The following is a 72,089-nucleotide window of genomic DNA, read 5'->3' as shown; positions in this document are numbered from 1 at the left end:
AGGGTTGTGAAGATGATGGTTGCTCATTCCTATAGGCATTTTGGTGCATATTAAATGGAGGTGGCCTATAAGGTATTTTATTAGAGGGATTGGGCATTGAGTTTCGCCATGAAAAATTGGGGTGGTTTCGCCATCCTGGGTTATATGTATTGGAATATGGATCATTACCCAATTTAGAGACTCCTTGGGCCAAATGTGTATGCTCCTTAACAAACTCAGGGTATTGTGTAGCCAAATAGCAGTCAGTGACATGATGGGATAGGCTAGAACATAAAGCACATGCTTCAATCTGATTAGGTGGAGAAGAACTTGTAGGAAGTGGAGATGGGGTTTGTTGTCCTAATGACAAGAGATAATCCAATTTCTTAGATAACAGGTCAACCTTAGCACTCATCTCAACGGTAGGATTGATCTCATAGAGACCGCTCCTCTTTGGTTGCCCAATGGATGGAATCTCAATCCTAGCTACTGAAGCATGGTGTTGGGAGTTTTCACTAAGGGTCTCAAAAAGTTCCCATGCCTCATTCTCATTCTTGTGCATGAAAGTCCCACCACAAGAAGAATCAACCATTTGCCTATGTCGGTCTCTAAGGCCATCATAAAAGCATTGAACCAATTGCCATTTAGGAATAGCATGGTGGGGGCATTTTCTAAGTAATTCTTTTAGTCTTTCCCAGGCCTCATGAAATTGTTCTCCTTCTTGTTGGGAGAAACTCGTTATGGCTCTCCTAATGCTATTGGTACGGCCAATGGGGAAGAACTTTTTAAGGAACTCCTGTTGCATTTCTACCCGTGGAAATTTTAACATTGTCCAAAAAATGAAGCCAATGCTTAGCTTTATATTTAAGGGAGAATGGAAAAAAGAAGTAACCTTAAAGCATCAACTGAGAGGTTTTGAATTTTAACCGTGGAGGACACCTCTAAAAACTCATCTAAGTGCTTATAAGGCTCTTCATTGGCAAGTCCATAAAAAGATGGTAGCATTTGAATCACACTAGATTTGATTTCATATTGAGCCGCCTCTATGTTAGGCAACTTAATACAAAAAACCGGAGTATATATCGTAGGAATGAAATGCTCACTCAAGGGCCTCATTGGAGGCTCATAGTTTGCCATGGTTCTTTTGCCTTTTAAGGTTGGTCAAAATCTCTTCTAACTCTAAGTCAAGTGGAGTCAACTCAGGGTTTAGGGACCGACGACCATGCATACACACAAAAGAATAAAAAAAAGAATAAGCTAAATAAGTAAAATTAAAAGAAAATAACTATAGCAAAAGGGAGAGTTTATGACGTACCTGAAACGCAATCCACGTGATCTTTCGAACAAAAGTTACACATGTGGGATCTGAGGGATGGGGATTTTTAAAAGTTAACCTAAACAACCCAATCTAATGCAAATATTACAATTGAAAAGTCCTAAATACAATTATATATAAGAAAGACAAGATAACAACCTAAACTAATTATTGAATCACTACTCTTGCAGTTACCTACAAAACAAAAGAAAAAGAGATTAGTTAAATAAGCAAAGAAAAATTAAAAATTAAAAACACTAAAATTACTCTAAAAATTATGCCTAATTGAAAAAATCAATCCTAGCAACCAAGCTTTGGTTCCCCGGCAACGGCGCCAAAATTTGATCGTGTCGCTAACCAATCAAAAATAAAATCCTATACTAATCTAGCAAGCAGAAAGTACGGAGTCGAACTATGGGGAACTAAAAGGCTAAGTTACTAAGATTGAATTCAACAAAACTAATTTAAACTAAATCTATTAATTAATGCAAAAACGTTAACTATGAATATGTGAAGATCTTTGGGATTTCGAATCCCCAATGCTTTTCTTTAACCGATATAACTCTACACTTCAAAGAAAATTAGGGATGGTCTTCCTAGGTATGCCCTATCTTCGCAAGACTATCGTCTTTCGCGGAAGCTTGACACGCTTAGTTCGCTGAGCTATAGAACATCTTTGGCCAAAATCAAACACAATCAACTAGAAGAGATAGAACAATCAAATTAATGAAATAAGCATGGTTCATCTACATCCCAAAGAAAAGGAACTAGCTACTCATTATCACAAAGGTCATAAGAAAAATAAAGATGAAACATAGGGGGAGAGAGAGAGAGAGAGATGTGGTCTTCTTCTTCAGCAATGAGAGAGATGAGAGCCGCATTCGCCGTCTTCTTCTCTGTGGTTGGCTTCTCTTTTATGTCTCCCGCACACAATGAATCCCCTCTCTTTACCCGTCGATTTGACCTTTATTCTTTTGGAATTGGAAAAAACTCAAAACTGGAAAGTTGTAGACATTTTCAATATCGTTCCATAGCATCTTGAATCATCGAAATCCAAGCTCATACGAGAGAGATATGCGCCCAAAATACTGAAGGTAGGTCTATTTATCCGATTTTCAGATTTATTACCAATTTTGTTCCTTAGACCTCCACCTGTTTCCAATTTGGCTAAGATCTCACTTTTCATGATTTCTTGAGCAGCAAGATTGAATGCCATGATTTAAAATCCACCAATATCTAATATATTTGCCAACTTTAACTCCATATTATCTCTAATATCCAAAATCTCCTTATTCCTGAAAAATACACAAAAATACTCAATTAGCTCTCTTTAATTAAATAAGTATGGGGAATTAAATCAAATAAATAATGGTAAATGCATGCTTATCAAACACAGCTAGACAACCCTGGGTATGACAATCAATAATCCAGGAAAGCGTCAAGGGGCACCATTGGAAATATCCCGTACTATTCCCACTGATGTCCAAGGACATAAATGTCAAAAGGACACTTCCCAATCCCAAATCATACCTAATCAATCACATTCAAAGATCAATCACATCATACATAACCGACATCTCATCATATAAATGAATATGTAAAAGCATGATGAATTCATTAAACAACGTACATGAGTAAGCATGCATATATGCTTAAAATAATGAAAGAGAAAACATAAGTAAGGTGCTATTGTACTTACAGCAGTACATCATAAATAGAAAGTACAATAACAGTAGAAAATCTAAGAGTTTCCGAAATCATAAATGAACATACACGCAATCTATGTCACTATGGAGATAACTGTCCTTACCTTAAATAGCGTTGATGATTATCCAAAGATCAAAGAGAGAGGTTCCAAACCTAGCAAATAAACCCCTAACAATCATAGATACAACATTAGGTAAGAGGCCTAAAAGATTGGAGATCAAACAAATCAAATTGAGCAAAAAACAGAGCTACTAACTCAATTGGTCGACTGGTTGGTCGACTGGGTCAGTAGACCAACCAGTCAACCAACTGAGTTAGTACGAAGCAAAAACATGGATTTTGATCCGGATCAATTTACAAGATTCGAAACTCTACAAAACTTTGAGGAAACCTTTAGAACAGTATTCTAACACTAAAGGATTATAGATTAGGCATTAACAATGATTAAAAACACTACCTTCCAATTTGAAATCATGATTCCCCAATTTGGTGAAAACCCTAGTTTTCAATGAAAAATATACTATGAATCCATGGGAAAACTAGAAATGATCAGATCTCATCCTAGTAGGAAATAATCAGAAGTCATATACAATTCCATCATGAAAATTAGATCTAATCATGTTAAGAAAGTGAATCAAAAAGGGAGATCATGGTTTTATGAGGGTTTTACAAGGATCATGGCGAAGATCAATGTAAATGTCATTAAACCTTGAGAATGGAAGGATATTATGGAAGAGATGGTTGCAAGGATGCAGCATCTTCTTCATAGTCTCAATAAAGAATAAGATCATAGAAGAATAAATCACAACATAGAAGAGATCACTAACCTTAGATTGACAGATCGGAGATGAGAAACTTTAGATCTTGCAAAGATCCTTCGAAATCACCAAGAGAGCTTTGAAAGAGTCATCCTACGTTCTCTGAGAGTTTTGGAGGCAGAGGATACTAAGAAACACAAAGTTTACTTAAATAGAAAGTGAAAAAACCTAAACAGAGGATTTTCTCGGATTTTTGGACTTGTTGGTCGATTTCTTGGTCGATTGGCCCAATCGACCAACCAATCAACCAAGCTGGTCAATAAGGCCCAGATAGGGAATTGGAGGCCCAACTCAAGTCCAAACCTCATGGGCCTCTCCCAACACAACATATGACTTACCTAGTATAGAAAAATGCCTTCGAATCATGTCCAACTATACTTTAAGTCCATCAACTTGACTCATCTTCAACAAATTGCAGCTTTCTTTCTAGATCAGCACAGACTTCCAAGTATGGAACTCCATCATCAATTTCCATGGGTTCTGGGTCAAACACCATGTCTTCTTCTGAGATGGCCCATAGTTGGCTTCTTTCTTTACTCCGGGTCTTCGGACCTACAAACAACTGGGTTTCCGGGTCAAGGTCAAGGTTAGGATAGGGCTGGATATCACAGGATGTGTACAGTTCACTGGGTCGACTGGACCAATCGACCCAGCCAGTCTTCCCAGCATGACAGCAAGGGATTTCTTCATCCGTTTCGATCCATTTGATGTCTATTCTTTTAGGACTGCTTCCTAATGATTCTTTAATGCTTGTTTAGGTTTGTTTGCTAACTTTGGATTCATTCTCTTGTCCGTTCGGAATATCTTCGAATCTATTTAAGGTAAGGATAATTGTTACCATATTAACATAGATTGCATGAATCCTAGTTTCTAAAATGGGAAACACCTAGAATTGCTACTGATATTGTAGTTTCTAATTATGATATGAATGCACTTGATCATGTATGGACACTTACTCATGTATTTTGCTTATTCAATTGATCTTGTCTTTATGTATTCTTTCATACGATGAGATATCAGTTGTGTACGTTATGACTGAATTGGGATTGTGATTGATTAAGTATGATTTGGGATTGGGGAATGTCCTTTTGACATTTCTGTCCTTGGACATCAGTGGGAATAGTATGGGATATTTCCGATAGTGCCCTTTGACGTTTTCCTGGATTATTGGTTGTCATGCCTAGGGCTGTCTAGCTGTGTTTGGCTAGGATGTCCCTGTTGTATCAGACCCAATTCAGAAGGGTATTGAGACCGAATGACCCATGATAGCAATGGGGATTTGTGGGTGCTCAAGACCTGTAACCAACCTGTGAGAAGACATGAATCACATTGTGGGGGCCATTCATTGGTAAGGTCGCATTTAGTAGACTTGGGCTCATGGGCGCTCAAGACTGGTAGCCAATCCGTGAGGGGACATTATAGCTTCCCGTATACTATTTGTGGATGACCAATAGGGTTGATGAGTCAGTAGTCCAGGACTATGCTAACTCTAGTGTGAAGGATACCAGAAAGGATCACCTGGGGCGAGGAATGGACGTATCTAGATCTGAGTTGATATAACCAAGTAGATGACTTGCATTTGGCTAGGCTTTACCCTGACATGCGCCACTACTTAGACCAAATGGTGATGTGAGAGAGAGGTGACCTAAACCCTAGCCATCAAATATCCAAGAGGGATGCAAGACCAAACTACCACTGGCAGAAGCCAAGATGCCTAGATGGCTGAGGGAGAGTGAATAACCTTCCCAAAGAAGTGTGGTGCTATGACTTAAAGCATGTCTGCCAATAGACACCAGCATACATAGAGTTAGACTCATACATGCATTGTCTGTCTCATATCATATTGCATCATGCTATGTTTATGCTATAATGCTATTTATGTTGTTATGGAATAACTTGCCTTGTTGAGTTCTCTTGAACTTACTCCTTTCGTGCAAATATCTTATGTTAGATTATCCTACAAGTATAGATGACTATGACGGATAATATGTGGAAGCGCAAGCTGAAGAAGCGTACTTCACGCAAGGTGTTGGCAGTTATGAAGATCTCGGTAAGTTTGCTTACTTCTTTCTTTCTTTTCTTTTGGAACCGGTTGTATTCTTCCTTTGACTTTTGAGCTATATTCCGCTGTATCCGTGGAATGAGATTCCACCACACTCTACATTTTGATTATATATATATATATATAAGTGCGTGGGTGACATAGCGCGTATGCGAGAGCCACACACGGGCGGGAGCGAACAAATCGTTTAGTCTCCTCACCGTAGACATCGTGATTTTATTTTATTTTATTATTTTTTTTTTACCACAGTGTGTGTGTGTGTGTGTGAAAATTCCTTCGGTGATTAACAGAACGGGGTTCTTCCTGAAGGATGTAAAGGTCAAGTGACCAGAAGGACTGTGTGGTGACACTTTTAAATTATCAAGTCATAAAAACTTCAAATCCTCAGATTTGATTTAAACTTATGTTACTCAAAATCCTTCGGTGGCACCATCACATGCCTTTTCGATTCTAATTTAAGAACTTTACATAATCAAATGCCTAGCCACTACCTACGCTGCCCTTACGCACAAAGCAAGTGGGACTTACTTGCAGAACTTTAGGACCGGCACATCAGATATCTATATTGTTCAAAAATCAGCCAGTACTCATGCCTTATAGGAGGAATTATGCCCAGATTTATCCTTATAACAGAAATTAAAACTTCATCTTTAGCTTTAAAAGATCAAAACTTGATAAAAACATAGATCAGCTGCGGAACTAATTACAAGAAAAGAATTTACAGATGCAACTATTACTATTGATGCATGAAGTGCAAAAATTCGTAGAGGGGCCTAAGAGAGATGATAGAAGCACGATTGTAGGCTTTCATCATCAAATCCTTCCTCTACTAAATTAAAGAATAAAATAAAAAAAAACAGAATAGGCCAAGAAGCTACATCGCAATTACCCAGGGTTCCCTTTCGGGTTCCCGAAAACTGTAAAGAGACTAAGTAGGACAGGAAAGACTCACCATTGTAGACAAATATTCATTGTATTGTATTTAGAAGTATTACAGTTACAGAGGTAGCACTTCTTCGCTAACCATTACAGAAGACTGAAACTAAAACTAACACTATTTTGTTTTCTTCTCTCTTTTTCTCTCTCTGGATTCAAAGACTCAAGGACTCTTCTCTCTCTTCTCAAGACGTAAGGCTTCTTTACATGACTTCTTCTTATCTCTCTGTGTCTTCAAATGAGCTAGAGGTGTCCTTATAAAGGGATACTAAAGAGAAAAAGACAAAAAGCAAAAAGTAAAAAGCAAACAGTAAACATTATCTTTGTATTTACTATTTATTGAGACATCACTATTTGCTGATATTTCTTCATTGTGTACGTGGATACTTTCAATGTCAACTATTCCTCTTTTGTCTTGTCATTGTTTTACTGTTCCTAGACAGTTTTGTCCTTCTTTTTGAGAAATTTCCAATATGTCCCGCGACTTTCATCTTGTCAATAATTGTGCTGACGCAGGGGAGAATTATGCTGGAATATTCTGTTGTAGTGGTATTCTTCTAGAGTCTCCTCGAGGCATTCCATGTGAATAGTAAATTCACTATTTTTCCTAATTGATTTGCCTCAGTGTGTTAACCCGATTTTATCCAGCAGTGTTTTTACTGGGTTGGTTTTTACTATCCAACACAGTTTACCAAATATTTTTCGTGGTTGGTACTACCATGGAGTATTTTTTCCCAACTCACGGGGTTACAGACAGAGATGTGGTTTTACATGGTCGTTTGATGAACCATGTGGTCCTTTATAGATTGGGTCAAAATCTTAGTGGTTTTGCTAAGGTCCACTAAAACCATGCCTTAGTTTTACGTCATATGGCTGTGAGACGGATGGTGAGGGAATCACCCCTTTGTTCAATCTACATTTCTAGTAGATTTTGTAATGCTAACGGAGACTTTCCTTTGTTGTGTCTTCGTCGTACCATTTTATATTCAGTGTCTTCTTGTGGGGTCAATGTTCTTTCTTGTTCGTCCTGTGGGTTTATGGACCCACGATAGCTTCCGCTGTATTGTGTGAATTTATGTTGGAGGAGAGCTTCTATTTCGCCAAGTATTTCTGCTCTGAAGGCTTCCATTGGTGATTGTGAGCTGGGGCTTGGTGATATTTGTTCAATTTGTTGAGCAACGCTTGCTGATGGAGTAACTTGTGCTTTGTAAAGTTGTAAATCAGCTAAGAGGTTTTTGTTCGAAGCTTCTAAACGTTGAATTAGTCTTTCTTTTGTAGCATTTTCTATTTGTAACTTGCTTATTCTCATAGAACAATTGGCTACTTGATCCAAGAGTTCCTTGTTTTTGTTTTTGATTGGCTCGCATTGTATACAAGTTGTGTTTCTCTGAGCCATGTTGGAGAAAGAAGGTTGTTGAGGAGGAGCATTACGTAGTTTTGGATCTACGTAATATGTTGGGCCAATCATTGACTTGGTAAAGATCTGTGCTTGTTCGAAGGTCTCATATCCTTTGAAGAGAGGATTGGGATGACCCTTTATAGCTTCTGCAACATCTTCCCAATTAAGAAAGATGCCAGTATTGTGGCCTTGGTAGATGACATAGAACTTCGCCTTGCCTTTCTTTGTTCTTAGTTGTCCGTATAGGAACGCAGCAGCATGTATGGCATTTTCTAATCCTAAGATAACTTTATGTTGAGAGATGAACTTGTTTGCATTGTACCATATGTTGTCCAAACATATTTGCTCTTCATCACTGATCATATATCCATTGCTATTTTCAAACTTCATGTGAGAATTTTTTAACAGAATATGTTTTCCAAAGTTTATGGTTTCTTGGGGAGAGGGAATTCTGTGTGGTGAGAAAGAAGGGAATGTGCGAGCTGCACTGGTATTTGAATTAACGATTGTTCCCATTATGCTGGCAGGTAAACGCTGTGTTTGTGATGAGAAGGTATTATTCAATATTTGTGAGGGGGGTTATCAGAGGAGTTGCTGTAGAGCTTTGTTCCAGGGTTGTATTACTCCTTTGTATGAGATCTCGGAGCATGTCATCCTCCTGTATAATCATAAAATAGAGAAAGTTAACCAGGGTCCTGTAAAACTTGGTGTATCCTGGATAGTAAATCAGCTGTTTTATTATCTACTCCCTTTATATGTTCTATTGTAATTTTATATCCTCTGTTGTAAAAGTGATTTCGTAAAATCACCCATCTCCTATGATGTATTTTTTGCTCATTCAAGTTTTGGTATGCTTTGACTATGGCTTCACAGTCTGTTTGAATTGTAAAAGATCTATTTGTTAAAAATATTTCAAAACAATCAAGTCCTTTTAATAAGGCCTCAATTTCATATTCAATAGAAGTTCATGTCTTCACACTAAACTTCCTAGAATTATACCTACTGATTTCTTCAATAGACTTAGAATGTTGTTCTGATGGTTTAATTTTCAGAATGGCACCCCAGCCATCTTCAAAACCATCAGTTTCAATTATTCTATAGTTTTTATCTGTGGGTAAACGTAAGGATGGTATATTAGTAAAAAGATTTTTAATCTTTTGTACTAAAAGTATATCTTGATTATTCCATCTATGTTCTTCATTTGGTGATGTTTTATGATATAAAGGTCCTAAATATTTTCCTAAATTTTGAATGAAAGGTCTAGCTTGATTTGCTAGTCCTAAAAATGACCTAGTTTGTGTTATGGAAGTTAACTTGTCCGGAAATTCTTTTATTTTTGTGGCAATATGTGGTTGTAATTTTATTGTTCCACTGCCTAATTCTATTCCTAAAAATTTTATGTATTGTTTTCCTATTTCCATTTTCTTTTTGGAAATGATTATGCCATTATTCATAAATTCAGCAAAAATTATTTCAAATGGCTTATGTGTTCTTGGGGAGTTTTGCTATAGACTAAGATGTCATCAATATATACTATAGCAAATTTCCTGTGTTTAAGAAATATTTCGTCCATTCGTCTTTGAAAGACAGATGGAGCATTTTTCAATCCAAATGGCATAACTAACCATTCGAAATGACCTAAGGTTGTTGAGAAAGTTGTCCATTCAATTGATTCATTATGCATCTTTATTTGGTGAAAACCTGATTTACAATCAAATTTGCTAAAAATTGTACAGTCTTGTATGTAACTTAGCAAATAATCTCGTTCAGGTATTTTATACGAATCTTCGTGAGTATTGTCATTTAATCTTTTATAATTTATAACCATTCTAGTTTTTCCTCTAATTTGTTCAGCATGATTATTCACTATAAAAGCGGCACTAGAATGTCTAGAGTTTGATTTTTGAATTAATTTAAGTTTCATTAATTCTTTCATATGTAATTCAAATTCTTCATTATCTTTTGGAGTATATTTAGCTTGTCCTGTATCTATTCTCATTTCATTATTAATTATATCTAACTTACATATTTGTTTTGATATATTCCAATGTTTTAAAGGATTCTCATTTCCTATGATTTCTATTTTTTTTAAATTTCTAATTATCTATTGTATTTCATTATTTGATTCTATACTATAGTATAAGGATTTTCCAGTAATAAGTTTCAAAGTGTTCAGGCTCTATTATGCAAAAATCATCTATTGTTCCTTTTTCTAAGGTTTCTTCAATGTGTTCATTAGATTGTAGTTGTAGTGGAGGCAATTCACATTGATTTCGAGAACACGCACAGTTTGGAGTTTGAGTGTTTTGTGGTATGAGTTTTTTACGTTTGGTTGTTGTTGTTTTTACTATTCCACCACGAAGAGTTGCGGACTTTGATGCAAATAATTCTTTATCAGAAATTGTGGGAGTAAGGGTGGAACTATCAAAGAAAAGAAGAGCTTCTTTGGTGAGAAGTATATCAGAATTCTTAAGGAGGAGAAATTGTAGTCCAATAAACATATCAATATGAGAGGGCATGTCATATTTGATAAAGATCATGTGGATAGGATATTGTATGTTATAGTGTTTACAATGATCTCTAAAAGAGATGGTAGAAGGTTTTAGTTGATGAGTATAATAATGTGGAATATTATCAATCCCATAGCTAAGAGTAGATTTAGGATTGGATATTGATTCAATATCATCATCAACGACAAATTTGGAAGAAAGGAGGTTCTTAGTACAACCAATGTCAACGGTTGCCATAAGAAAGATTTCTTTATTATTATAGGGCACGGTGAGTTTAACCTTGACATGAATTGTACGAATTGTAGGATTTGAAGAGCATTGAAAAGTAGATTGTTTAATGCAAGAAGCAGATTCAGTGATTAATTCATCATGGAACTGTTCTATTGGTGGCTGTTCAGAAGGTTGAGAAAATCAGAGCATATTGGTTATGTATTGAATTTGTTGTTTTAATTCAGCCATTTGTGTATCAAACTTTGTATTCATATTTGTAAGTTGTGTTTTAATATCGGAGACATCATTTTTAATACTAACAATATCATATTCAATATGTGTTACATTGGTATTTAATTGTTGAATTTGATGGTGATGCGTCCAAAATCTGCTCAGCCCTTAGATCTCCTCGTGATGTCCTGCAAAATGAAAGCGTCAGATGTGGCCCGACCGCTGGGGTCGGGAGTCCACCTCCGAAGGCTAAGTCAGTTGATGAACTTAATCACAAACAGCTCTGCTAGAAGCGCAGAGCTAAGGAATGAAGAACTGGGAAAGGTGATCTAGATAGCAGATCGCTGATAGTTTAGGTCTATCAGTATGTATCTGAACCTGAGTCTCAGATAGTATTCTTTTTTTGATCTCCCCTCACCTTGTATGGTAGTGAGGTTTATATAGAGTGTACCTTCGAATCTCCTTCGTTGGATGCACTTGAGCCTTCTTCAGGTAGTCGTTGGATTTTATCAGTTAGATCCGTTGAGCAATAGACTTCTACTAGTTTGGGCTAGTAGAGGACTCTTGGGATAACCTTTAGGTTATGCGATGATTATCCCTTCAATAATGATTATCCGCAGCCGTCAATTCGAGTCTGCCATCATTAGGGTGATTACCCTAATCCATAAGTAGGATTAGGGCACGCTTGTAGCCGATTAAGCTTTCTTCTCCAGCAAGCCATCTTCCGGATCCGGTTCGCTCGGGAACGAGTCGGATCTCTCCGTCTCGACCGGGGTCGAGGGTCGGACCAGGTATGAACCCGGTCTGATCATAATCTCTCCATATCACGAGCCCCCAGACCAAGCATTCGGTAGATCCCGAGGGCTTGGTTTTTAACTGGGTTCGTCGTCAGGTGATAATCTCTGCGTGCTTCATTAAATGTCATATCACATTTAATGCGGTGGTCACTTTTCCTCGAGCGTTGTGAGTGTAAGGCCACATATCTCCTTGCAGTTGATCTGTCGTGGCTCACGTCATCCAAGCGACAGTTTCCGAACGCCTATTTTGGATTCGTGAGTTCAAACTTTCAAAACGTCTTTCAATCTTGATCGCTGTTTTGAATCAATCTCGATCGTTCAGATTCCCGAACACTCGAGCGGGAGTTTTAAAAGCGGTTCGTTGTCTTCGTAGGTTTCATTCTTCCCGTCTGGAATTTGAACCTTTGTTGTTCCGCTTTCGCGCCTTCCCGCTCTCAAGCTTCCGCCTCACTGAATCAGTAAGTTTACTGGTCTTTTTCTTTTTGTAGTTTACTGAAACAAGTAATGGTGGACGATAGGGCTTCTCTGGTACCCAGTGTTGGTAATAGCGGTGAGGCTTTTGCTTCTCCTGCTCCCGAACAGTCGGATAGTGATAACAAAACCCTACCTGTCCTCTCGCGCGAGTTTGCTGAAGTTTCTCAAAAAGGTTTTGAAAGAAAAACCGAAACTTCTCCTGTCCTTCTCGAGGGATCTTCCAAGATTGTCGAGTCTTCTAGGCAGCCTCAAACTTCCAGGTCCGATGGTGGACCTGGCTCTGTTCCCTCCATTTACGATGAGGAAACCCTTCTTTCAGCTGTCCAAAATTTTGATCTTCCTTCCTCATATCAGGTTAGGGCTCCCCACCCTGATGAGAGGGTTGATTCATCCCTTTCGGGTGAATTTTCTCTGTATATAGATGCACTGGAAAGCGGGGTTCGCTTTCCCTTTTTTAATCCTTTGTTCTCCACAGTTTTGAATCATTGGAACATTTGTCCCGGAATGCTCCTCCCCAATAGCTGGCGTCTTATCGTCAGCTTCTTGGGTTTGTGTTTTGAACTTGGAATTACGCCATCTCTTTCTCTCTTTGTACATTTTCATGTTCTTTCTATCTCCCAACCTCCCGGATGGGTTTTTCTGTCCAAACGCAATAAGGCTAAACTTGATTCGAGGGGCAGCATCCTTGTCAAAGGAACTTGCCCTTCTAACCACAAAAGATGGCGCGAACGATACTTTTTCTGTCGAGCGCCTCCATCAGATCTTAACTTCCCAACCACCTGGAGGAGGTGTACTTCTTCTTCCGAGAATAACCGAGGCCTTCCCTTATCCAGAGAAGACGAGGCGGCCATCAGGAAGATCAAATCCATTCAGTGGTATTAGGAGATACATGGATTTGAAATGGAGTATAACTCCATCCTTCAGTACTGGGGCTTGGCTCATTGTGAGCTTCTAACCACCATCCTTTAATTTGACTGAAGTGATATGTTTTTAATTCTGACTCTTGTCCTTCTTCTTTGCAGTGCCTCCAAGAATGAACCCTGAAAGCCTGCGGGTGAAGGCCGCCAGGGCCGTTGTGACAGCCGAGCAACGATCGCCCAGAGCCTTGACCGTAGATCAAGAGGCTTCTATTCCCTCTCCCGACCCCTCTTATAGGGGTATCAGGAATATCAGGCCCGTGGCTGATGCTTCGGGTAAAGGGAAGAAACCGATGGTGGAGAGGTCTAATGTCTCTTCCTCCGCCCGAACCAAGAGGAGGCATGACACAATTGATGCTCCCTCCAATAAAAAATCCAAAGCTTCAACAAATGGTGAGGAGGTCTTCACCCCCGAGTGGACCCTGAAGCTGACCGAATACTTAGACCAAATGGAGGTGTGAGAGAGCGGTGACTGAAACCCCAACCATGGATTGTCCGATATGGATGCAGGACCCATTACCAACCGGTGCTGAGTGATTGAGACTTAATCAAAGAAGTATGGTGCTATGACTTAAAGCATGTCTACCCTAGAGATTAGCATATGTAGAGTTAGAATCATATTTACATCATCTGTTTCATATCATATTGCACCATGTTATGTTTTGTATCATATTGCTTATGTATTATGGAATTAACTGCCTTGTTGAGTTCTTTTGAACTCATTCCTTTGTGTGCAATTGTTTTGTTAGATTTCTCTGCAAGTATTGAAGAAGTTGATGGCTCCTTCCTCGAGACGGACCAGGATCCCTCATACTACTCTAAAGGATTTGGCCACTATGAAGGTTACGGTGAAGATCCCGAGGGTGATTACCCTCCGTACCAGGATTAGCCCGACCTTAGTGTGGGAAAGGCCATGTTTGGTCTCTTATGTGTACACCTATGAGGATATCTTGTATAAAACCGATGAGACCTTAGTTTAGGCCTTTATACTGTTATTTCTTTGGAACATGGATCTTTAACTATAACCTTCACTAATTTACTTTCCGCTGTGTACCGAGGGAGTGATTTCCGCTCACTTCCTTTCCTTTTGATTATATTTGGTATCTTTTATTCCGCGCTCTGATTATCTTGTTTTTATCTTATTCATGATTCCTTTTATTACATGCTTTACCTTGATTATTATTGTTTATGATTGTGTTATCGCGTAGGTGGGAGGCATGGTTGCTCGATACTTGATCCTTGGGACTGTGGATCACATACCCGAGTATGCCAAGTAGGGTACCGGCTGGGTGGATGTGACATATGCAATGCTGTCCACAGCTGTTTGACTGAGCTGGTTGACTTATCCAGTGGACCAGGCAGTCGACCTAGCGAATAGTGTCTACAACAGAAAATACAAAATCGGTCATAACTTCTTCGCTTGAAGGCCGATTGCTCCGAAATTCTATGGGAAACTCCACATAAACATACTAAGACTATCTAGCATGGATTAGACACCATCCATGATTAAGAAAAATCATGACTTTCTAATTTGGAAAACCTAACTTTCAAATTTGGAAAACATAACTTTCTAATTTAGAAACAACATGGTTTTCAATGAAAAGACTATGGATGTAAAGGAGAATGAAGGATCATTTCAAGAGGATCATTAGCAATAGATCAAAGATGAGTACTATCATATAATCAGATCTAATATGCTAGAGAAATCAGATTAAATGAATGATCATGGCTTCATCAAGAAATCATATGAACCATGGCTAAAAACTAAGCATGAAGATCATAGCATCAATGGAATGAATGGAAATTCATTCAAAGACATTGAATATAATAGATCATGCTTAGAAATTGATAAGAAACAAATCTACAATCGGTTAAAATAGCACTTTACAAGGATAATGAATCATGTTACCAAAACCAAATTAGAAACAAGAAGAATCACCATATAGCTTCAAAGAATGCATAGATAGATTGGGGATTCACTCTAAGACACAAGGAGACCACAGATTAGGTAGTTATAGTAGTGTAACACCTTCTCCACAATCAAAACAATAAACTAGAACAGTAGAGAGAAGAGATTAGAGAATATAGAGGTAGTATACTAACCTTGAAGATGAACAAGAGAGGAGGAACTTTAGATCTTACAAGAATTCTTCAAAAACATCAATGAGAGGCTTTGAGAGAGGCTTCCCACGTTCTCTAAGGGTTCTAGCAACAAAGAAGGCTGAGAAACACGAAGTCTACTTATATAGAACACCAAAAAGACCTAAAAAGAAGATTTTCTTGGATCTTAAATTCAGCTGGCTGACTGGGCTGGTTGACTGGCCAGTCGACAGCATAGGACAGCATGGCTTAGATAGGGATTTGAAGGCCCAAAACACCCCAAATTCAAGTGGGCTTCTCCCAACTCAACAAACAACCTTCCTAGCACATAGGGGCACCTTCAAACCATATCCAAATGGGTTTTAGGTCCATCAACCAAACTCTTAAACATCAAGCTGCATTTCATTTCCAAATTCAGACAAGTTTCAAGAAAGGGAACTCCATCATCGATATCTATGGGTTTTCGGTCAAACACCATGTCTTTAATTGAGATGGCACACCAAGTCTTCTTCCTTCACTTCAAGTCTTCGGATCTACATTAAGGGAGATGTTTGACTTGACTTCCAAGGACCTTCTAAACATATCAATACTATACTTAAGGTCCAATTTCAAGGTCAAACATCAAACGAGCCCTTTTTCATCCAAAACAATTAGGGCGTCTAAGCTAGGGTTTGGGTTGGATTTCACAATCTGACTATGAATCTCATCCCACAAAATCTGCCTACAACTCTATGTCAGGCTAGCATATGTCGCTACAAGAAGCCACACCCTACCATTATCATCCTTGATTTCAAGAAAAAGACAATGTCTATGTTCCTTGATAAGTTTGAATTGGACCTTATTATTTAGGCTCACCACCCAAATACCTCCTGACATGGCCATAGCCTCGCTTTGAAAACATGTGTAACCTCCCATTCTTCCTATCACCTTCGTGGCATGTCTCCCACTAATTTGAGGTTCAAGGATAACGACACAATCCGGTCTATACTCCTTCCTATAGTGGTTCAGGGTGGTAGAGAAAACCTTACTACCTGCCCCTCTACAATTCCAGCAAAAAATCTTCATAACAGGAACAACAAGGAAGGGAACTCATGCATGCCTATCAACCAGCATATCATCCTCTTCCTCCTAATTAAATATAATCATATATGCTCTTGAGTTAGCCCAATCCCATATCCCAAGTAGAGGCGTTTCAAGAGTAGACGAACGGACAGGTTTATCAGTAGTTCTCAAGGCAGAAATTAAATTTGTTATTTCATCATAGTGACTGTAGTAAATTCCATTACACGCATACAAATCTCCAGAGTTGGTGTTAATCTAATTAACCCACTCGCACCACTTTTCCATCTGATGGTTCGACATACCTCTTCCAGAGCCAATGGTTCTGCCATAGGAATACTATCTCCTCTATGGGAACTTGCTTTGTTTCTGGCAAGAGGAAGAAAATGAAGCAGCTCATTATCATAATCAAAGCTGCGAACAACAAGAAGATTCCATATTGGAGGTGGCAGAGAGACACCAAGAAACACTGTGCAACCAAAGCTGTAAAGAAGAGGTTATTGCAGACAACTACGCTCTGGCCAGCCGATCTTGTTTCCAGAGGGAAGAGTTCACTTGGTACTAACCATCCTAGAGGCCCCCATGACCACCCATAAGCAAGGACAAAAGCACATATCATGACAACTAGGATTGCAGCATATGATATAGGTAGCTCAACTCCATGTCCAAATTTGATGCCAAGAATAATGGCTACCACCAACTGCAGAAAATAAGAAGTCATGCTAGTGTTAGTTTGCAGGAGAAGAAAAGATATAAAGTGAAGAAACTGAGAGAAGGAGATTACCATGGAAATGATCATTTGGCAACCAGCTTCCAAGAAGAGAAACCTTCTACCTTTCCTATCAACAACATACATGGAAATGAAAGTTGCAACCACAAGCATGCTGCTTGTTATAATAGATGAGTAGAGAGAAGTGTTTGAGCCGAAACCCAAGCTCTGAAAGATGACTGGAGCATAGAAAAGTATAGAATTCATGCCAGTGAGTTGCTGGAATGCTGGGATGCCCAAAGCTCCTATCACGAACTGTGGACGATTCTTTCGTGCTAAAAGATTCCTGAAGGGATGCTTAATGGCACGCGCAGCTTCACTGGCTAGTTGTAGGTCTTGGAATTCTGCGTCTACGTTGGTAGTGCCTCTAATTTTTTCCAAGTTGTGTCTTGCTTCATCTAGTCTTCCTTGCTCAACAAGGCTGTTGGGAGTCTCAGGAAGGAAAAGACCACCAATAAACATGAGAGCAGCAGGGACCATGGCCAAACCAAGAGACAATCTCCAACCCCATGGATGGATTTTGTCAGTGAAGTAGTTGATGATATTGGCAACCAGAATGCCAAGACAGGTAGTTAGTTGGAAGAGTTGGTTAACCATACCCCTGATTTTGGGAGGAGCAGTCTCTGAAAGATAGAGAGGGACAGCTTGATTTCCAAACCCAATGCCCAAACCAAGGAGAATACGGCCTATAATGAGCATGATTATGTTGACAGCACAAGCGTTCAAAAGCCCACCAAGGAAGAAGCTAATGGAACCAAAAAGAATACTGGCTCTTCTACCCTTCGTTCTGGTCAAATATGAGGCCCCAAATGTGGAGACAAGACCAGCGAAATAGAGAGATGAGGTGAAGAGAGTGAGGAGCTGGTTATCGTACTTGCAGTAATCTGTCTCATTGAGATGTTGTTGTTTCCTTGCATATATGTCTGGGAAGAAACGTATCAAGAAGTCATCCATTGACGTCACACCACCTGGACCACATTAAAGAAGAAGATCAATATGTCGAATTCAGTGAGCAGCTTAAAGTGGGTACTTACTAGTAATAAATCTGTTGGGATTTTATAATTATTAATTTAATTATATGCCCCAGGGCAATATTGGAAAATCAATATTAGGGCGGTTACAAAATATAGGTTATATATTTGTAACCATTACATCACTTGAGAGTACGAAATAGTGAGTGATTCATTCGTGCGTGAGTTTTCCATAAAAGAGGCGGCTCCCATCTTTCTCTCTCCCTCTTTCCTAGAAACACAGGAAAGGAGTTCCTTGCTTTAGATCTCTTGACCATCATTTCCACACGGCATTTGGGTTGTGGAACTTGTGACATCCAGCCCAAATCTAGCCCGAACACTCTATCTCTTTTGGGTGAAGAAAGGTTTGTTTAATGTTGACTTTGAAGTTGGACCGTGATTTCAGTTTCACTGTCTTTGAAAATCTTAGGAAGCCATGTCAGATCTTTCCCTTAGGATTGATCCAATGTCCCAAAATGAGGAAGATGTCTTTGTGGGCCATCTCAGTAGAAGATATGGTGTTTGACCCAAAACCCATGGATATTGATGATGGTGTTTCTTTATGGAAATTTTTTTTGATTTGGAGTTGAACTATTTATTTGTGATGAAGAACTTGGTTGATGGACCTAAAGCCTAGTTGGACATAGTTTGAAGACATCCCTCCATACTAAGTAGTATGATGTGTTGAAAGAAGCCCATCTAAAAATATTGAAGTTAGGCCCATTAAATCCCTATTTTTGAACAAGCTGTCCAGGCAGGGGCATTTTGGTAATTTTCAGTTTTGAAGGTTTTTAAAAGCTTTATTTCTTTGAAATTCGTGTTAAGCTATCCCACTATGTTTCTAAACCTCTTGATGGCGTGGGAAGGACCTTAGAACTTCCTCTTTGGCAACTAATCAACCAATAGGGTCAGTTTAGTGAAATCCTAGTAATTCTTGAACTCTTTGTACTATTTAAAAGGGGGAACTCCATGTTTTTCACTCTCAATCTGTTCTAAGCCTTGGGAGAACGTGGGAAAAGCCCTAGAACCTCTCCTTCGAAGCCAAGGAAGATCCTCAAGCATCTGTTCAGGTTTCTTCATCGTTTTCTCTTCTAAAAGGTTGGTATTCAATTCGTTTATTCTTTAATTCATTCTTTTTTCTCTACTTTTGATCTTCTGATCATGAGAAGGGTATTACACTGCTGTAATGACCTCTTCTCTAATTCTATCAGCCCTAGAGTGAATTCCCCCAATTCACTCTATGTTCTTGAAGCCATATGGCGATGATTCTTGAATTTGACTCCACCAAAGATCTTGATGACACTTTCCCTGAATTTTCTACCTATCTTTATGATTGTGGGGAAGGTCTCATATTATTACCATGACCTTCCCTTTTGTCCTCATGATTGAGGAGTTGATCCCTAATTTTTCCTTAGACCATTGAAAACCAGAAGGGAGAGATTTTGAGGGGAAATTCTTGGGTAACTCTCATGAGAGGGAACCAATTGGGAACCCTTTTATTTCTGTTAATTCATTGGACCCTCCCTAAAACCTTTCTTGATTGTAAATTCTTTGCCCTAAGGGTGAATCTTTATTCTCCTTAGTCTTTCCGTGGGATACACGGATTCTTGTTAATAAATCCCTAATTGTATGATTAGAATTTCTTTCCTTTCACTTTAATTGTGAACCTTATTTTCTCTCATTGGTAAACCCTTTTCTTTATTTTGAAATACTAATGAGATATTCCTTTATCTATCTTGGGTTGTTTTTGTGTGAGTTAATTATGGGTAACTCTCATGAGAGGTAACCATATCTGAAACCCTAACGTTCTTTTATCTGTTGGAAACTCCCCAACACCTTTTTAGATTGTGCATTCTTTATTTCTCTTTCCCTACGGTGAATCTTGATTCCCCCTAGCCTTTCCATGAGAGCCATAGGTTATGTATGATGAAATCCTAACCCCTTTGTTATAGACCTATTGAGATTGATTTTCAGACTAAGATCTCCCCCATATCTTCATTAGGGTTAGGTTGTACTTGGTCTTCAACCCCATGAGCAAAGCACCCTTGTATAGCAATATACATGGGGGCGGTTGCTATTGGCGGTCGATTGAACCAAGCGACAGCCTGGAGCGACCGCCCGGTCTGTTTTCGAGGTTTTGCCCTATTTTGGCCCCTGACTTCTATAAAAGGTAACCCTCGCCTCTTTTACGAATATTTTATTCGTGGTTGCTATGTTTGGAGGTTAGACGGCTGTGGAAATGTGCGAGATTCAGGTCTGAAGTGCTGTTAATGTTATGGAACATTTTCTCTTCTATTCTTGGTGATTCTGATTAAGGTAATGAATCTCCATCTACAATTCTCTTCTTTTTAACCTCTAATTGATATGAACCCATCCCTTTTTGTTAGTGGTTACCCAATTGATTTGTTGTACTCCCTTTCCAATGTTCTTGATGAGATCCTGTCCAAAAACGAATCCCTGCATTTGTTAATGGATAAATCCTGTCAAGGGGAGAGTTTCTGGGTAATCCATTTATGATGATTGTTATTTTTCCCTTCACCTATTGTCTTTAGGAGTGTTAGATTCGAGACTTAGGCCATGATCACTCGAAATCCGGATTGAAAAAGGATGATCAGAAGCCTGAGTTTCGGATTGAAACTCTCTGTTTTTGGGGCGGTCACTAGTGGCGGTCGCTCAACCTAAGCGACCGGCCGGTTTTCAGTGTCTATGTAAGTTTGATTTTGGATTTGTTTTGACTCTTGACTCTTATATATTCTTGTAACCCTATGCCCAGGTGTTCTCTGTTTCAAGTAAAAGTCTTATAATAGTTTCTGAAATTCAAGTTAGAGGAATTTTACATAATTACAGGTAAGGACATGCATTCTTATTTATATGCAATTACATATACATGATGATTCAGCTGTTCTATTTACTATTCTTTGATCATGTAACTTGTTGTAATTGTATAAAGCATGCGAATCTTATTGTATACTTGTTGTTTGTGGTGTTCCTTGATGTACTTCATCTTTTATGATATTGCAGCGGTATGATAAAGAGTAATGTAGTGTAGTTGTGATGGAAGAGGTATTCCATTGGGATATCTTGGCTGGAGATATCAGAGGGCTGTGGTATGGGACACATGCTCACTAATGCCTCTAGCACTATCATGATTACTGTATGACATACTTAGGAGAGTCTAGAATTGCATGGCTAGGTACCCCACATGCTATTACCCTTTCGGCAGGGGAATTGAAGCCGGGTGACCCGTGACAATGGTGACGTGACTATGTTTCATCCTACAACGGTAACCAGTCCATGCGGAGACTCAGTGGTCCACTATTGGTCATGTAATGGTAGGGTTGCATATGTTAGCGTTGGGCTCATGGACATCCGAGGAACGAACCGTGTGTCGTGAGGAGTCATGAGAGCATCCGCCCCAATAATATGTGGATGACCATAGGGTTAAGGAGTGGAGTCCAATTGCAGTAGCCAGTCCATGAGGGTTCTCACTCTTAGGTTGCGAAGGATACTGAACTGAGTTGGTTGGTGCCATAGGGGAAGTATCTGGACCCCATATAGTATGTTACCTTTATGACTTGCATTGGATTAGAAACCCCGACATGCGCCAGTACTCATTGCCAATGGTCGTGGTGAGAGAGTGTTGACTTAACCCCCAGCCATGGTTTGAGAGCCAGGTGTGGACTTTCCCTTTTAGCCCAGGATCCCTACAGAGGTAACCAGTATTTGCCGGATCAGAGTGATGAGACTTACCCAGAGGAGGGCTGGTGTATATCTTAAAGCATGTCAGCTAATAAAGACTTGCATAGTTAGATCTTAGTAGCATTCATATTTCTGCATACCATCCATATCATTTCATCTGTGCATTCGTGGATTGTATTGACATATATATGAGAATTGCTTGTTCCTTACTGAGTTCGTTGGAACTCATTCCTTTCATCGTATATATTATATGAGTTGTATAGATGGTTGCACAACGTCAGAAGTTGGAAATGATTCACATGAAAGAACCTTCTCGTATGAAGCTGATGTGACACAGACAGTGATACATGAACTTGCAGAGCATGAAGCCTCCTGAAGATGCTTGATGAGCGCTTATAGCAACCATTGATGGCTGACAGAGGCAAATTGCCAGGATTGTTATGATCGTAGGGAGAAAGATTGGAGGACATCTTTACTTGTTAATTTAGAAAACCCATTTTTATATTTAGAAAAGGAAACCGAAAGAAGATTATTTAGTTATTTATTTTGCTTCCGCTGAACTCGATATTACATTTGATTCTTGATTCTTTCCTTTGATTATTTATTGGATATTTATCGGAGTATTTGGACTCCTGTACCCTTTTTTAATAATTATTGAACTATTCTTGCTCTTGATTATCTGTATTTGTATTCATTATTGTTGATAGACTAAACCGTGGATCCTGTGACGGTTCGCACCCACGAGTTGTCGGGCGGGTAATCGGGCCCGACGAGCGGGGTGTGACAGAACTTGTTCCCTTTCCTAGTGATTGTGAAATCATCTCGGTGGAGCTTTGGTGGAGGAACGAGGACGTGGATCCAGTTTACTTCCGCTGCAGATACTCTATAATTTAGGAAAGCGAATCCAAGTAAGGATCTTTCCCCTATCAATTATGGAATTGAAAATTATATGGAGTATTACCTACATTGGCATCAGAGTCGTGGAATTCCCACTATTCTCGGTTCCTCCCCATTGTTTATTTTCATTGTATGGATTCAATGGAAGGATCAAGGGGTTTATAGTAACCCGCGGAATATCCATGGTTTAATAGGAAACCCATGGGAGAATTGATAGGGTTTTTAGAAACCCTTATGTTTTGGTTTGGATCCGAGTGGGAGGATTTTTTTAATTTTCCTTATGAAAAAATTGCATGATTGATAATCCATGAGAATTATTTTTGTTTAATGATTGCTGGTTTTTATTTTTTTTTTCTTTCATGCATATTTTTTTGGATGAATTTTTTGGGAGAAAGAAAACGTGTTCTTTCGTTTTTTGGAAAAATTTCCGTTCATGAAAAAAAAAATGACGTTGTTTGGTCACTGTGGACTAGACAGATGTCCGTCTATTGGTCTGTCTAATCACAGTGACGCAGACAGAATTTCCGTCTTGGAGACGGACTGTCCATTTGGTGAGACGGCAATCCGTTTGGGCAAACGGACTCTCAGACAGAGAGCCGTTTCAGAATCCGTCTGAGAGTTTGTCCAGTTCTGAATGTGTTTCTATTTACTGGACGCCAATGGCTCGACAATTTGTGTGATGTTTGGGCATTGAGGGCCTAATGGGGCCGAGTAGGAGCTAATGAGGTAGAAGTGTTCAGTGTGAACCACCTCATAACATTAACATGATTACATGTTTTATCTTTTTAAAACTGTTTTTAATTATGGGTATATTAATCATATTTCTTGCACAAAATGAAACTAGTGTATAAGTCTATGTGGGTTTGCATGAGAATTTAATTGAATGTTTTTTAGCATCTCTTCGATTTAAATGCTTATCCCATAGATTAACTATGCTAGTGTAATTTGTTGTTGCTTGTGTTGTATTGTGTTTTATGCTAGAACAGTTGAACTCATCCTTGTATATAATGTCTCTAGAATAAATGGCTGCTACAAAGAGCATAGTTGCTGACCTCATTAAATAAGATACGTTGAATGAGAGGAACTATGACCTCTGGCACCGAAAGGTGCAATATCTCCTAGAAGAGCAGGATATGCTGAAAACCATAAACCAGACCATGTCCCCACCTGAGGAAGGTACCACTGCACAGCATCGCAGGGACCTTGAGTCATACAATGCCTGGAAGATGAAAGACCGAGTAGCCAGGATTACAATCCTGAGCTCCATGAGGGATGACCTGATGCTTCGGTTTGAGAAGCATATGACTACAATGTCTTTGTGGGAGGCTGTGAAGTTCCAGTACGGAGGGACTTCAACCACAAGAGGCCGCCAACTCGGACTCACTTTTAATGGTTATAAAATGCACCAGGGTCACACCATGAGGCAGCATATAACCATAATGTCGAACATGATTAGTGAGTTGAGCGCATGTGGGCGCCAAAAGACTGATGAGGAGCAATTCTCTGTAGTCATCAGGTCACTGCTAAAGACTTGGGAGCATATGAAGATCTTCTTGACTCATGCTGATGATGTCAAGACTTTTGATCAAGCTGCCAAGCACATTGAGCTAGAGAAGGATCGAATGTTGGCTGATGCCCCTCAAACTGAGGTACTTGCTGCTGAAGCTAGCACTAGTAAGGGTGCAGGCTTCAAGCACAAGAGAGAGAAAGCTCAACCTCAGCGGTCCAAGCAATAGAATGGCCCCAAGCGTTCAAGGGGGAGTAGAGCTGGCAAGAAGAAATCACCTTTGATTTGCTTCATGTACCGAAAGCCTGGTCATTTTGTTCATGATTGCACTAGGCAGGAGGTATGTACTGTGTGTTATACCTCATCTTGTTATGTAACAAGTTCTACTATGCTTGCTGAACTAAAGCCTTTGTGGATTGTTGATTCAGATGCGACAGATAACAAAACAAGGGAATGCTCGAGCTTCGTGGAATACCGTCATATTCCAAGAGGAAGCAGGAGAATAACGATGGGGAATAACTCAAGTGTGGAGGTTCATGGCATAGGCACATGCAAATTAGTTTTGCAAGGTGGTCGGACACTGTTACTTCATGATGTGTTGTATGCTCCAGACATTTGGCGGAATCTTGTTTCTGTTATTTATCTTTTGAGACATGGTTTTAGAGTTGTATTTGAAAACAATTCTTTGGTTTTGTATCTAGGTGATAAAGTTTATGGTTATGGTTTTTTTTATAATGGTTTTATTGTATTGGATATAATTGATAACTTATCTAATCCTAGTAATGCTTTTGTTTGCCAAAATATTGTGTGTATTGATTCTAATTTGTGGCATGCTAGACTAGGACATATTGGCTTAGATAGGATGAACAGGTTGGCAATAGAAGGTCTCTTAAGCCAAGGTTCACTATCTGATTTTCCAACCTGTGAGTCATGTCTAGTAGGAAAAGCAACTAGAAAACCATTTAAAAAGGCTTTGAGTCTCTTCCTTTAGAACTTATCCATTCAGATGTGTATGGACCCATGAATGTGCATACTAGAAAAGGACAACCTTATTTCATCACATTCATAAATGACTATACACGGTATGGTCACATTTATCTAATTTCTTATAAGTCAAAAGCTCTATAATGTTTTAAGAAATTCATGAGTTTAGTTGAGAATCAATTAGATAAAAATATTAAAACTCTTAGAACGGATAGAGGTAGAGAGTATCTCTTCGATATGTTCAAAGGGTTGTGTGATAAGAAAAGGGATATCTAGACAACTTACTATTCCAGGGACTCCACAGCAAAATGGGGTTGCTGAGAGGAGGAATAGAACCTTGCTAAACATGGTGAGATGCTTTGTTGACTGCAGTCTATATCCTTAACAGAGTTCCAACCAAATCGGTTCCTTCCACACCATGTGAGTTGTGGGACCGGAAGGAGCCAGATTTGAGTTACTTTCGCACATGGGGATGTGCAGCATATGTTCACTCTACTTCTCACCAATATGGAAAGCTTGGACCCAGAGGAAGAAAGTGTATCTTTGTGAGATATTCTGAACCCTCAAAGGGCCATGTCTTCATTGGACTAGATAAGAGTGAGAGGAGAACGAAACTTAGAGTCTAGGGATGCAACATTTTTGGAGAATGATTTTCCATCTCTTTTAGGAGTTAACAAAGAATCATCGGAATTCTTTGAAATACAAGATAGTGGTCTTGTCACTCTAGGGATTCAAATTCTGGATAATGAACCTGGGGTTCATCCAAAAGATTCTAGTGGGAGTGGGAGTGCAAATGTGATAGCTACCTCAGAGGGTGAGCAATCTAACATTTACTTACGCTGTAGTGGGCGCGGGCTAGTTCCATGTCGACGTTTCGACATAGAGGATGAAGCCTACATGGTAACTCCTGAAGAGATCGACTGTGAGATGACTTCATTCGATGAGTATGAACCGAAGAGCGTGCAGGAAGCTCTTGCAGGGTCAAGCTCAAAGGAATGGTTGAAAGCATAAAGGAAGAGTTGTAATCGATTAAAGTTAATCATGTCTGAGACTTGGTTGACTTACCGTCAGGCCGAAAGGCAATTGGGAATACGTGGGTTCTCAAGATCAAAAGAAAGGCGGATGGATCTATTAAGAGATTCAAGGCTCGTTTAGTGGCTAAGGGCTACACCCAACGAGAGGGTGTTGATTGTGAGGAAACGTTTTCCCCTGTGGTTAGGTTTGCCTCAATCCGCCTCATACTAGCCATTGTTGCTCAGTTGGACTTGAAGCTTTATCAGATGGATGTAAAAACTGCTTTTCTGATTGGAGAACTTAAGGAAGAGATCTATATGGATCAACCTCAAGGCTTTGAAGCTAATGGACTTGAGCACAAAGTGTGCAAGCTTAAGAAGTCCATATAAGGCTTAAAGCAAGCATCTAGACAGTGGAATGTGCGCTTCCACCAACCTATGATGGAAAATGGTTTTTCTATGCTTGAGGAAGACCATTGTGTTTATACCAAGAGATCTGATGGTAATATGTTATTCTGACATAGTACGTAGATGACATACTTATGGCTAGCAATAGCAAGGAGCTATTGGAAACCATTAAGAAATTGTTGTCCTCCGTATTTGATATGAAGGACATGAGTTAAGCAAGCTATGTGCTTGGTGTCAAGATTGTCGAAAATAGGCAAAAGAGATTACTCGGGTTTATCTCGGGAGACCTATATTGACAATGTCTTGACGAGATACAGATATGCACAACCGCAAACCAATTGATACTCCAGTGGAGAAGGGTTTGCATTTGAGCCTTGATATGGGTCTTAAGACTCCAGAGGAGAAAACCAACATGGAAAGAGTTCCATATTCCAGTGCAATGGGTAGCCTTATGTACACTATGATGTGTACTAGGCCGGATATTTTTTATGCAGTGGGTTTGGTTAGTCGGTACCAATCAAACCCAAGCATAGAGCACTGAAAAGTAGTCAAGAGGATATTGAGATATCTCAGAGGAACGAGTAACTACATGTTGTGTTACCAATGATCGAATTTGCGGTTAGTTGGCTATAGCGATGCCGACTAGGCTGTAGACATTGATGAGCATAAATCAACCTCTGGATATGCTTTCTTACTGAATAGCGGGGCCATTTCGTGGTGTAGCAAGAAGCAAACTTGTATATCCCTCTCGACCATGGAAGTAGAGTATGTGGCATGCTCAGCTGCGGTTCAAAAGGCTGTTTGGTTGAGGAAATTCCTTCGACATACTAGAATTGTGATGACATCCAAAGAGGCTGCCCTTGTCTACTGTGATAGTACAACAGCTTTTAGCTATGTCAAGGACCCCAAGTGTAAAATCCAGCTTTTACCTAACCTTGACCCGACCCGGTCATTGTTATGTTTGTAGGTCCAAAGACCCGAAGTGGTGGTAGGAGGGACTTATGGGCCCTACTGGTTGATGACGTAATGTCGGGATTCCAGTTTATGGACATTGATGATGTTGCTCCTTCCTTGAGCACATTACCAGTGTTAAGTTAGAATCTGCGCACTGATGAAGAGCGAGACAGTTGAAATAGCAAACGGACTCCTGTGCATAACCCGAAGGTACTCCCTGAAACTAGACCTCTTGAGTGAACTATAGGAGAAAACCCCATGCAATTTGACCTTGTATAGCCCTCCAAGTCCGCACCTAAAGTTTCTGAACTATTCTGTAAAAATTCTGCAGAGTTTGTTTTGGTCGATACTATTGGTCGATACCATCGACCAAAGGTATCGACCAACAAGTCTCATTGAGCCCATTTAAAGATTCTTAGAATATTCTTTTCTATTTATTTATTCCTCGAGACTGGAGCCCTATTCTCGCGTCTTTAACATCTAGGAACGTGAGAGAGCCTCCCAAGAACTCCTCCTTGGTAGTGGTGAAGCATCTTCTTCATCAATCATTGCCAACCACTTATTCTTACTTTCTTGTTCCACTTTAAAGGTATGACTCTCTCTCCTAATCACTTTCTCACTCATCTTTTCTCTATTTTACTGTTGGGACCATGGTCAAGGTGCTGCAACCTTGCATACACCTTGCCATGAACCTTCTAAACCCCATACAATGATGTTTTCACCGATATGACTATGATTGATTCACCTCATGATCATTGACTACACATTTCCATGATTTATTGCTTACCAACTTGCTTTATTTACCAAAAGCTGAGATGAAGCTCGTGATTTACTTAATCTATACCTTGCATATGTGCTCCATGTTACTTCTAAACGATTCCCTACCTAATCCCCCATGTTTTCTCCTAATTTGCATTGAGTTATAGCCAATGCTATGATCTACAACTCTTAACCTTAATATGTCAATTTGGGGATTTCCAAATGGACCATTGGATTATGAAAGTTTCTTGATAATTAGTGTCCCCATGTTGTGCTTAGACTATCCTCCAAGTTTCATGTCAATCCGAGACCAGAAGACCAAATGGGCAATAATCCGAAAAGCCAGCTTGTCTGTCCCGGAATTGATTTGGTCGATACTATTGGTCGATACTATCGACCAATAGAGTTGGTTGCACGAAGAACTTTTGCCCAGCTTCGATTCGTTTGATCTCCGATTGTTCCGATTTCTTCTCTAACCTTTCATATATGCTTGTTTAGGACTTTAAGACTATTCGGACCACTGCTTGTGATCTTGGACCCTTCTCTTCTCCGATTCAAGGTAAGGATAGTTATCGATGTAATTACCTAGGATATGGAAATCTTGACTTGGTATTCCTAACCTAGTAAATATAGTTTCTATTTTATATTCTTATCATGTTAGACTTGCTACATATGTCTTTTAACAGTAGCTTTGTGTTTACATTATATTACTTCAATGTTTTATCATGTTTATCAATTTCAATATATGATGACTTATGACAATGTCATGAATTGAATGTTTATTATGACGTTGTATCTTGTGAACTGATATGATGAACTTGGCCATGTGATTGCTTAAGTATAACTTGGGATTGAGGGGTACCCTACCGGTGCTTCCGTCCTTGGACATCGGAGGGAATAGTATGGGATGTTCTCCGAAGGTGTCCATTGACGCTTTCCGGGTTATTGAATGACATGCATAGGATTCATCTAGATGTATGGCTAGGATGTCCCTATCATATCGGACCCGATTCGGAAGGGCATTGAGACCGAACAACCCGTGGTAGTAGTGTGGATTTGTGGGCGCTCAAGACCGGTATCCACTCCGTGAGAGGACATAAATTGCATTACGGTTACCCGAAAGGGGCCATTTATTGGTAGGGTTACAAATGGCTAGACTTGGGCTCACGGGCACTCAAGACCGGTGAAATGATCCGTGAGAGGGATGTGAGAGCTTCCCTTTTACCATTTGTGGATGACCAATAGGGTTGATGAGTCCGGTGAGTAATATCCGTGACTCTAGTGTGAAGGATACTGTAAAGGATCCCGAGAGGGGAGGAATGGAAGTATCTGGAACTGGCATGATATGATTAAGTAGATGACTTGCATTGGGCTAGGCTATACCCTGACATGCGCCAATACTTAGACCAAACGGTGATGTGAGAGAGCGGTGACCGAAACCCCCAACCATGGATTTGTCCGAGAGGGATGCAGACCCAATTCCCCCGGTGATGAGTGACTCGAGACTACCTAAAGAAGTATGGTGCTATGACTTAAAGCATGTCTACCATAGATGACCAAAGCATACTTAGAATAATGTCATATTGCATTATATGCCTCATATCATCTGCATCATTTTATGATTATCTTGTGGTTTATGTGTGGTGGGATAACTTCCTTGCCGAGTTCTTTTGAACTCATTCCTTTCTCGTTGCAATATTTTGTTAGGCTATTCTACAGGTGATTACTCGATGGCACCCTCCCCGAGGCGGACCCGGATACCTCATACTACCATCCGGAGGCTGGCTACGTTGAAGACTTCGGTGACCATACCGAAGAAGATTACTGTGCGTACCAGGGTTAGCCCTGGAGTCGTATGGGAGCAGTCATGTTGGGTCTCCATGATCCTCAACTTTGAAGAAGATATATTTATTATGGAGGAGACTTATGAGTAGTTACCCCTTCTTTTGTGACAGTATACTTAGAGAAATTGTAATAACTTTAACTTACCTTTATAACTTGAGATGTGTACTTAACTAAATTTTGACCTCACTTCCGTTTGGTGAAGGAGTGGATTCCGCCCACTGCCTTCTTAAGTTATCTGATTTGATATTTATTTCCGCACTCTGATTATGTCTGACACCTTATTTTTGAATTCCATGATCATTCATTGTTAGTTTATGATTATTATCTATTCATGATTGTATTATCGTTGATGTGGATTATGTGGTCCCTGAACTATGGATCTTCGGGGCTGTGGATCACATCCCGGGTATGCCAGATAGGGTACCGGCTGGGTGGATGTGACACCAAGTATCATGGGAAGACTAAACATATATAGTTAAGATATCACTTTGTTAGAGACATTATATTAAGGAAGAAAGTTGTACTTAAGCACATATCTACTAGTCAGATGGTAGGTGACCCTCTTACCAAACCTATAGCCAAAGATGTTTTTATTTCGCATGTAAAATCTTTGGGCTTGCGTAGATTGTGACTTACTTTTGTACTGAAACTTTCTTATTATTGAGTAATATGAGTTCATTCCAGCATTTATTTTATTCACTTTCTGTGTGATTGTGTTCTTCTAGTATAAAACAAGATATGTCAATAGGCAAGGGAATGGTTCACTCACACGAGCATTCGCCTCTGGCGCCTTGGAGGCGAGCAGAGATGAGACGGATTGTGAATGACTTTGTGTAGGTCAATTCATAATCATGATGTCGCCTTGATTTGGAATCAATGTGAATTTCTCTATTGTGAAGAGAATCGACATGAATGTTCCCACTATTCATGTTGCCTATAGGAGCCAGGTGCGAGTACTTTATGTGGTGCTAGGGTGGCGACAATAAAGAAACTCGGGTTAGGCGCAAGAGGTTGCGACTAGACTAAGACTTGTATGGTGTTGAGATAGACATACGTTCTATTGTATATAGAATGCTCCACCATAGCACGTATATCATACTATGTGTGCTTAGCGATCATTGAAAGTGAGAGGATGGATCCCTACTCCTTTCATTGTGTGAGTCCTAGACCTTATGGTCCATTAGTGTTCTTAGTGACTTTCAACGACATCATGAAACGAAGGGTTGATGTGAACATTTTAAGGACAAGAAGGTGATCTCTCAGAGGGATCGAGATACCTTTAGTTTGGTGAGTTTGAATAAACCTAGGACACTGTGGTATACAGTATACTAATGCTTATTTGATATGTTTCTTTGAGTGATGTGTCATTCTGACCTTCTTGGAAGGTTTCTAGTTTGGGGCTCACACGTGCAAGTATATCACCAGTCGCACAACCCATTTTGCCAGTATGACTTGTGGATGTTAGTGTCTGGGACACAAGTGATCTGTGTATCTGGGATAAATAGCAAAGAGATCAATATATGTATATCTGGGATATACATGTGTGTCTGGGACAAAAGAGGTCTATGTATCTAGGATACACAGCAGAGAGATTGAATGTGTATATTTGAGATATACATTTGTGTCTGGGACACACTGTGAAAGAGAGACTAACACTTGCCCTTGTGCAAGTGGAAGACGTTTGGATTTTATAATTATTAATTTAATTATATTCCCAAGGGCAATATTGGAAACTTAGTATTAGGGCAATTACAAAATATAGGTTATATATTTGTAACCACCGCATCACTTGAGAGTACGAAATAGTGAGTGATTCGTGCGTGAGTTTTCCAGAAAAGAGGCGGCTCCCATCTTTCTCTCTCCCTCTCTCCTAGAAACGCAGGAAAGGAGTTCCTTGCTTTAGATCTCCTGACATCCTTTCCACACGGCATTTGGGTTGTGGAACTTGTTCCCTTTCCTAGTGATTGTGGAATCATCCCGATGGAACTTTGGTGGAGGAACGAGGACGTGGATCCAATTTACTTCCACTGCAAATACTCTATATTTTAGGAAAGCGATCCAAGTAAGGATCTTTCCCCTATGAATTATGGAATTGAAAATTATATGGAGTATTACCTACAAAATCTATAGACGCATGTAAGTTTTTGGGGTTGGAGATCTCTATTGCTGTTAAGGATACTCTGCACAAAACCCTAGCCACCATTCCCTCTTAAGCATAGATAGCTAGAAGGAGTCCTACTGCATCTCAAACACAGTCATTCAGGAGTCCTACTACATCTCAAACACAGTCATGCAAAGCCCTAATGATCACCTCTCACCATGACTTATAAAATCCTAGCGGCTAGTGTTAAACCTAAACTCTGTAAGAGTTACAACAGAAGATAATATAATGTAATTTGAACTCTACAAGGGTTAATCATAAAAGTCTTATAAGATTAAAGAACAAGGACTCTAGGGGTGAGCGAATCTTTATATAGGCATTGTACTACAAGCCAAACGAATAAGAAATTACATCTCTACACTCCCATGGACACACATCCAACCAGACCAGTAAACGTGTGTCTTCCTCTTCTTCTTCTTCTCCTTCTTCTAATCGTCATTCCTCCTAACCATAATTCACAGGTTTCTTATACAGCATCAGAGCTTCAGGCCCTTTTTTTCTTTCTTTTTCTTCTTCTTCTTCTTCTTCTTCTTCTTCTCTAGAATTAAGGTTCGTTTGGTCAGTGTATGTGTACTTCAACTACATCCTTAGGGGTTAGTTTTATAACTATTTAAATATACGACAAGCCTTCACCCATAGCCCTAATTAAAGAGATTCGAATTCTTGACCCCATACTATGAGGCATTGGTCTTTGCCAATAGGGCCAATCCTTGGGGTTCCCTTCTCAATTTTCTATACGTCTAGCTATTCGAGACCAAGGTTTAAAGTATCCCACGATACCATACGATACTAGCCGATACGTATCCATATTTGATCCAACCGATACGATACATCTCTATATGTGTCTCCATTGAATTACATTAAAATACATTAGCCAGAGGGATACAATACTCGATACAGGACGATACGTCTCTTAAAATCACCTAACCGATACGATACTTGTTGGTAATACTCCAATTAGTTCAATTCAATTAATTGATGGGGGAAATATCTTTACCTGGATTCGCTTTCCCTATTATGAAGTATTCGCAGTGGAAGTAAATCTGGATCCACGTTCTCGTTCCACCACCAAATCTCTACCGGGATGATTCCACAATCACAAGGAAAGGGAAGTATTTCCACAACCCAAATGCCGTGTGGAAAGAAGATGGAAGAATGCTCTAAGGCAAAGGAAGGAAACCTCCACTAGGTTTCTCCTTCCTGCATTTCTTGGAGAGAGGGAGAGAGAGAGATGGGAAACGCCGTTTCTGGAAAACTTACGTAATGCAATCACTCTAAATTATGCGATGGTTACCAAAATATATAACCCTATTTTGTAACCGCCCTAATAGTGAGTTTCCAAATTTGCCCTTGGACATTTAATTTATTAATTATATTAATAAATTCCAACAATACTCGATACCGATACTTTAAACCTTGTTCGAGACTACCTATCTGCTCTAGTGATCTCAACTAGTGCTGCTGCTCGAGACCTAAGGATTTTATGATATTGTTGATGGATCTTCCAAGTGCCCACCTCTAGCATCCCTGCATCCAGCTCTTCTACAACTACTGGCACTGTTGCATCTACTGCAGCTATCTCCAAGGTTTAAACTATCGGTATCGAGTATCGTATCGGTCAGGTGATTTTAAGAGACGTATCGTTCTGTATCGAGTATTGTATCCCTCTGGCTAATGTATTTTAATGTGATTCAATGGAGACACGTATCGAGATGTATCGTATCGGTTGGATCAAATATGAATACGTATCGGCTAGTATCGTATGGTAGTGGGATACTTTAAACCTTGGCTATCCCTAATCTGGCTTACCAGAGGTGGATTTGCCAAAATTAGTTGCCCATATGCTAGCTCATTGCATCTTTAACCGAATCAGTTCATACTCAAATTATAGGATGTAAGGCTTCAAGGGACGTCTGGCTACAACTTAAATGTCTCTTCTCAACTTTCTGCTACTGCTCATATAAATGCAGCTATGTCTGCAATTACAAAATATTAGACAAGGCAACTGTAGCGTTCTTGTTGCCTATGTTGAGCTTTGTGGTATGTCACTTACCCAGGAAATCAGATTGAAGGATGACGAAGCCTACCTTGATTCATCTCAGCCGATGGGGGGGAACAACCACAACCCCCCCCCCCCCCCCCCCCCCCCCCCCCCCCCCCCCCCCCCCCCCCCCCCCCCCCGGAAGAAAACACAAAAAAACCCCCCCCCCCCCCCGGGGGGTTTCTTCCCCCCCACCCCCCCCCCCCCCCCCCCCCCCCCCCCCCCTTTTTTTAGGCCCTTTACCCCGTGTTGAATTTATCATAAACATTCACACAAGAACTCAAGAATTAACGTGGTTCAACATTCATTGTGAAGCCTACATCCACGGCAGGAAAACCCCAATCAACTTGCTTCTGGGGTGAGGTTTCATTATCTTTAAATAGAAAGGAGTAAGAGTTTTACAAGAAGTTAAATTCTAACTCCCCTCTCTCGCTAGTCTCCTTATAGAGTTGGGAGACTAGCAAGTTACATTCATAACACTCCCCCTCAAGTTGGATCGAAAACATCATTTGAGGTCAACTTGCTCAATGCAATTTGAAACAATCCCTTTGACAAGGCTTTGGTGAATACATCTCGCAAGCTGATTTTCACTTCTTACATAAGGGGTTTCTATAGTTCCATCCCGAACCTTCTCACGAACAAAATGACAATCAACTTTAATGTGTTTAGTTCTTTCATGAAACACCGGATTAGAGGCAATGTGTGTAGCCGCTTGATTGTCGCAGAAACAACTTAATGGGTTTTTTAGAACCTCTCACCCCCAATTCTTGAAGTAGGGCACCAATCCGACTAATTCACTAGTGGCGGATGCCATTGCTCGATACTCGCTTCTGCACTAGAACGAGCGACAACATTTTGTTTTTTACTTCTCCAAGAAACTAAATTTTCTCCTACGAATACACAAAAGCCAGTAGTTGATCTTCGATCAGTAGGATTGCCAGCCCAATCTGCATCGGCATATCCTTCAATGTTTGTGTGTCCATTATTCTTCATGCAAATGCCCCTTCCCCGGAGAAGACTTCGGATAACGTAATATATGATTAACCAATTCCATGTGCCCTTTGGTAGGATTATGCATAAACCGACTTACATAGCTCACTGCATATGCAATGTCAGGTCTAGTAATGGTCAAGTAAATCAATTTTCCAACCTACCTTTGAAAACAATTATTATCCTGCAATTGAGAATCATCATTAGTAACCTTACAAGTGTAATCCATAGGTGTGTTGGCTGGTTTCACATCCAATTTGCCAGTTTCCTTCAACAAGTCAAGAACATATTTCCGTTGAGAGATGAATAATCCTTTACTAGACCTAGCAACTTCAATTCCAAGAAAGTACCGTAGTTGTCCCAAGTCCTTGATGTCAAAGGTCTTCTTCAAATATTCTTTGAGGGTATTGATTCCTTCATGATCATCTCCAGTGATTACAATGTCATCCACGTATATCAAAATTATTGTTGTGCCAGTAGAGGTTTTCTTCACAAACATGGAGGAATCTGATCCACTTCTAGTAAATCCAAATCTAATAAGAGCTGTACTTAACTTTTCATACCATGCTCGTGGTGATTGCTTTAGGCCATATATTGCTTTCTTCAATTTACAAGCAAGTCCATCTTGTTTTTCTAATGGGTGGCCTGGAGGAATTTCCATATAAACTTCTTCTTGTAAGTCTCCCTATAAAAAGGCATTTTTCACATCCATTTGCAAAAGTGGCCATCCACAATTAACGGCAACTGACATCAACACTCTTACAGTATTCATTTTAACTACAGGAGCAAATGTCTCTCTATAATCAACTCCATATGTTTGAGTATATCCTTTGGCAACAAGCCTTGCCTTATATCTCTCTAGAGTCCCATCACTCTTGAACTTGGTCTTATAGACCCAACGACATCCAACTGGATGTTTGCCACTTGGGAGTTGCACTATATCCCATGTTTTATTTTTATGAAGAGCTTCTAGTTCCTCATTCATAGCTTTCACCCATTTAGATGAATTTTTAGCTTCAATAAAATTGGTCGGCTCCTTATAGTCTTCAATGGCCGAAAGATATGCAAAATATTGAGGGGAGATATTATCATAACTTAAATGAGATTGGATTGGAAACTTAACTGTATGATAAGTGGTAAACTCGCGCAATCTTACTGAAGGCTGAGAGACTCGAGTAGATCTGCGAATTGGTAGTTGCGCAATAGTTTCAACTGTATTATTTTCTACAATAGGTACATTTGTAGTTGCTTCACCATGTTGATTCTCGTCAGTATCTTCAGTGACATCACCTATAATAGTGTTATCTTCAGTAGTGTCGCCCATAACATTGTCTTCATTAGCATCACCCCTTACAGACATGTTGTCTGGAATAATTGGTAATGGGACAGGAACAAATTCACTGTAATCTAGCTCCCCTTGAGTTTGATTCCTGCTAGAGAAGAACATTTGAGTTTCATCAAAAGATACATCCCGTGAAATAAAAAGTTTACCAGTAGATGGGTCAAAGCACTTGTAACCCTTTTTAGTAGATGAGTATCCCAAAAACACACATTTGCGAGCATAATGATCAAGTTTACCACCACCTTGGGCATGAACATAAACAATGCAACCAAAAACTCGAAGATGAGACATCACGATAGGACGATCATATAGAATCTCTAAAGGTATCTTAAAGTTCAAAACTGTACTGGGTAGACGGTTGATTAAATAACAACTCGTGTCTTGAGAGGATCCCGACCAATAAGTCTTGGGAAGATTCCCATGAAATAACAAAGATCGAGTCACCTCAAGTAAATGCCTGTTTTTGCGCTCAGCAATGCCATTTTGTTGAGGAGTGCCTGCGCATGAAGTTTGATGTAAGATTCCTAAACTTTTGAGATATGATTGAAAGGGCCTATTGGTGTATTCTGTCCCATTATCTGTTCGCAAAACTTTAATGCGAGTCTGATACTGAGTCAAAACCATCTGACAAAATTCTTGAAACATCTGTAGTACTTCATTCTTGGAGGACAATAAATACAACCATGTAGCCCGAGATTTATCATCAACAAATGAAACAAAATATCTGAATCCATCTCTAGAGTCTATAGGAGAATGCCAAACATCAGAATGCACTAGATCAAATAATGCATTTGAAACATGAGTACTATGTGGAAACGGCAATCTGTGTTGCTTGGAAAAATGGCAGCATCACAACCAAGAGAATTAAAAAATAAATCAGGATTTAAAGATCGTAAAATCCTATCGTAAGGGTGACCCATACGCCAATGCCAAAGTTGAGATTTCTCATGATTACTCATAGAAGTCAATGCAATAGTTGTAGGATCTAACATATAGAGTCCATTTTGCGCCTCTACCTTCACCAATCATTGTCCCCGTTAAATTGTCTTGGAACACTACTTTGTCCTTTGAAAAAATCACATTACAATTTAAACTCTGAGTAATTTTACTAACCGATAACAAATTCACAGATAACGATGGCACAAATAATGAATCAGTCTTGGTTGAAAATAAGTTCAATGTCCCTTGACCTTGGATTGGGACAGTAGTACCATTGGCAACAGTAATAGGAGGATAAGATTGTAACTTATCAGTGCTCAAATCGACAAAAAGAGTGGTAGATCGACACATATTGTCGGTTGCACCCGAATCTACTATAAATGAATTCTGAAAAGTAGAGAGAGCAAGAGTAGTACCATGAGACTGACTGAAGTTCTGCAGTAAAGATATAATTTTTCCAAGAGAGTGTTGTATTGCTAAAGAACTTGCCATGGGAAGATCTCCATATGAACCCATAATATCATATACCAATAGAGCAAAATCTCCGCGATCCGATACTTCCACTGAGTCTGGAACGCCCAAAAACCTTAATACCACTTAACCCCGTACAAAACACCTTCACACAAAATCCTGTGGAAATAACTTGTACGGTACCAGAATAAAACAAAATATATTTTTTTTCTTCCTCCACCGATTTTTTTTTTCCTCCACTCCCGACTTTTTTCCGAAGGGTCCCCTCTTCTACCGGGCCTCCTTCTTCTTTTCTTTCTTTTTTTTTTTTCTTTTTTTTTTTTTTTTTAACGATCAAAAACTGGATCAACACGATCTAAACCAGATCCTTTCAAATTTTTTTTTTTTTATCCGATCTAACAAAGCACAAAGAAAAGAAAGGAAACTAAATAAAAAAAAAATGCACGATTCTAGTATTTAAAATCGTACCTTTGACCAATCAATCAAAAAACTTCATTGTTCTCCTGCCACATATTTTCTCATGATTCTAGATCTCCACACAACTCGACAACAATCTATCGAACCTTGCTTTGATACCATGTTGAATTTATCATAAACATTCACACAAGAACTCAAGAATTAACGTGGTTCAGCATTCATTGTGAAGCCTACATCCACGGCAGGAAAACCCCAATCAATTTGCTTCTGGGGTGAGGTTTCATTATCTTTAAATAGAAAGGAGTAAGAGTTTTACAAGAAGTTAAATTCTAACTCCCCATCTCTGCTAATCTCCTTATAGAGTTGGGAGACTAGCAAGTTACATACCAAAAAAAAAAAAGCATATTAAAGGCCTTCTCCCAATATTACCATCCCCACGGCCCCAAACCCCTCCACCCGGACTGTTATCAGCAGTTTCATCATGTTTTCCAAGGTACTCTTGGTCCTTCTCCTTAATTTTCTATTGTACCCCTGATTCCAGAGCTACAAATCACATTACCAATGCTCTTGAGAACCTTTATGTTGCTCAGCCTAAAACTGAATCAGATCAGATTCACGTTGGTAATGGCATGGGGCTGCCTGTTGCTCATATTGGCAATATCTCTATTTGCACGCCTTTATCTTCATCACATTTTTTCATAAGGTTCTTCATGTGCCAACTATTCAAAAGAACTTGTTATCTGTTTATCAGTTTACTTGTAATTACAATGCCATGTTTGAGTTTCATTCTGATGTGTTTTATGTGAAAGATAGTACAATGGAGAATTGTCTCTTTAGGGCTGCAGTAAGAATGGTTTATATTAGCTTTGCTTGGCTGATTCATGTTCTCCCCAAGCGTTGCTTGGTGAACGTTCATCGGTATCTCATTGGCACTCTAAAATTGGGCCATCTTGCATTTAAATATGTTCATTGTTTGATTTCCAATTTTCTTTTACTAGTTACATAAAAAAGAACCCATTTATTTGCAGTGCATGTCAACAAGGGAAAAGTCATTAGTTTCCTTCTCGTAGTTCAGATTCTATTTAAAGCAAATTGCACCAACACCCCAAAACGAAAGCCTTAAAGCACTGACACCCCCACTTTATGTTTAAAAAACACAATGACCCAAAAATGAATTTTTATTGGATATATTTGTCCAATTTATCACTGAAAACAGTTCAGATACTGTTTATTATAGGGATATTTTTGGAATTAAAAGAAAATAAACACTGATTAACTTTTTTCAGTGATAAAATTGGACAAATAATCCAATAAAAATTCAATTTTGGGTCTTTGTGTTTTTTAAATATAAAGTGGGGTGTCAGTGCTTTAAAGCCTCCATTTTGGGGTGCCGGTGCAATTTGCTCTCCTATTTATGATGGACCTTTGATTTAATTTTTTTTTTGGATGTGTGGAGTTCCTCTCGAATTAACTATGTTGACAATTTTTGCTATTATGTGATCTTTCTCGATAATTTTATCAAATTTATTTGGTTCTATCCGATGCATTCAAAATTTGATGTTTTGGGAGTTTTTTATAAGTTTTAAGTCGCTAGTTGAGAACTTATTTTCTCGACGAATAAAATGATTTCGTAGTGATTGGGATGGAGAATTTTGAATGTTTCAACTTTTCTTACTACAAGGATTGTCGATCACCTCCCTTTGCCCTTGTACACATGAGCACAATGGGGATGTAGAGCATCGCCATAGACATTGTTGAGATGGGGATTTCTCCTTTAATCTATCCATCTCGCGCTAAAAAGTTTTAGAATCGTGCCTTTGAGACTGCAATACTCTTAATTAATTAACTTCCTACAAAAAATTAGGTGATTTGTCTCCTCTTTAGAAGCTTTTTAGGGTTCAACCTAATTATGAAACTTAAAGAATTTTTGGGTGTGCCTATTATCCATGTCTTTGCCCTTACACTAAGAATAAACCAGAGCTTCCTTTTGGGCTGCATATATTCCTGCTTATAGCTCCCACCACCGTGGCATTGGATGCTTTGATTCACGCCATGTTGTCTTTGATGAGTAACACTTCCCTTTCATGGTGGGTTTTCCTAGTAAGACCCCTTCCTCATCACAAACCCTACCCTCTCTCCTTGGCCCATCTCGAGTTTTACCTCCACCTAGGGCTCCCATTTCCTCTCCTTTAATAGTTGTATCCTCCACGTCAGCCTACACCCACTCTGAGCTCCTCCTCTAGTGAGTTCGTTCCATCCATACTACTATCTATGGTCCATTCAACCTCTCATATATATATATATATATATATATATAAACCATCCCCTCCCTCTCAGTGCAGCTTCTCCTATCAATTTTTATCCTATGATGACCAGTCTAAGGCTGGCCCTTCTCTCCCTATGGCTCTACTCACCTCCACCACCTCCATTGACCTAGCCCACATTGAACCATGTTCCTTCAACATTGCAAATAAATACTGTCACTAGCGTAAGGCTATGAATGAAAAATTTACAGCCTCCATACAGAAAGGAACTTGGTCCCTCCAATTTAGAATGGAAGGCCTGTGGTTCTATTAAAAGATACAAGGCCAGGTTAGTTATAAGGGCTTCAATCAACAGAAAGATTTAGATTATAATGAAACTTCTAGTCCTATTGCACAACCTACCACTATTCGACTAGTATTTAGATTGGTCTATCAGACAATTGGATAATCAAAATGCATTTCCTCATGATTTTCTTAATGAAACTATTTATATGAAGCAGTCGCCAAGGTTTATTGACCATTAACATCTAGATTGCGTCTATAAGTTTCATTAATCTTTGTATAGTCTTAAACAAGCTACTTGTGCTTGGTTTGACCAAATCAACTCTTTTCTTCTTGAATATAGTTTTTCAAGCTCTAAACTAGGCACATGTCTTTTTATTTATCATGGAACAATGGCACTATGTATATACTTGTCTATGTTAATGATTCATTCTAACTGGCAGTTGAGATTCCATTCTCACTCAATTTCTAACCAAGATTGGATGTGTAATTGCCTTGAAAGATCTAGGCCGCACTATTTTCTTCGTAGGTCAGTTTCTAGGTTTTTGACTGTATGCATCTCTCTCAATGCAAGTTGATGCATCCAAAATCTGCTCAGCCCTTAGATCTCCTGAGAATTACCTGCAAAAAAAGAAACGTCAGATGTGGCCCGACCGCTGGGATCGGGAGTCTACCTCCGAAAGCTAAGTCAGTTGATGAACTTAATCACAAACGGCTCTGTTGGATCACAGAGCTAAGGAATGAATAACGAGAATACGATTCAGATTGTATGTATCTCTGTATGTGTGTTCGTCCATCCTCTACCTTGAGGGTAGGTGATGTCTTATATAGAGTGTACCTTCGAATCTCCTTCGTTGGATGTATTTGAGCCTTCTTCGGATAGTCGTTGGATCTTAACAGATAGATCCGTTGAGTGATAGATCTCTACGAGGTTGGACTAGTAGATGACTCCTTTGATAATACGATCGTTATATGGTAGTTATCCATATAATAGCGATGAGTGATAGCCGCCGAATACTGCTAGCCGCCTTTGGTTGCTTAGCCTAATCCGATCGTATCGGATTAGGGCGCGCTTGTGACTGAGTTAGTTTTCTTCCTCAGCAAGCTATCTCCTGGACCTGGCTCGCTCAGAAGCGAGTCGATTCCTTTCGTCCCGACCGGAGTCGAGGGTCGAACCAAGATTGAACCAGGTTCGGTTATATTATCACGAGCCCCCCCCCTTGAACCATCCACATATACTTCCCATACGGTCGGAATAGTGGGTTCGGCAATTTCCTCCATCGGCGCAGTAGTCTCTACTACGAAATCGGTCAGTGCTTAAGCTTTAATTGTCGTTCGAGGCTTAAAGCTTACTTGGAATTCACTAAGTTTAACCGACCAAGCTAGCATCCTTCCAGACAAATCAGGTTTACGAAGAAATTTACAAAGGGGAAAAGTAGTAAATACCTCGATTGGATGAGCCTGAAAGTATGGCCGTAGTTTTCTAGTTGCTATCATAAGAGCTAGAGCCTGCTTCTCGATCTGAGAATACTGTATCTCTGCATCGAGTAGTACGTGGCTGGCATAATAGATTGGCCACTGTTTTTTGTCTTTTTCCCGAACGAGGATTGCGCTTACCGCCGAAAGAGATGCTGCCAAATACAGCTATAAAATTTCTCCCTTCTCGGGTCGGGACAATAGCAATGGTCTTCCCAATGTCTCCTTCAGGTCTTCGAAAGCTTTCTGACATTCTTCAATCCACTTTGCCTCCTTATTGCCCCTTAAATCCTTGAGTGCCTTGAAAAAAGGTAGACATTTTTCTCCTGACTGTGAGATGAAACGGTTCAACGCGGCTACTCTCCCCGTTAAGCATTGCACATCTCGAACAGTTTTGGGGGCTTCCATATCAATCAAAGCTTGTATTTTGGCTGGGTTAGCCTCAATACCCCTTTGTGATACCATAAAGCCCAAAAATTTGCCCAATGAAAATCCGAAGGCACACTTCTCCGGATTCAGTTTCATTTGGTATTTTCGCAGTACTAAAAATACCTCTGTTAAATCTTCAATATGCTTTGTTCTCGCAGTGCTTTTTACCAGCATATCGTCAACGTATGCTTCCACGTTCTTCCCGATCAAGTTTTTAAAGATTTTGTTGACGGCTCTCTGATAAGTAGCCCCTGCATTCTTCATGCCGAACGGCATGACTTTATAATAAAAGCTTTCACGATCAGTCATGAAAGCCGTAAACTTTTCGTCCTTCTGGTTCATAAGGATTTGGTTATATCCTGGGTATGCATCCATGAAACTCAATGTTTCATATCCTGCTGTTGCATCTATTAATAGATCAATTTTGGGCAACGGGTAACAATCTTTAGGGCAAGCCTTGTTGAGATCTGTGTAATCTGTACACATTCTCCACTTTCCATTTTTCTTTTTGACCATTACCACGTTGGCCAACCAGATTGGACATTCAATTGGTTCAATGAAACCAGAGTTCTTCAGTTTCTCAACTTCGCCCCGAACGACTTCGTACTTTTCTGTGGAGAAATTTCTCCTCTTCTGAATAACTGGTTTCACTTTTGGATCTATCCAAAGTTTGTGCTCTGCAACTTGCCAATCAATTCCGGGTATGTCATCCGTAGACCACGCTAACACATCACTATTCTGTTGAAGAAAAGACTTCAACTCCTCTTTGAATTCTCCCAGCTGCTCAGACCCAATATAAGTAACTCTTTTTTCATCATCGGGATACAACTGGATTTGTTCTAGTTTTTCTACTGGCAAGGGCCTTTGCATTTCTGCTTCGTCCCGATCATCTCGTACCTCAATTGGTAGCGCTGTCACCTTTCTTGGGCCCTCCTTATCTTTTAAATATGCAACATAACATTGCCGAGAAATTCTCTGGTTAGATGAAACTTGACCGATCCCCATTTCTGTCGGGAATTTTATTTTCAGGTGCTTCGTTGAAACGATAGCACCTAACTTTGATAAGGATGGTCTCCCGAGGATGACGTTATAAGCCGGGAGCTCTTGAACCACTAAGAAATTTACCCGAATGGTAGCCTCCTTGGGGAAGCTTCCAATTGACAGGTCCAATTGTACTAATCCTTCTGCTATTGCAGACGATCCTGCAAACCCATATAGATGCGTGGATGACGGCTCCATCAAGTCTTCATCCACTTTAAGCTTTTGATAAGCATCATAAGATAAAATGTCTGCAGTAGACCCAGTGTCAATCAACACCCTGTGTACTTCACGGCGCGCAACCTCTACCTTGATGACTATGGCATCATCACAAGGTAAACAGACGCCTCTTTCATCTTCTTCGCCAAAGGTGATCGAACCCTCACCATTCGGCTTTTTACTCTTTTGCGTTTCTCCGGTCCCAACGAACTTGGATTTTGCTTTCAGCTTCCGGAGTGACTCAGGTTCGGGACCTCCAAAAATTGTTAGGATTGGTGACCAAGTAGCATCGATCACCTCCTTATCTTTCTTAGATTTAGGAGCCTCCGTCGGTTGGTCTGGGCTAACTGAACGGTCCCTTTTGTTACCTGCGTCTCGCGGTTCCTTTCGTTTTCTTCTGACGAAATTGGACAAGTGTCCTTGAGATATTAATCTCTCAATATCTGCTTTTAGATGTCTGCAATCATTGGTATAGTGACAGTAATCCTTGTGAAAACGGCAATACCTTTCTCGATCCTGCTCCCCAGGCTTGGTGGGAAGCTTTGGAGGCCACTTCAAGATATTCTGTATCTTGTGAATATTTAAAATATCAGCCTGAGGAGTATTTAGTGGAGTATACTCACTTTTACCGGGAGATCTTTGCCGCCATGCTTGATGAGGCTTTTCGACTCGATCGCCAACATTCTGCTTCGGCTTCTACTTGTTCTCAGGAGCCTTCTGTTCTTTTGTAGAGGCTTTATTGTCCCCCTGGCATGCGTCTAGGATCTCCGTGACCTCTCCCTGCTTTTGGCATCTGTGTACCAGTTCAGCATAAGTGGTAGGCATATCTTGAAGCAATAACTCCAAGAGTCGTCGGTTAGTGAGTCCAGTGAACAAAGCAGTTTTAACTATTTGCTCATCTAGATTCTCTATCTCCATTGTAACCCTGTTGAATCTTTTCATGTATTCCCGAATCGATTCATTTTTCCCTTGTCTAATAGTAAACAAGGTCTCCTCGGTCTTTTTTATTTGGATTCCACTCTGGAATCGTCCTATGAATTTGCGCCCAATTCGTCAAAATCCACGATCTTTCCCGAAGGGAGATTCGAGAACCATTTTTGTGCTGCTCCGGTCAAGGACGAATCGAAGACCCTACAAAGGATTTCATTAGCATTACCTGCGACTGCCATAGTCTGCTGATAATAACTGATGTGGGCCGTGGGGTCTCCCGAACCATCGAACGTGGAAAAAGTTGGCAAACGGAAATTATGAGGAAACTGATATTCGGCTATGGGGCCGGCAAATGGAGTTTTTCGAATAACCAAATAGATATCATCGGTTATTCTCCCTCTCGCCAATTGTCCGAGCTTTTGATTGATATTGGCCAATTCTTAACCAATATGTTCTAACCGATCTCCAATGACGCGATCATTCTCTCGAGCAACACGATCATTATCTCGAGCAACGCGTCTGATAGTCGGTGAGTGAGTGCGTACTCCCGCAACCAACCTTGTATTTGAATCGATCGTACTTCCTTGTGGTCCATCGAACCGATCGTCTTGCCTAGGGAGATCTCCAGTTCTCCTAGATTCTCTTTCTCGCAATCGGTCGCCTTCCCGGAAATTTTGACTGACATTCTGCTCATCGATCAGTCTTTGATTCCGCTGTAATGCACGCCTTTCTGCATCACGATGATCGGGTGCTTATGGTATCACCACTTGTCTGGTCAGTACACGGAGTGCCTGACTTATCTCCAACATCTGGAGTTTCAGTTGATCCAGTTGATACTGGAGTGGATCTGGAGGATTATTACCCCCTTGACCACCATCTACTTCAAGGGGTCGACTTCCCTGTGGAATATCCGGATTGTTCACTCTGGGAATTTGGACGCCAGCTTCTCGCTGGGCCGCAGCTGCTGCTACTGCTGGCGCTGATCTAGTTACCATAGCTTTTTGAAACGTTTCCCACAAACGGCGCCAAATGATGCGTCCAAAATCTGCTCAGCCCTTAGATCTCCTGAGAATGACCTGCAAAAACGAACGTCAGATGTGGCCCGACCGCTGGGATCGGGAGTCCACCTCTGAAGGCTAAGTCAGTTGATGAACTTAATCACAAACGGCTCTGTTGGATCACAGAGCTAAGGAATGAATAACGAGAATATGATTCAGATTGTATGTATCTGTGTATGTGTGTTCGTCCATCCTCTACCTTGAGGGTAGGTGATGTCTTATATAGAGTGTACCTTTAAATCTCCTTCGTTGGATGTATTTGAGACTTCTTCGGATAGTCGTTGGATCTTAACAGATAGATCCGTTGAGTGATAGATCTCTACTAGGTTGGACTAGTAGATGACTCCTTGATAATACGATCGTTTTATGGTAGTTATTCAGATAATAGCAATGACTGACAGCCGCCGAATACTGCTAGCCACCTTTAGGTTGATTAGCCTATTCCAATCGTATCGGATTAGGGCGCGCTTGTGACTGAGTTAGTTTTCTTCCTCAGCAAGCTATCTCCTGGACCCGGCTCACTTGGAAGCGAGTTGATTCCTTTCGTCCCAACCAGAGTCGAGGGTTGAACCAAGATTAAACCAGGTTTGGTTATATTTTCTCCATATCACAAGTATATACAAGATTTACTTATCAAAGCAAATATGGCTGATTGTAAGCATGTGACAACTTCAATTTTCACCAGTGCTCAATTGAGTAAATTTTCTAGTGAGCTTACGTTTGATTCTACATTCTACTGCAGTATAGGTGGGGTTCTCTAATATGCTATTTCGACTTATTTTGATATTCAATTTGTTGTTAACAAAGATTGTTGGTTCATACACAATCCCGCTTTTGGATCATTGGTCTATTATGTAGATAATTTTACGTTACTTAAAAAGGAACTTCTTTTGATAGTTCTAAAATGACCTTATTATGCAGACTGGAGCTGGATGTTCAAATGACTGTCAATCTATAAGGGGATATGCAAATTTTCTTGTTGTAATTTGGTCTCATAGAGTTATCGAAAATAGGCAACTACTTGCTTTAGCACGGAATCTAAATATTGTGTCATAACCAACATTGCTGCAGAGCTTACTTCGTTGCAATCTATTCAACTTCCATAAAAAAGAGTTAAGAAACAACAAAGGTTACAATTTAGCTATAAGAAAAGGAAATCCCCCAATAGTTGATTCTATATGGATAATTCGTAGAATGACTTGTATAACCCTATCATATAATCAATTTTTGTCAAACAAAACAAGATCTAATAGGTTAGAATAATTATTGATTGGAATTTAGAAGGATAATGAAAATATTTTAATTGCTACCAAAAGAAAAGAAAAGAAAATATTTTAATTCAGTTCGATTTAAGTTGAACCAATTGGTTTGGGAAGAAAATGGGTATCCCTTAAATCATAGGAATAGGCAACAAACTTTAAAAGAGAATCTTTAGTCATCATGTGGAATAGAAGACAACTAGTTGTCCAAATCCTTTATCCCTTAAGGTAAAAGGCTATGTTTTTCTTACACTTTACATCACATATTAAGAAGGAAGCACACTGGGGGTCCCGCATCTAACTTATCTTATCAAATTTCAAAGGTGGACCACCCTTTGAAAGGTGTGAAAGGAGTATAGACATTTACTTTGACTGATAGAGAATCTCGACACAACTAATTCATGCCACTTGCAATATGAATGGGGAAAAAAATGAAAACTTGCAAGAAATAGCTAACAAAATGATGAATGACTTTGCCCACACAAAAATCAAGAAAAGCAACGAAAAACAAAAAAAGCAAACAGGCATGAAAAACCGTAAAAGATTGCTTCAATGACTATAAGTCTATAAAATCTTTAAACATAAGTAAAAGAGGTGATTTGGAAAATGAGGTTTCCCAAAGAATTAAAATAGGGTGGATGAAGTGGAGAGGTGCGTCCGGGGTCTTATGTGATCGTAAAGCCCTTAAAGCTAAAGGAAGGAAGGAATTTTATAGGACCGTTGTTCGACCAGCTATGGGGGGATTGTGCGGGCGGGGGGTTTGGTTGTTAAAAAGAATCATATAGATAAACTCGCCAAGCGAAATGAGAGCTAGGTGCTAAAATGGATGAGTGGCAAAACTAGGATGAATAAGATAAGAAACGATCATATTAGGGGGTGAGTTTGGCTGCGACTTCCCCCCCTAAGTGATCAGCGTTCGAGAAAAGTCGTTTGAGGTGGCCACCCCGCTCAGGCCCCCGCGCACGGAGACCTATAAATGCTCCTGTACGGAGAAGTGATATAATCCATATTGAAGGAACTAGAAGAGCTAGGGGTAGACCTAAGATAACCTTAGGAGAAGTGGTGAGAAAGGATATGTATAGCTTAGGCTTTGTATCTAGCATGGCCTCGAACAGAACTGATTGGAGGGCAAGAATCCATGTAGCTGACTCCATTTAGTTGGGACAAAGCTTAGTGTTGTTGTTGTTGTTGTTGTATATTTCATGAGTTCGATTTTCTTCGTTTTTTTTTCTTTTTCTTTTTTGTTTTTGAGTAGAAGAAATTGCGCGATTTCTTATCAGCCAAAGAAAGGATAAGGTCAAACAAGATGACATAAGCTAGACCTAATCCTCCTGTGCCAAAGATCTTAATAAAGATATAGATTAGAACATCTAATTTATTTATTCTGGTAAGATTAATATTTGCTTTGAGGGTTTGAAATGCGCTCAAGTGAGTATGAATCACGAGACCCGTGCTTAATGCTTCAGAAGATACAACTCTGATGACCAAGGAGAGTGCGTCACTAATGGTCCACATTAATTATCAAGTTGAGCTGCTTATCGAGAAAATAAATAAAAAATAAAAAAATATGGACGATCCAAAGTCATAAGAGGCAGCTTTGACTGATAAAATACAGCTCAGCGACACCGATAAATTAGTTATGTGAGAAGTTACTGACAAAAACAATAAAAAATAAAAAATGTATGGAAACCAGAGATTTTTTTAAGTATATCACTGAACTCTTTTCCTCTCAAAAGAAGTTATTAAATGTATATATCCTTTAAAAAATAATAATAATAATAAATGTATATATCAAAATGCTTGAAATGGACCGAAAAAGTGGTATGAAAAATAGCTCTTTGTAGAACATACGTGACATAATGATCCTAACTATGAAGGCCTCTTGAGGCCAACCCCAGTCCAACACTTGTTTGTAAACCCCCTTCCAGTTATTTTGTGCTTCACTTAAAAATTAGGAACCCATTGGACAACCCACCAAAGTGTTTCTTTCTATTTCAAGAAACACTAAAAACAATTTTGAGTGTTCACAGTATCAGAAACACTTTTATAGGTGTTTGATAAAAGTTGAATCCAGAAGTAGAAGCAATATCAAGCGTTTTGTCACAATAACCGGAGATAGAAAAGATGAAGAATAGGGGCCCCTTTTGCAAAAACATTGGTTAGGATTTCACTAGAGATAAATAAGATGAAGATGAAACTTAGGTCGCTAGAAATAAAGAAGATGAAGAATCGAACAATCCTGATTGTTATTGTTGAAGAAACAACAAATTGAAGAGTTCTTTAACATTATGAGAAAGTTTTAGCATGGTTTTTATATTTAGAATGTACAATTCTATGAATATACCTCTCTAAAGTTATTTTACTTAGACCCAATGTGCTCAACTTTTTCTTTGAGAAATAGATGCGACAATGAATTGTAGTTGCCTCAAAAGTGTTTCTCGACGAAGAAATTTTTGTAGCTTTCAAATTTATGCTACAAAAATTTAAAAAGATAAATAAATAAATAACAATTTTATCAAATGGATTTCAACCAATTTGTTTCTCGAAACAAGAAACACCAAAACTGTTTTTTAGTTAGTTATCAAACAAGTTCTAGAATTTTCATATTGTGAGTTCAATTGAAAAATATCCCCATAACAGGTTTACCAAACACCCAGTTCCAAACAAAGAATGATCTCTTAGAGAATATAGCTCAACAGCATTGACTAATTAGTTTTGTGACATTATAGAAACCAAAGATTGTGGAAGTATGTCAGAGAACAACTTTTGCATTCTAGTATTCTTGGAGAACGGATGAATCAATGATAGGTGCATACTAACATGATTTGAACAAAGCGATATAAATTGGTGAAGAAAAGAATAGTTTACAAAACATGTAAGACATACTTTTTCAAAGGATTAAGAATTTGAGACCACCCTCACCCCAACCTTTGTTCAGAAACCCTCTCTAGGTTAGTCTCCCATTTCGTATCCTTACTGAAAATTGGAATTTTCGTATTATAGGCTTAGTTGAGAAATATCTCTATAACAGTTTATTAAATGTCTATTTTCAAACAAAGAATGATCTCTTAATGGTAAAAACAATTTTACACAATAACTTGTCTCTGAAAACTATACGAGTTCCCGGATTCAGTTATTTAGAAATGTTTTTAAATTTTTTGAGAAAGTGAGGGGACTAATCTACTGAATGGGTTCAGGCACTCCTCGATTATTATCACTTTCTTGGCTTCTAGAGCACTTTTTGACTATTGGGTAGGGGACACGAAGGGATACCCCACTTGCCCAAATTTTGTCTACCATATTCAATTTGTTCATGTGGGGTTGCTTGACTTAGATTCCTCTCTACCAAAAGAAAGACTTAGATATTCCTCCCTTTTTCACTTCCGACTAACTTGGCGCTAAAACAGCATGAGTTACTTATACAAGACGAGCCAGATTCTTCAAAAGTCGAACTTTCAGAGGAGAAAGAAGAATTCTTTTTTTGGCCAAAGGAGAAACAAGAATTCAGAAGTAGGAAAGAAGTCACCAAAAGATATTCACTAACTTGCCTAGAAAAGCCTAAAATCAGACCAACCCACCGGGGATTTCTCATCATAACGATATGACATATAACCCAGATCACAAACTGCTAATTATAACCAGAGAAAGAAGATAAAACAATTAATTAAGATCATGAAGTGAGAATCTTACCTGAAACACCAAGATCATACCCGAAAAGAGAACCACCAAGTGCAGCAACGCAGCAAGCGAAGACAAAAGCCTTTGTGATTCTATACTCATAGAGATGAGCCCTTTTTGCAGCTTCCGGATCAGCAAATCCACTACCCGCCATTGATGATTTCAGTAGTCACAGAAAATTAGCGAAAGGAGAAACTATTTCCCTCAGGAAAAGAAAGAGGAATGTAATGGTTACAACCCATCTGTAGAAGAAAAATATCAAAGCGAGCAAGAAATGCATGTATAGATGTGGATTAGCTGTCAATTAGTTTGACACTGAAAGGTCATAAGTAAGAGATTATCTTCACTTACAAGAAAAGCTCAAAGGATCTGAAGCTGTAATAGATCAGGAAAGACTTGAAGAGACCGAACTGGAGGAGTGGTGACTGGTGGAGATTGGAGAAAAAAGAATAATTTATGAGGAAAAAAAATGGAAAATCTTATCTTAAAAGATGAAAAGAAGAACTCTACAACTAAATCCTCCTTAAACGGTTTTCTGTCGGATTTCTGGGTTTAAACCCCGTTCAGTCTTCGCACTAAAAAACGTTGTCTTTGAACAACAGGAGTTCAAGAAGGTTATCCATCCACATCATCAAGATTTGCAATTTTGGAGTAAAAGGGTATTTATAGAATCTCTCTTTATTATTTGGGAAAAGTGATAGCAGAACCGCTATGAAAATACATTGGCAAGACATTCTGGATTGTCAACCCTTGATGTTACTGGATCTAATCTCTGACGTTGAGTTCTTTCTATCTAATTTATGGAATTAGTTGTGTAAGTCACATATCCTCTTTTTCGTTTACTGCTTAAAACTTCCCATCCCGCTCGTTATGACTGCCTCCGAGGGAGTTAGACAGAAGGGATTAAGTAAGACCTGTAAGCAGATTGGATTTGGTATTCGAATCCGATTAGCAAAATTGCTATCCATATCTAAATCTAAATCCGATAGTGATGCATCCAAAATCTGCTCAGCCTTTAGATCCTTGGAGATTGACCGGCAAAACGGTGTTAGATGTGGCCCGACCGTAGGGTCAGGAGGCCACTGCTGAAGGCTAAGTTAGTAATGGAACTAATCACAAAGCTCTGGTGATTTGTAGAGCTTGAATTGAATATAATCATGGAGGGAAACGATTCAGATACCTCTGTTGGGTGTAAGGCTTTAATTTATATAGGATTTACCTCCCTTCCTTGACCGTTGGATTCGTTAGTGCCTTCTCTTGGTAGTTGTTCGATCTTAGGGTTTTACCCTTCTTTGGTGGCTTATGGCAATTACCTTTATAAGCACGATCACGCATCTCGTACTAATGGTGGTTACCTATTACGACTCAGTCACAGATCCCGAATTCGTCAGGATCACATTTACTTCTATAACCGCAACATTCCTTCCTCCTTACGTAACTGCCTGGTTCAATTTCTAGACCGGTCTTTACCATGATCACCTTGTCCCGACCGGTGTACACGACCCGACTGTGATTAAACCCGGTTTAATTTTGCCCTCATCATGAGCCCCCCAAGTTGAGTGATCGGGAGAAGCCCCCAAGACTGATCGCTTGGCTTGCTTTTCTCGATCTCAATCATTAAAGTAAAGTTGAAACGTCTTTTCATTTCCGAAACATAGCATTTATTGTTTCTTGCGCCTCTGTACAACGGTACGCTCTCGAGTCGCCTGGTCTTTTTGTTATTTGTGCTACGTGCGCCATGTGGTCATTGGGAGATGTTGTCATCATTCTTGTAAAATCCAGCTCTAAGCTTAACCCGAAACCCCTGTTATTGTAGGTCCGAAGACTTGAAGTGAAGGAAAGAAGGCAACTATGGGCCATCTCTGTGGAAGACATGGTGTTTGACCAGAACCCATGGAAGTTGATGATGGTGTTCCATACTTGGAGGCTTGTTCAGAACTAGAAAGGAAATTGCAGCTTGTTGAAGATGAGTCTAGTTGTTGAACTTGAAGTATAGTTAGACATGATTCGAAGGCATTCCTCTATACTAGGTAAGCCATATGTTGTATTGGGAGAAGCTCATTAGGTTTGGACTTGAGTTGGACCTTCAATTCCCTGTGTTTGGCCTTACTGACTGGCTTAGTGGACTAGGTGGTCGATTGGGCCAATTGACCAACAGAGCCAAAAATCCGAGAAAATCCTCTGTTTAGGGTTTTTCGCTTTCTATTTAAGTGAACTGCATATTTCTAAGTATCCTTTGCCTCCAAAACTCTCAGAGAATGTGGGAAGACTCTCTCAAAGCTTTCCCTGGTGAATTCGAAGAACTTTTGCAAGATCTCAAGCTTCTCATCTCTGATTCTTCAATCTAAGGTTAGTGATCTCTCTCGTGTCATATAGATCTACTTCTTCTATGATCTATTCTTTATGATCAAGACTATGAAGATGATGTTGCATTCTTTGTTAGCAACCATCACTTCATTGATCTCCTTCCATTCTCAAGGTTTTATGACATTTACATTGATCTTCGCCATGATCCTTGTAAACCCTCATGAAACCATGATCTCCCTTTTTTATTCAATTTCTAAGCATGATTAGATCTATTTTTCATAATGGATTTGTGTATGACTTCTGATTATCTTTTACTAGAATGAGATCTAATCTTCTTTAGTTTTCCTTTGGATTCATAGTATATTTTCATCGAAAACTAGGGATTTTTACTAAATTAGAGAGTCATGATTTCAAATTTGTAAGTAATGTTTTTTATCATTGTTAGTTGCTAATCTATACTACTTTAGTATTAGAATACTGTTATAGTGGTTTCCTCCAAGTTTCATAGAGTTTCGGATCTTGTAAATTGAGTTTCAGATCAAAATTCACATTTTTGCTTCATACTGACACAGATGGTCGACTGGACCAAGCTATCAACCAATCGACCAAGCAAGTCAGTAGCTCTGTTTTTCGCTCGATTTGATTCGTTTGATCTCCAATCTTTTAGGCCTTTTTCCTAATGTTGTATCTATGATTGTTTACGGTTTATTTGCTAAGTTTGGAACATCTCTCTTTGATCTTTGGATATTCATCAATGCTATTTAAGGTAAGGACAATTATTTCCATAATTACATAGATTGCATGAATCTTAGTTTCTGTTTTGGATTCTCTTAGATTCACTACTATAAATATATTTTCTTATTATTCTATTACTGATGCGAGTATGTTGACTACAATAGTATCATGATTCATGTATTCTCTTGAATATGAATACTTATTCTTATCAGTTACATATGCGATTGATCATGTTTATGTGAATCTTTCTATATGATGAGTATTTGTTGTGTATATGGTGACTGATTTGAGAATTTGAATTATTAGGTATGATTTGGGATTGGGAAGTGTCCTTTCGACATTTCTGTCCTTGGCCATCAGTGGAAATAGTATGGAATGTTTCCAATGATGCCCTTTGACACTCTCCCGAATTATTGATTGTCATACCTAGGGCTGTCTAGCAGTGTTTGGCTATGATGTCCTGTTATATCAGACCCGATTTGGAAGGGTATTGAGATCGAACGACCCGTGGTAGCAATGGGGACTCATGGGTGCTCAAGACCGGTAACCAATCTGTGAGAGGACATGAATCACATTGTGGATACTCGTGAGAGGCCATTTACTGGTAGGGTTGCAAATAGTAGACTTGGGCTCATGGGCGCTCAAGACAGGTAACCAATCCATGAGGGGACATGAGAGCTTCCCCTCTATTATTTGTGGATGACCAGTAGGGTTGATGAGTCCGTAGTCAGGGACTATGCTGACTCTAGTGTGAAGGATACCGGAAAGGATCGCCAGGGGTGAGGAATGGATGTATCTGGATCTGAGTTGATATGACTAAGTAGATGACTTGCATTGGGCTAGGTTTTTCCTTGACATGCGCCGATGATGAGTGAGATGAGACTTTTCCCAAAGAAGTATGGTGCTATGACTTTAAGCATGTTTGCCTATAGAGACCAGTATACATAGAGTTAGATTCATACATACATTGTCTGTTTCATATCGCATTGCATCATGCCTATAGAGACCAGCATCTTTCGAACTCACTCCTTTCTATGCAATCTCTTTTGTTAGATTACTCTACAGGTACTGAATACTATGAAGGGCAATATGAAGAAGCGCAAGCTAAAGAAACATACTACACGCAAGGTGTGAAACCCAGCCCTATCCTAACCCTGACCCTGACTCGGATCCTTGTTGTTTGTAGGTCCGAAGACCCGGAGTGGTGGGAGAAGAGACTTGTGGGCCCTCAAAGTTGAAGACTCGGTGTATGATTCGGAGCCCATGGATATTGACAGTGAAGCCCTTTACTTGGATACACTGTCAGTGTTCGGTGAGAAACTACACCTAGAAGAGGGGAAGGTTAGTTGAAGTGCTTGTTGCGCTTTGGGTCTTGTTTCGAAGGTATTTCTCTACTCTAGACTTGTTTATTGACTTGTAGGAGAAAACCCAACTCAATTCGGACCCGTATAGCCTTCCAATTCCCTGATTCAAGCTTGTTGTACATGCTTGGTCGACTGATTGGTCGATTGAGTCAGTCGACCAATGGCTGTACAAATCCGAGAATAAGATGCTTTTTGGATATTCTTCTCTCTATTAAAGTGGTTCTCGTGTTTTGAACCCTATTATACTCATTTAGGCCACTAAGAACGAGAGTGGAGCTTCCAAAGGCACTCTCTTGGTGTTTGTGAAGGATTCTTGCCCCCAATCATTGCAATCATTGTCTCTTGTCTCCATTTGCACATTCAAGGTATGATTCATCACTCTCACTTCTCTATTCTACTCCTTTCTTTTTCTTTTCTTGCGTTTTAGCAACCTTGGAGCTGATGCTGCAACCTTGCAACCATCACTCCAAGTGTTCACTCTTAGCTAATCATTGATCTCATTCTATTTCCATTGATGCTATGCTCTCATTTCAATCCTTGCATATGCATTACTTTGATTTTCTTCTTAACTTCATGTGTTCTTATTCTAAACTGAGGTATATAGTGTGCAATGTCTATGTTCTATGCTAACATATGATTCTAATCCATCTCCTATCAGTTCCCCTAGCTAATTCATTCAATTCCAATGCAGTTTCATTTGATTTCAAGTCATGCTATGATTCTTGTCTTTAGAACATAGGGTTTCAATTTGGGGGTTTTCAATTAGGCCATTGGATTAAGCTAATTCTTGTTATGTAGTGTTCTTATACTATTACAATAAATCCCTCCAAGTTTCGGATCGATCCAAGCCCCAGAAGATCGATTTTGAACAAAAAATCACTATTTGGCTTTGGACACTATTCACTTGGTTGATTGGTCGATTGGTCGATCAACCAAGTCACGATCTACCAATGAGTTGCTGAATTGTGTGTTTCATCGATTTGATCCGTTCGACCTCCGACTTTTCCGATTTCTTTTCTAATCTTTCATTTATGTTTGTCTAGGGTCTTTATACTATTTTTGGATCATCCTTTTGAGATTATTGGGTTATCATCATCACGGCTTAAGGTAAGGACGGTTATACCCATATGACATAGACTATGTGATTGTTACACTGATGTTGGCAACCTAGTAGGCTCAGCTTATTGGTTGTACTTAGACATCATATGACTACTGTAGTTACCTTATGACAGTAGCACCATGTTTAATTACTTTATCCATCATGTCTATTTCATTATTGTCATTTAATTATATGCTTAATCATGTGATGTTATGACATATCTTTCAATATGATGATGTATCATGTATGATATGATAGATGAACTGAGAATGTGATTGGATAAGTATGATGTGGGATTGGGGAATGTCCTTTTGACATTTCTGTCCTTGGACATCGGAGGGAATAGTATGGGATGTTCTCCGAAGATGCCCATCGACGCTTTCCCGGATCATTGGATGACATACTTAGGACTTGTCTAGTTGTATGGCTAGGATGTCCCCGTTGTATTAGACCTGAATTGGAAGGGCATTGAGACCGAACGACCTATGGTAGTAGTATGGTTTGATGGGCGCTCAAGACCGGTAACCACTCCGTGAGAGGACATAAATCATACTACGGATACCCGAAAGGGGCCATTTATTGGTAGGGTTGCAAATAGCTAGACTTGGGCTCACGGGTGCTCAAGACCGGTAACCAACCCGTGAGAGGACGTGAGAGCTTCCCGTCTACTATTTGTGGATGACCAATAGGGTTGGTGAGTCCGTAGTCCGGGACTATGCTGACTCTAGTGTGAAGGATACCGGAAAGGATCGCTCGGGAGAGGAATGGACGTATCTGGATCTGACATGATATGACTAAGTAGAAGACTTGCATTGGGCTAGGCTTCACCTTGACATGCGCCACTACTTAGACCAATGGTGATGTGAGAGAGCGGTGACTTAAACCCCAACCATGGATTGTCTGGAAGGGATGCAGGACCCATTTACCCGGCTTGAGTGATTGAGACCCACCTAAAGAAGTATGGTGCTATGACTTAAAGCATGTCTACCATAGAGACTAGCATATGTAGAGTTAGTATCATACCTGCATCATGTTTTTCATATCATCTTGCATCATGTTATGATTTGTATCATATGGTTTATGTATGGATTAACTGCCTTGCTGAGTTCTTTTGAACTCATTCCTTTTTGTGCAATTGTTTTGTTAGACTTCTCCACAGGTACTGAAGAAGCCGATGGCACATACTTTGAGGCGGACCAGGATTCTGCATACTACGCTGAAGGTTCTGGCCATTATGAAAGTTACTGTGAAGGTGCCGAGGGTGATTACCCTCCGTACCAGGATTAGCCGGACTTTAGTGTGGGAGAGGCCCTGCTTGGTTTCCTTCGTATACACTTACGAGACACCCTGTACAAGATTGAAGAGACCTTAGCTTAGGCCTCTCTTTTGTTATTCCTTTGGAACTTGGATATGTAATTAACCTTCTTTTGATATATTCTTGGATTTTGGATATGTAACTTAACTTGATTTACTACTTTTCCGCTGCCACTAAGGGAGTGACTTCTGATCGCTCTCTCTCCTTTTGAGATTATATTTATATTTATGGTATCATCTTTATTCCGCACTCTGATTATCTGTTCTTATCTTATTCATGATTCTTTTATTTTATGCTTTTACCTTGATTATTATTGTTCATGATTGTGTTATTGCGTATGTGGGAGGCATGGTTGCTCGGTACTTAATCTTGGACCGGGGAACACACAACCCCCACCCCACCCCCACAAACCCCCGGACCCGCGGGGGGGGAGTTATAAAAGCCAAAAAACCAAAAAAAAAACACAACCACAAAAAAAAAAAAAAAAAACAAACAAAAAAAAAAAAAAAAAACACCCCCACTCTTAAAAAAGAATAAATATTAAACAAACAAAAAAAAAAAAATAAAAAAACAAAAAAAATTTTTTTATATAATAAAAAAAATTTTAATTTAACAAACCACCACTAAAGAAAAAAAAAGAAAAGTGAATAATACACAATAATAAAGTGAAATAAAAGCGAATTTCATTAACTTAAGAAAGTTTAAATCAAACTACATATGAAAGCATAAACTGAAATCCTAGTACAATATGTCTATCTACGAGATTGCCTATGATCCCTAAATGCCCTAACATCATCCAAGATCTGTGTGAGCTGAGACTGTAGCTGATCCTGTCTAGACTTGATCTGTGCATGCCTCATCTCTATCATCTCATACATCTGTGTATGCCTCGCCTCCATCATCTCATACATCTGTGTCTATCTCGACTCTATCCTCTCATACATCTGCTCCTGTCTGACCTCCTTCCTCTCTAGCATGGAAGTCATAGAAAGCATCTGTGCATGTAAGTCAGGTGTCTCTTGAGCGGCATGTGATGAGCCCCGTGTCTCGAAGTGTGATGCAGGAACCCCCTGATCTTCCTGACCAACATCAGGCATCTCTGCATCCTCTCCATCATGATCATCTGAATATGACCCATCATGTCCCTCAACCACTGGTGCCACCTCATCGTCATACTCGGACTCTGACTCATCCTCCGGACCTAGTGATCTCACAACATTATCTAGCTGCATGAGTCCAGTGGTCCTAGTGCTGATCAGGTATCCTAAACCTCTGGTCATCTCCTCACCCTCGAGTCCCACCTCAAAATGCCTGAAGACGAGTGTTAGTAGTCGTCGAAAACATAGATTCCTCATACTCGGGCGCTCTACAATATCGATCATGACATTCTGTATAATATATGCTAGATCTATCTCAAAACCCATGTAAATGGAATATATAACTAAGGCCTCCATCACTGTGACCTGATGGTGATGTCCTGCCTTGGGCATAATGTTCCTGCCCACAATCTGACCAATCACCCTCGTTGCCGGAGTCATCTCTCCACTGATCCGTGGACTATGGCATCGATCGTCATCCCATAGTGTGGCACATATCTCGTGCAACTCATCTATCCACTCTACCACCGACTGGTATCCATGTACAAGCATGCGGGTAGAAAGGTACCCCAAAAATCTCTGCGAGTGAGCGGGTAGTGAAGCGAATCCGTGTCCCCCGAAACTGACTAGCTACTACCAGCTAAAGCATATCTACTCCCAATCCCTCCTCAAACGATGTCAAATTGCTGTAGAACAGCCGAACCAACTCCGGATACACCGATAGATCATCTGTGAAAAGGTGTGTCCATCTCAGCATATCAAACCGACGTCTGATCCTAAAAGTCCTCAACTCTCGCAACTGAAGTACTCGACCATGCTCAATACGACAATGTTCGAAATAAGTCTCATATAAAAACTCTGCCTGTGGTGTTGTAAATCTATGTCTATCTATGACCTCTTCTCGGGGTTGAGGCAGAGCCTGTCCTCGACCCCTCCTGGCCCCTACTAATCTACCTCTACCACGGCCTCCTCCTCATCCTCATCTATCCATGATGACTGTACCTATAGAAAAAGATTGAACAAGTCAATGTTAGAGAATTACCAAGGAAGTTTTGACAAGAAGGGTATTTTCATAATTTTTGGAAATTTTTGATTTTGGAGAAAATTAAAATTGAACATACTAGCATGTGCATATTACCTTGAATTTTATGCTTATGCAGTTTAATTGATGAAAACCCCTCGAAATCGCGGCCTAAAGCGAAATATTCAGCAAGAAGAAGATGGGATTTTGGCTTCTTAGGTCAAAATTGGGGATTTTTGAAAACATCAAAACTGGTTGAAATGAATTGCATGAGTACCTCTAGGATATCATTTCTAGCATGTGACAACTGATTTCATGTTAAAATTCCAAGCTGTTAATCGAGTTTTTCCTAAAGTTGGTGATTTTGGCTGCGTTAGCGTTTACAAGTTGGTGTTTTTGTGTTTGCTTGATGTTTAAGGCTTGTTTTGCATGGAAACTATGGGATTATGTTACTAAGCATGCATGAACATGTTTCTAACCAATAAAGGGTGTGATGAGATTCAATGTTAAGGGAAAGCTTATCCCTCGTTTCATTGGACCTTTTGAGATTTTGGAAAAAGTTGGACCTGTTGCGTACCGATTAGCATTACCTCCGCCTCTTGCTGGTGTTCATAATGTGTTTCATATTTCGATGCTTCGGAAATACATAGAGAATCCGGAACACATTTTACAACAAGCACTTGAAGGACTTAGTGCTGATTTGACCTACGATGAAGAACCGGTCGAAATCCTGGATAAGAAGGACAAGCAGCTACGGAATCGCACCATCCCTTTGGTGAAGATTCGGTGGAAGAACCATACCCCTGAAGAAGCTTCTTGGGAGAAGGAAGAAGATATGAAGGAGAAGTTTCCTCACCTCTTTGGAAGCACAGGTAAGCTTTCAATTTCGAGGACGAAATTTCTTTAAGGGGGGGAGAATGTGAAACCCAACCCTAACCTTGACCCGGAAAAACCCTGTTGTTTGTAGGACCGAAAACTCTAGGTAAGGCAAGAAGTCAGCTTTGGGCCATCCCAGTGGAGGACTTGGTGTCTGGCTTTGAATCCATGAGTGTTGATGTCAATGTTCTATTTATGGAAACTGAATCTTGATGAAGATCGGATTAGTTGATGGACTTGGAGTGTTCTCTATCATGGTTTGAAGGCATTTCTACCTATTAGGTAAGTCACTTGGTGTGTGTGCAAAACCCCTTTATGTTTGGATTTGATCTGAGCCTTCAATTCCCTGTTTTGAACTTGTTGAACTAATTGGTTGACTCATTGGTCGACTGGACCAGTCGACCAATCCAATCGACCAATGGGTTTTGTCTTTGGTAATTAGGTCTTGCTTGCTCTATTTAAGTCCAATCTCGAGTCTACTTCATATTTTCTGCCTCCAAACTCTTTGGAATGAACCAAAGACCTCTGCAAGTCATCTCCCTTGCGCTCTTGGTGTTTATCTTGACGGATCTTCGTCAAAACTTGTGTTCTTATATAAACAGGTATGTTTACACTCTCTTCTTCTTCATCATCCTTGTTTTCTTTCCTTTTTGAGTTGAGACAATAGAGGAGAAGCTGCATTCTCTGTTGCAAACATCTCTGAACTTATCTCTCATGATCTTCCTAAGGATTAATGGCTAAAGCAATGTCCATAATCATGATCATTGCAAGCTTTTGAAGGAATCATGATCTAAATCATGATCTTGTCTTCGTTTGTCTTTGATTTAAATTCTGATCTTCTTAGATCTATTTTACTGATCATATTAGTAGACAATCGCTGTGTTTTCCTTACATGATCCATGATCTATCAATCTCTAGTTGTTTCTCCTCTATCATACCATGCTTTCTTCAAGTATCATGACTGATACATCTATGTTAAGTTTTGTTTCCTTATTGAGATTCATGTTCTTAGATCTATTTCTTGAAGATCTATGTATGCCTTCTATGATATCTTTATCAAAATCAATGATTCATCCTCCTATTGTTCTTGTCTATGATTTTGTATTTTTAATTCTTCAAGAACCATGATTAATCTAATTATGGTAACTTTTATTTCCTAATTTGTAACTCTAAAACTTGATTCGATTAGTATTTTGAAGTCCTCTTTATGTTAGGATACTACCAATGTAGTTTACCCCTTGTTTAGTACCCTTTTGAACCACCAAATTTGGTTCTTTATTCTTAAAACTCTGATTTTGTAGGCCACTGTCTCTGTTGGTCGACTGATTGGTCGACTGAGATAGTAGACCAATCCAATCGACCAATGAGTACAACAACTTCAGATTTGGTCTGTTTTGGATGTTTTGATATCTTTTCTCTTAGGGATCTTTCCTAATATGTTGTGTACACTTGTTTAGGACTTTCTTCCCAAGTTTGTCAAGGTCTTACTTGAATTCTTAAGATTCCTTTACATGTTATAAAAGGTAACGATGGTTACTTCCTTAACAACATAAATTGTATATCTTAGTTTCTATATTTGAATCTTGTTAGTTTATTTCCGTAATTAGATTCTTACAATGTTATACTACTGTTGTACTGTCTTGATATCAGTAGCATTACTTGTTTATATTAAATAGACTGATGTATGATTTACTTACCAGTTTTATACAAGTTGAATGTTATTGTTGATTCCTTTCCATATATGAAGTTACCATATATGTGAGGTTATGGATTGATGCTTGTGAATGCTTAAGTATGGTTTGGAAAGGGGAGGCGTCCTTTTGACACTTCTGTCCTTGGATTACTACGGGAATATTATGGGATGTTTCCGGAGATGCCCTTTGGACACCTTCCTAAACTGTTGGATGACATATTTAGGACTGTCTAGTAGTGTTTGGTTAGGATGTCCCGTTATGTCAGACCCTAATCGGAGGGGTATTGAGACCGAACGACCCGTGGTAGCAATGGGGATTCATGGGCGCTTAAGACCGGTAACCAACCCGTGAGAGGACAGGAATCACATTGTGGGGGCCATTTATAGGTAGGATTGCATATGGATAGACTTGGGCTCACGGGCGCTCAAGACCGGTAACCAACCCGTGAGGGGACGTGAGAGCGTTCCGTTTACCATATGTGGATGACCTATAGGGTTGATGAGTCCGTAGTCAGGGACTATGAGGACTCTAGTGTGAAGGATACCGGAAAGGATCGCCAGGGGCGAGGAATGGATGTATCTGGATCTGACTTGATGTAACTGAGTAGGAGACTTGCATTTGGCTAGGCTTGACCCTGACATGCGCCAGTACTTAGACCAATGGTGATGTGAGAGAGCGGTGACTTAACCCCCAGCCATGGAATGTCCCGAGGGATGCCGGACCCACTACCGGCGTTGTGTGATGAGACTTTCCCAAAGAAGTATGGTGCTATGACTTAAAGCATGTCTGCCAATAGAGACCAGCATACATAGAGTTAGATTCATACATTCATTGTTTGTTTCATACCATATTGCATTTATGTTGGTTTTGAAATCCTGCCATTTATGTTATTACTGTTTAACTGCCTTACTGAGTTTCTTTGAAACTCATTCCTTTTATACAATGTTTTGTTAGATTACTCTACAGTTCTTGAGTATCATGACTGCTCATATGAAGAAGCGCAAGGAGAAGAGGCATATCTCCAGGAAGGTGATTGTGGTTACGACAATTACATTGAAGATTCCGCGGGTGGTTATGCTCCGTATGATGTTTAGTCCGACCATAGAGTGGAAGTGCCCTTGTGCCATTTTTGAGATTTATACTTATAGAGACGTTGTCTATAAGGTTGAGAACAATTTAGTTACCTATTGTACCTGCTATTGGGATTAGATTTTGTCTTGTTCCTTTTCTTTTAGAACTACTTTTCCTGGTTGTAGAGTGGGATTCCGCCTCACTTTACTTATTGATTTAGACATTATGATTATCTTTCGTACTCTGATCATATACATGGTGTATTCTTTCCTTATTTGGATCTTTGGTTTATCTGATGCACATCGATTATTATTGTTCATGTTTATGTTATTGTTTATGTGGGAGGTTGATTACTTGATACCTGATCTTCGGGGTTGTGGATCACACTCTCGGGTATGCCAGTTAGGGTACCGGCTGGGAGGATGTGACAGTTAATTTAGTGTTAACCCATCCCCTTGTCATGGTGGTTACCCCCTTTGATCATTGTGACTCTCTTTCCAATCTACTTGAGATGAATTACCCGTAAACGGAACCCTATTTTTGTGAGAAGGATAATCCAGTTAAGGGGAGAGTTCTGGGTAACCCAATGATGGTAATTACTAGGATTTCCTTCACCCTTTGGCTTAGGGAGTATTAGATTTGAGACTTAAGTCATGATTACTCGAAATCTGGATTGAAAACGAGTAATCAAAAGCCTGAGCGACTGCCCAAGCGACTGGCTGGTAAACAGAGACCAAATGACTTTTGGTTCTGATTCTCTTTGATTCATTTAACTTATATAATATTGTAACACTGTGTTTAGGTATACTCTGTTTGAAAAGAAAGACTTGTAATAGTTAACGGATATCTTTTTACATACAATTTATTATATGCAGGTAAGGACAATTCATCCTATCTCTTGAATAAACTTGTAATATGTTAATCTAGTGTCTATTTGAAATCATGTTTCTTTATATATGCTGTTCTTTTTATGTTAAATACAAATCATATTACTTTACTGCTGTTTGTCTTACTTACATACATACTGTGTTGATTATGAATGTTATGTATTGATGATAGTTGGTATATGGTTCTGATGGATGAGGTATCTAATTTTGGGACATCTTAGCTAGGGATATCAGAAGGCTGTGGAATGGGACACATGCCTGCTGATGTCTCCAGCACTGTCTTTACTATTTGATGGCATTATTTAGGTATAGTCTAGAATTGCATGGTTAGGTACCCCACATGCTACTACCCTTTCGGTAGGGGGATTGAAACCGAGTGACCCGTGATGACAGTGAGGTGACATTGGTCCACTGTTAGTCATGTAAATGGTAGGGTTGCATATGTTAGGGTTGGGCTCATGGATGTCCAAGGATCGGACCGGGTGTCATGAGGAATCATGAGAGCATCCGCCCCAATAATATGTGGATGACCATAGGGTTAAGGAGTGGAGTCCAACAGCAGTAGCCAGTCCATGAGGATTCTCTCTCCTAGGTTGCGAAGGATACTGAACCGAGTTGGTTGGTGCCATAGGGTATGTATCTGGACTTCATGTAGACATGTAACCAGTATGACCTTGCATTGGATTAGAAACCCTGACATGCGCCAATACTCATTACCAATGGTCGTGGTGAGAGAGTGTTGATTTAACCCCAGCCATGGAAATGAGAGCCAGGCGTGGACTTTCCCTTTTTCCCAGGATCCCTACAGAGGTAGCCAGTCCTTGCCGGATCAGAGTGATGAGACTTACCCAGAGGAGGGCTGGTGTATAACTTAAAGCATGTCAACTATTAGAGACCTGCATAGTTAGAAATCATAGTATCATTCATATTTTGCATTCATTTTTATTATTTGTACATTCTGACATGGTTGGATAAGTGATGGGATTTGTGATTGTTTCTTACTGAGTTCTTTAGAACTCACGTCTTTATTTTGTATATGTTTATTAGCCTGCACAGAAGAAGGAATTATACAGGAAGATGGACTGGTTTCCTATGAAGGAACCATCCTGTATGAAGAAGATGTGGCACCGTCAGTGGGAGATGGAAATAGCATGTGCGGGAGCTCCTGCAGCTTGCATGGAGTGCGCTTATCGCACCTATTGATGGTCAAAGACGGAAGGTGGTCAGAAAGTTCGCTCAGCGATTAGAGAAGAACTGGAGGACACCCTACCTTGAGATTCATCAAAAACACTTTTTAAACTTAGAAAAGGAAACTGGGATGAAATTGATATAACTCTTTTGTTTACTTCTGCTGAACCCTTATTCATTTTTATTCATTATTTTTTTCCTTTATTATTGTTATTGGAGTATTTGGACTCCTGTAATTCATTTAATTCAGTTATTGAATAGTCTTTACTCTTAATTATCTTTATTTGTCCTAAATATTGTTGATAGACTAAAACCTTGGATCTTGTGACGGATCGCACCCACGAGTTGTCGGGTGGGTAACCGAGACCGGCGGGTGGGGTGTGACACTCCGGGTCAATACGGATACCTTCGGCTGAAACAACATGACCAAGAAACACTACCCTTGAGAGCCAAAAGTCACACTTGCTAAACTTAGCATAGAGTTTCTTTTCTCTCAACCTTTGCAATGTGAAGTTCAGGTGTTTCACATGCTCTTCCTCATTCTTCGAGTAGATCAAGATGTCATCAATGAAAACGATTTCAAACTTATCGAGCACATCATAAAATACCCGGTTCATGAGTTCCATGAACACATCAGGAGCATTCGTTAAACCGAAAGGCATAACTGTAAATTCATAATGTCCATACCTTGTTCTGAACGCCGTCTTAAAGATATCACTTGACTTCACTTTCAACTTATGATACCCAGACCTTAAGTCAATCTTTGAGAACACAGCCACGCCTTTCAAATGATCAAACAGATCATCAATCCGGGGCAGCGGGTATCTATTCTTGATCGTCAACTTGTTCAACTCCCGGTAGTCAATGCATAAGCGCATACTACCATCCTTCTTCGTCATGAACAAGACCGGAGCTCCCCAAGGTGATACACTTAGCTGCAAAAAACCTCTATCCAGGAGTTCATTCAGTTGCATTTGCAACTCCTCTAGCTCGGTAGGTGCCATTCTATATGGAGCCTTAGACACCGGAGATACTCCAGGAGTCAAGTCTATGGAGAACTCAACCTCTCTATCGGGGGTAGTACTTGACAGATCGTTTGAAAACACGTCAGCAAAGTTACAAGCAACTCTGACATCTTCAAGTCTCTTCCCTTCTTTGACCTTGCTTCCAGGCGAAGCATCTTCCACCAAAGTGTGGACTTGCATTAAAGTGGTCAAAGTCTTCTTGCTCACTCTTCCCTTTTTGCCTTGGAACTCGAAAATTGAATTCCCTTCCATTCGAAACTGAATGTTATTCGAAGAGCACAAGATCACAGCGTTGTAGGATGTCAACCAATCAATTCCCAAGATCATGTCAAAATCCCTCATATCAAACAACACTAGATTTGCCTTCAAGTTCAAACCACAAACAAAAACAGGACATTCCTCTAACACTTTATCTAGTTTAACAGCAGACCCAACAGGGGTACAATTTGACAAACAACTAGATAAACATTTGGGTGTTAGGTTAGTCTTCACAACAAAAGTAGATGAAATGAATGAATGAGATGCACCCGTATCAAACAACACAAATGCTGGAAAAGAAGCAACTAACAATGTACCTGTGACAACTTCATGGCAAGGGTCTTGCTCAGTACCAAAGATGCTGAATACTCGGCCAGAAGGAGGGGTAGGGGCAGGAACAGGAGCGGGAGCGCTTCTCATGATAGGAGCAGAAACACCAGGCAAGGTAGACTTCTTTGGACAAGAGCAAGTGAAATGTCCGGGCTGCTTACAAAGGAAGCACACAAGATCTCTCTGTCCCATAGAAGCAGCTGCCATAGGAGGTCTCTGAAATGCAGGCCGAGGGTGAACTATACCAGGCCGAGGGGGCTGCACAAATCCCGTAGGTCGAGCTCCACTAGGTTGGCCACGAGGACCCACATAAGTAGCACTAGAACTCTGACCCACACTCCTAGGCTGGAAGGCAGGAGTGGGATATGGTGAAGGCCTCACAAACTGACGCTCGGTGCGATCCACAAGACCGGGGTGCCTAGGCTGCCAAGGCCTCTGAACACGCGCATTTTCTCTTTCAGCTTCTTCCAACTTCTTAGCATTTTGAACCACCTGGGCATAACTCTCAAGAGGGAGGAGAGTGAGGTATGTCTTTAAAGATGGCCGCAGTCCTTTGAAGAATTTCTTTGCTTTCGCATTGTCAAGCTTTATTGAATCAGGGGCGAAAAAGAACAACTCTTCAAACTTCTGCTGGTAGTCCAACACAGAAATGGAACCCTGAGCTAATGCCATATACTCTGTCTCCTTGGCATCCTTCACTGCCTCGAGGAAATATTTCTTACAGAAGGCTTCTTTGAATACTTCCCATGAGACAACACCAGCATGGAGGGTTTCTAGAATGGGGTGAGAAGAAGTCCACCATGCATCCACTTCCTGCTGAGGCTTCTGCTCGGCGAAGAGTACTTTCTGTGCATCCGTACACTGCAAATGATGGAAGGCCTTTTCTAATTCCCTTAGCCATCTGTTAGGGAATAGAACATCCTTTGATACACCAGTGAAGGATGGCACCTGCAGTTTCAAGAAGCTCTCCATTAGCCTGGTATGCGGGGTTCCAGTGAACCTCTCCACATACGGGGCTACCATGCCGGGGTTACCATGCCCACCTGCACAGTTCTCCTCCCAAAGATTTACAAAACCAACCATCATCTAATTGAACTGAGTTTGCTGCTGCTGCATCATGTTCGTCATGATGCTAGCAATGTCCTTGAAGCTTCCAATATCAGGGGCATTGGGGATGCCATTTGTAGTATGGCTGTCTTCCTGGGTCTGTTGGTCAGACCCCCAGCCAGGTGTCTCTTCGTTACCGGTACTACCGGAGCTGACAAGACGATTTCTTAGTAGAACCATTCTGGAAAAGAAAGTCGACGACATCGAGACACGAAGATTCATCCAAACTCACTTGACCATATGATTAAAATGCTCAAATCATACATAGGTTCATCAATATAATAAGCAAATAATCAATCATTGGTCAAAATCCAAAAATTTCACCAAAAATCCAAATTTTCTCACTTTTATTAGCCTTGGTCGATTGGCTGGTCGTCTGACAGTCGACCAAGCTCAACAGTAACGAAAAAAATCAGATTTTTAACTTCATTTCCACTTCATTTCTCATTTCTAACTCATTTTCCTTGTGGGGGGACTCTGGAGAACACATTAGCATTCATTTTTAAGGAGATTCCAAGTGGTTTGAGGCTTCCACAACATCAACACAACAAGCATTACTCAACCAAGTAAGGAAATCACTATTCATCATCTTCTCAACTGATTTCTTCACTTAGATTTCTCAAAATACCATGATAAACTTGTTGTTCTAAGTTAGAAACATGTTCATGCATGCTTAGAAACATAATCCCATAGTTTTCATGCAATAACAATGCTTAAACATCAAGCAAACACAAAATCTCAACTTGCTTTCGTTAACGTAGCCGAAAATTTCCAAAATTTAGTAAAACTTCGATTTCTCCCAAACCGCTAGGAGTTTTAACACCAAATTTGATGCTACACATTCCAAATGACATGCTACACACTACCATGCAATTCATTTTAACCAATTTCAACAATATCAAAAATCCCCAAATTTGACCTAAACGTCGAAATTCCTCTTTTCTAGCTTGCTGGATTTTCAACTTTAGGACGTGATGTCGACCGGTTTTCTTCCAACCAACTTCACAATCATGCAATTCTAATTATTGTGCATATGTTAGTATACTCAATTTGAATTTTCCCCAAATTTGAAAATTTTTGAAAAATTATGAAGACGCCCTTCTTGTCCAATTTTGGTTAATCTTCTAACATTGACTTATTGATCTTTTCTACAAAAATTTATACACTATGGAGAGACGAGGACGAGGTGGTCGAGCTCAAGGTAGGGTAGTGAGAGCCAGGAGAGGTAGAGGTCAGGTGCCTTTGCTGCCACGGGCTGAGGTGATCGACCGACACCGCTTCGTTACACCATTGGCCGAGTTCCTCTACGAGGTATACTTTGGGCATTGTCATATAGAGTATGGTCGACCATTTCGGGCTGGAGAGTTGACGACATTTCGGATCGGGGAGAGATTCGACACTTTGGGATGGACACACCTACTCACTGAGGATTTACCGGTGTACCCAGAGTTAGTTCGGCTGTTTTACAACAATTTGACATCTTTTGTGGAGGGTCCAGCTGATCAGATGGAGTTAGTGGTAGCGAGTCAGGTCAGAGAGACTCAAATCAGATTTAATACTCGTACACTAGCAGAGATTCTCGGGGTTCCACATTTCCTACATGCATGTGTGTGGATATCAGTAGGGGAGGATTTTAGCAAACGCATGCTTCCATACGAGTTGTACGAGATATGCATGACACTTTGGGATGATGATAGGTGTTATCAACCTAGGAACAACGGCGAGATGATTCCATCGGCCAGAGTCATTGGGCGGATTGTAGGGAGGAACATCATACCGAGAGCGGGACATCATCATGTGGTTACTGTGATGGATGCCTTGCTCATTTATCGGATATATATGGGATTCGAGATCGATTTGGCTTATATTATACAGAGTGTTATGATCGAGGTTGTCACGCATCTGGGTGTTAGGAACCTTTGCTTTGGGATCCTATTGACACGCATCTTCAGGTATTTTGGGGTAGACCTGGATGGTGAGGAGAGGGTTGTTGGAGGTGCGGGGTATTCCATCGGCACGAGGACCATTGGACTGATGCAGTTAGATCAGGTTGACAGGTCTCCCAGTCTAGGGGACGAGTCGGAGTCCGAGGATGATGATGAGGATGTTCCAGCAGAGGAATAGGCTGGGGATGATATAAGTATGCAGGATGTTGGTCCCGATGATCAGGGGATTCCTGCGCCACAGTTTGAGGTCGGGGGTCCATCACAAGCTGCACCAGAGGCACCGGATCTGTATGCTCAGATGCTGTCTATGACTTCCATGGTGGAGAGGATGGGGGTCAGACAGGAGCAGTTGTTCAAGAGTTTAGGAGCCAGGCAGACTCAGATGTACGAGAGGATGGAGGCAAGTCAGACACAGATGTATGAGAGGTTGGAGGTGAGGCTTGCATAGATAGAGTCCAGGCTGGATCAGATGCAGTCTCAGCTCACTAAGATTACTGAGGATGTCAGAGCACCCAAAGATCGGCGTTGGTCTCCTAGATAGATAGACTGTACTAGGATTTCAGTTTATGCTTTCCATATGTAATCCGTTGTAAAACTTATTTAAGTTAATGAAAGTTACTTTTGTTTCATCTATTATTGTGCTTATTCACTTTTCTTTTTCGTTTCATTAAGTGATGATTGTTAAATTATAATTATTGTATGTTATTCAACAATTCCCTTATGCTTCATTAATCGGGTTTCTAGTCCGAGTTATCTATTATTCACTTCTAAGAATAATTGAGTCACCTTGGATCTGTGACTCAGAATGTTCCGTTGTCATTTCTGTGGTTGGGGCCTTACTTGATCGTGGGCTCTGATACCACTCTGTCACATCCACCCAGCCGGTATCCTATCTAGCATACATGGGATGTGATCCACAACCCAAAGATCAAGATCGAGCGGCCATGCCTCCCACATACACGATAACATAATCATGAACAATATAATCAATGTTTAGAGTAAGTAATAAACAGATCAAGTGAATAAGAAAATATAATCAATCAGAGTGCGGAATTTAGCAAGCATCAATTACACATAAAGTAATCTCAAAAACGATAGAGTGATCAGGCGTCACTCCTTCAAATATAGCGGAAAGTTGTTAATCAATCTCAGTTACAGCCAAAATCAAGAATAAATCCATAAGAGTTAAAGACAATATATTCGGGTGTTTAACAGTAATCCAGGGAAATGGGGAACTATGCAAAGGTTTCTTCTATCCTAATGATTGTTTCTTCATAAGTGTGGACAAAGTGAACCTAGCGCGGCCACTCCCTCATCATGGTGGGGCTAACCCTGGTACGAACCATAATCCTCCTCGGCACAATAATCCTGACTCTCATCGTAGCCATCACCCGAAGGGTAGTATGTGGGATCATA

The 72,089-nt window shown here is 39.9% G+C and overlaps 2 protein-coding genes and 1 non-coding gene across 3 annotated transcripts; 1 reads left to right on the top strand and 2 right to left on the bottom strand.

The window, feature by feature from the left end:
• Positions 1–629: 629 nt before the first annotated feature.
• On the top strand, positions 630–736 carry LOC148998927 (small nucleolar RNA R71). Its single transcript, XR_016171085.1, has one exon. It is a non-coding gene; the product is annotated as a small nucleolar RNA R71 (small nucleolar RNA).
• A 15,610-nt stretch (positions 737–16,346) lies between these two features.
• On the bottom strand, positions 16,347–51,995 carry LOC148998926 (sugar transport protein 14-like). The gene is made up of 4 exons (XM_089141602.1): positions 51,705–51,995; positions 51,366–51,595; positions 17,299–18,251; positions 16,347–17,214 (listed from the first exon to the last, which is right to left on the bottom strand). Exons 2-4 carry the CDS (start codon positions 51,505–51,507, stop codon positions 16,777–16,779), a joined length of 1,533 nt encoding a protein of 510 aa, XP_088997728.1. The 5' UTR covers positions 51,508–51,595; positions 51,705–51,995; the 3' UTR covers positions 16,347–16,776.
• An 8,220-nt stretch (positions 51,996–60,215) lies between these two features.
• On the bottom strand, positions 60,216–68,703 carry LOC148998925 (uncharacterized). Its single transcript, XM_089141603.1, has 4 exons — positions 68,113–68,703; positions 67,608–67,965; positions 66,616–66,671; positions 60,216–60,272 (listed from the first exon to the last, which is right to left on the bottom strand). The coding sequence occupies exons 1-4, from the start codon at positions 68,701–68,703 to the stop codon at positions 60,216–60,218; spliced, it is 1,062 nt and encodes a 353-aa protein (XP_088997729.1).
• Between the last annotated feature and the right edge of the window lie 3,386 nt (positions 68,704–72,089).

The sequence above is a fragment of the Hakea prostrata genome, unplaced genomic scaffold (genome assembly GCF_041222555.1).
Source record: "Hakea prostrata isolate BN-2017 unplaced genomic scaffold, UWA_Hpros_2 contig_93, whole genome shotgun sequence".
NCBI classification, from domain to species: Eukaryota; Viridiplantae; Streptophyta; class Magnoliopsida; order Proteales; family Proteaceae; genus Hakea; species Hakea prostrata.
The sequence above is the reverse complement of the archived record's forward strand: the minus strand, read 5'-3'. Positions and strand labels throughout refer to the sequence as shown.

Excerpts from the sequence above, each read along its gene's own strand:
- LOC148998926 (XM_089141602.1), bottom strand. The coding sequence starts at position 51,507 with ATGGCGGGTAGTGGATTTGCTGATCCGGAAGCTGCAAAAAGGGCTCAT. Across the intron at positions 18,252-51,365 it reads GTATGATCTTGGTGTTTCAG|GTGGTGTGACGTCAATGGAT; the intron begins GTAAGATTCTCA and ends AATGTGGTCCAG. Across the intron at positions 17,215-17,298 it reads GCCAAATGATCATTTCCATG|TTGGTGGTAGCCATTATTCT; the intron begins GTAATCTCCTTC and ends TATTTTCTGCAG.
- LOC148998925 (XM_089141603.1), bottom strand. The coding sequence starts at position 68,703 with ATGGTTGGTTTTGTAAATCTTTGGGAGGAGAACTGTGCAGGTGGGCAT. Across the intron at positions 67,966-68,112 it reads CTCTTGAGAGTTATGCCCAG|CCTAGGAGTGTGGGTCAGAG; the intron begins GTGGTTCAAAAT and ends CCTGCCTTCCAG. Across the intron at positions 60,273-66,615 it reads TCATGGAACTCATGAACCGG|GTACAGTCATCATGGATAGA; the intron begins GTATTTTATGAT and ends CTTTTTCTATAG.